General features: G+C 42.2%; 2 protein-coding genes across 2 annotated transcripts; one reads left to right on the forward strand and one right to left on the reverse strand.

Annotated features, from left to right (window-relative positions):
* Window positions 1-33,512: 33,512 nt before the first annotated feature.
* LOC311309560 (histone-lysine N-methyltransferase PRDM9-like) lies at window positions 33,513-45,980 on the reverse strand (the record flags this gene model as incomplete). The annotated part of the gene is made up of 7 exons (XM_084438890.1): window positions 45,789-45,980; window positions 44,146-44,357; window positions 39,925-40,059; window positions 37,885-38,156; window positions 37,706-37,761; window positions 37,357-37,544; window positions 33,513-34,252 (listed from the first exon to the last, which is right to left on the reverse strand). The coding sequence occupies exons 3-7, from the start codon at window positions 40,052-40,054 to the stop codon at window positions 33,513-33,515; spliced, it is 1,386 nt and encodes a 461-aa protein (XP_084295016.1). The 5' UTR covers window positions 40,055-40,059; window positions 44,146-44,357; window positions 45,789-45,980.
* An 11,708-nt stretch (window positions 45,981-57,688) lies between these two features.
* On the forward strand, window positions 57,689-65,864 carry LOC311309357 (uncharacterized protein). The gene is made up of 3 exons (XM_084438588.1): window positions 57,689-58,176; window positions 60,243-60,632; window positions 63,894-65,864. The coding sequence occupies exons 1-3, from the start codon at window positions 57,720-57,722 to the stop codon at window positions 65,252-65,254; spliced, it is 2,208 nt and encodes a 735-aa protein (XP_084294714.1). The 5' UTR covers window positions 57,689-57,719; the 3' UTR covers window positions 65,255-65,864.
* The last annotated feature ends 6,225 nt before the right edge of the window (window positions 65,865-72,089 follow it).

Raw genomic sequence — 72,089 nt, forward strand, 5'->3', positions numbered from 1 at the left:
GGTAGCCTAGCAACATAAACAATAATAATAGCTACCGTTCCGCTTCCTGAATCCCCTCTGCGGATTGATCTACACATCTACAACGGTCGCTTCAATACAAGTCAATGGATTTCATAAAATGACCAATAAAACCCTACAGGATTCATACTTTGTGGCGAATTTGATGTCAGAACACCAACTGACACCAATTACCCCCTCAGTGACCTTCTTGTCTTTGAAATTGAGAGTTTAGCATGTTTTTAAAAGATTTTTCAAGGTGCCCACCCACATCCATTGTATGACCAAAACGGTGGTAGAGCAATTATCAGACTTTCTCAAAAGTGCTAGTTTTGTCAACGTTTTGATCTGAACCATTGTATATGATCATAAGTAACCTTAAAAGAGGGCTCAACATGCATTTTCCCTTTACTACTCCTTTAAGATCTCGCTTAAAATCCCCACAGTTTTAGTTATTCTTAGATTTTCTGGCAGGGTATTCCAGAGGCTGAGGGCATAAAAACTGAAGGCTGCCTCCCCGTGTCTCTTAGTCCTGGCTCCAGGAACCATTAAAAGTTCAGTGCCAGAGGACCTCAGGGACCAACTTGGTGTATATTGTAAAAGTATGCCTGACCTGTATTCAGGTGCATGACTATGGAGTGCTTTATAAACTAATACAATAATCTTAAAATCTAATCTTAAACTGACAGGTAACCAGTGTAGTGATTGTAAGACTGGTGTGATGTGTGCCCTCCTTCTGTTCTTAGTGAGGACACGTGCTGCAGCATTTTTTATCATTTGAAGTTGGGTAATAGCTTTCTTTGGTAAATCAGATAGGAGAGCATTACAGCATTCCAACCTGCTACTGATAAAAGCATGCATTAGTCTTGCAGTGTCTGCCTGAAAAGGTTTCACCTTAGTTTCTCAAGTGATAAAAATATGTCCTTGTCACATTCTTAATATGGGCCTCAAAATTAAGATCACTAACATACTGACTTCTTGCTGTCTCATCCACCCCACAATACCAGTGATGTGTTTGAGGAGCAGAGCTTCCAGATCAATACCACTTACCTCAGTGTAGTGTGTGTGTGTGTGTGTGTGTGTGTGTGTGTTTATCTTGGTGAAGTGTGACTGCATTTAATGTGTCAGCATGAGGAAAAGCAACAATTTGCTTCCCAGCACATACTTTATTGACTTGGAGAACACAACTACTATGACAGGAAGAAGAGAAAGCAGTTTAACTGCTGCTAAGCCTCCATGTTCAGTAATCCCTGTTAGTGCTCTTGGTGGGAGTCTTGACTCCTGTGATTCTCTTCTCTTTCTCCTTCTCTTCTGATTCCCTCTCTCCTGTGATCCACTGGTGTCACACACACAGTCCACACACACACACACACTCCTACTGTACACCTACAATCCTATCAGAGAGGGTTGGCTGGACACAGTGTTTGTTTGTGTGTATGTGTGTGGGTGTGTGTGTGTATTGTCGACCTGTGGTCTCTGGACACGTGGCACCGGTGGCCAGTGCACCTAAGTAATAACTAACAGGCCCAAGGGGTTTCACCCACAAGATATCAGCTGTGTTTAGACCTCTGCTACCCCATTGTGACAAAAGAGCAAGGGGATAGGTTCGCCTTAACTAAAGCAGTTAATCAGTAGCCTGCACTATACCTGCCTTTAAATCTTTAAATAGCTGGGTAGAGCTTACGTGTGCATTTCTATACCACTTGACTTCTTCTATTCAATTGACTCCTTAATCAGCGATTACAGTTCGTGTTATAGCACTATTCAAGATATTTTTTGTAGAGGAATCCAACCCCTATAGAGTAAGAGACTTACATAAAGTAAATACTGTTGCTTCAGCTGTTTCTTAATTTAATACCAGAAATTACGCTTTACCTATTCTAGCCGCTGTGTTTGGGCAGTTGTCCCCACCGTAGGCTCTGTCTGCACTGCAGGAAACAAAAAAGAATGAAAGCAATCTAAATGTGTTAATATTTAATAGTTTGAACCTTTATATAATAAGATCAAATGCATAAAGTGTTAGCTAAAATCTGCAGAGGATTCACCTATATCCTCAAACAGCTCCCCATACTATTTTTTACACAACATATATACAATGGTGCTCTCTAAAACAAAGGAGTCACAAACTAGTCTGTGTTCCCCTTCTAGCCCATCAGATACACGGCCAATCCAATCCATCAGCACACAGCTTGACAGTGTGTAAAATGTGTCATAAACTCTTGAGATGCCTGATTCACAGCTCAGACTCAGAGGTTAAGATGAGAGATGCGTGTTTATCAGTTGGAGGGGGCAGTGTGCCGTAAAATTTAGTCCAGATTCATTAGGCTTTGAGCTGAGCTTAAGTGTGTGTGGTGTTTACAATGAAGTTCTACAGAGCTACAGTGTTAGAGGGAAACTCTTAACTGATTATGCCTGCAGCTTAGTAGATCAACCAAGATAGTGACTCAGGGGCTACTCTACCATATAGAGTAAGTCAACCTGCATCAATACCAAGACCTCAATAGTAGGATAGGACAGTAAACGAGGAGAATCAGGTACTTTAAATGCAGGGTAAAATATTTATTAGTGTAAAAAAAAACAAAAAAAAAACTGGGTGGAAAAAGGGTGAATAAAATAAAGTATAAGATAAAAGACAAAATATAATTAATGATATCATCTCAAAACTGTTGCCTACTGCACAGATCGTGCTCTACAAAAAAGTTTCAAAAATAAAGTATTGTGTTTCACCACTTTCTACTATGTGATCAAGGTTCCTCCTGAAAATACATTTGAAGATATATGCCATAGCTCTCCATAATGATATCTTTATTAAAGGAGTAGTAAAGGGAAATTCATGTTTAGCCCTGTTTTAAGGTTACTTATGATCATATACAATGGTTCAGATCAAAAAGTTGACAAAACTAGCACTTTTGAGAAAGTCTGATCATTTATCTACCACCGTTTAGGTCATACAATGGATGTGGGTGGGCACCGTGAAAAAATCTTTCAAAAACATGTTAAACTCTCGATTTCAAAGACAAGAAGCTCACCGAGGTGTTAGTTGGAGTTCTGACATATAATTCGCCATAAAGTAAGATTCTATAACAGTTGCAAATTTGCTTTTTCAATTAAATCAAGTTAAAATTCAGTTCTCCCACCCCATTTATCTTTGTAAATAGGGAAATGTTGCATTTTGCCTTTATTATTTTCTCAGAATGCACCAGAATGCTTGATTTACATATGAAAATCACAAAAAAAAGCCGCCACTGCTCTGCACCATGTTTAAAACCCTAGAGGTAAATTGGTATTTATGGTAACTGGGGGAATCTCTCTTTCTTTCTCATTCTAACTTGTGTGTGTGTGTGTGTGTGTGTGTGTGTGTGTGTGTGTTAGTGTGTGTGTGTCTGTCTGTCTGTACAGGCAGTTGGACTGCAGTTGGACTGATGAAAACCCTTCAGGGTCAAAACGCGCATCACATATCCACTAACCTGGCTTCGGGTTGGTAGCTGAGATATCAGAGAGCAGACCCAAAGAGCACCTGTTAGGATGACCCTACCCCAGCTGTGTCAAACCCAGCTGCTTATAAACTGCAGCGGTGATGAACCACCACTATTTTTGACATTTGTCTCATCTAAGTATCAGTACCCTAATGTCACTACATGCTGACAACATGCATCAGGGGCGGAGGTCTGCGCTTACCGAGTGCCCTTCTAGTTTATTTGTGTTTCAGGAGAATAGTATATTTTAACAAGATGAACAAAGAATCAAGAAATACTGGCATAAAGCACTTTATTTGATACTTTATTACAAGAGATGTATACATTATTACAAGATAAACCATAGTTGAGGCATGCCAATGTATTACTGTAACCTCTCCCATCTACTGTACATGTCAGAATGCAAACCTTTGTGCAATGAGCACAAATCTCCCCATAACATTATGAAAGAGTTCAAATGATAGTCTCATAGTTGATCAAACCGCAAATGTAAAAATGACAGAGTTAGACGATAAAGAACAAATTGTCCATGTAGTCTGAGATTTCTTGCACACTGATACTGTAGGTCAAGATGCCAATTTGAAAAGTCTCAAATTTGTTAGTGGTTGCAACCAAAAACAGTACAGAATTGCCTCAAAATCTATTTATTTCAAACATTTTCAACATATGAAACATAAAAAATGACTTTGTTCATCTTTAATATATGAAAAGGTAAAGTAACTCCACTTTCTTGGAAAAGTATCTAAGATTAGAGAGAAGAATATTGGTGAATTGGTTTGAGAAGTGACTTGTAAGGCAAGACAACAAATATATAGATCTTAGAAATAGATTTTCTAATATGTTACAACTACAATTTAAAAAGCATGATTCCCTTGAGAAAATATGTCTGACATGTAAAAAAAAATCAATCCAGTTAGTTGGTGTTCACTTTTTGCAGGGCTGCACTTTTTAAGGCCTCCTCGTCTGGGAGAAGCATGTTCAACAGGAATGAAAGCAGCGTCTGTCAGAAATTAGTGGAAAGTGAAAACAAAAAATACATGTCAAGATTTCAACACCTCAGTAGACCTCCAAGCTATTACAATGAGAGCACTGCAATATGGATGAGATGACCAGGATTTTGACATTTCAACATAGCTGAGGAGATAAAGTGACTGTGAAGTGAATTCTGAGATTTGTTTCTAAATGCATTATACATGTTAGAAAGTAATTGCTGAAAACACATGGAAAGTCCCGGAACTATGTCATATTGAATTGTGGAGTTAGGTCAGTAAATTAGACTGACAGTTTTATGACTGACATTTTTTGGGACAGATTTTTGGACAGCCCTAAATCAGGGCTCGATGACGTAATGGAGTACTACTTGTGGTTCCTCCTCTACATGCAGGGTTTTTCCTGGCTCACAATGGGTCTTTGGGGGATGATGCACACACATTTTAGGGGGGAAACCTCAGTTTTATGCTGGGTAGCCTACTAGCATATATAGGCCTATATTCTTGGCTGTCATTCTGACTGAGCTTACTTTTCACAATCGTGGGAAATCTCTAGACATGACACAAAATGGATATAAAGACAAAATGTTTAAGATACTGATAACCTGTCTATAAATTATCTCGATTACTAGTGGTCCAAACCATGGACAATGCAAGAAAGAGGGATGGGCTGCACTTGAAACAAGTTATCAAACACATTTGGAGAGGATTTGAATTGCTATTTTTATTCTCAATTTTTAGCATTTTGGCACCGGTGATTTTCCTTTGGCTCTAGCTAAAATCTCTTGGGGGGTGCCAAAAAATCCTCTATGCAGGAAAAAAAAAACCTTGTACATGTAAACAGCCCACAGCTTACTGTAGCCTACTGTAACGGTTTGCTAGCTAGCTATGCCTTAGTCCCATAAATGCAACTGGCTGAAATGACCGTTGGGGTCAGTAGAGATGCACCTGCCGTGTTGTATAAGATGGCATGTTATAGAACGCCCAAGTTGTCTTATGTTCTGATGAATGAGTGAGTTTGCCATAGGAAGGGAAATGTGTTATCGTTGACCTGCGCGAAACAAGTGTCTAACTAAAACTAAAAAGTGGAGAGAGGGAGGTGGAATCCTGTGTATGAATGAGCAGGCACTAGGGTGGCCATGTTGGTATTAGGCTACCATCATGTTGTGGATCGTCTGTGTAGGCGTGAACTCTACTAAATAAGTGGTTACTGGCCAGACGCAGAGTGACCATCACACAATAATAGCTGAGGTGTGAATAATAATAATCTGATGAGCTGGCCTGTTGTAGAACACTAGGTGGCTCATAAGACATTTTTTGTGGTATGAGAAACTGAGAACATATTTATCACTCACTTTACAGTCACTTGAATAAAAAGTGATGGATGGATACTCACATAAATTAGCTTCTTGTTTTCTTCTCGATCCTGAAATATCTTAAAGACAGTCTCCAAATCCGTCTCCTTCAAGATAAAGCGGTTTGAATCTAGGATGAGGGCATAATGTTAGTTCACCAATACTGATTCCTCTCATGGATTGACATGTAGGCTAATAATGAATTATCTATATGAGGAGGTAGAGTGGGATGTAGAGTGGCCGGCTCAGGATCTCAAGGTCCTCGGTTCGATCCCAGGTCCCGGCGTGTGCCAAAGCAACGGACATATAATGGACTAAATTACCAATTACTGATTGTGCGCCAACGGGTATCAGAACTAGTAGATTCAACATGAGGAAGGGTCAACATGAGGAAGGGTCAACATGAGCAAGGGTCTATCACGTACATCCTTTGATGAGGCGAATAGCCTGGTCTCTGGTCTTGATCTTTTCCTCAGATCTGTGACGGGCCTTGGATGCTGCTGGAGAGCCCTCGGGCCACCGATTCTCACGCAGTTTGTCTATATAAGAGGCCATCTGGGCTTCAGTAGGGTTCATCTCATTCAGTAAGCTGTTCACTTTCCTGCACAAAATTGATAGATTATCTCTGTGGTCCAACGTCAAAGAAAAAGCCATGGGTTAAAGACTAAGTTAAGAGTAACTTACATTTTCAATATCGGCATGATGGGTGTCAGGATCACATTAAATATTTTCAGGTAGATGGAATTACCTATGAAGAGAAAATGACTTGACTGATTATGCACTGTATGGCATGCTCATTTATACCTCAACCATAACACCTATAATCTCATAACCAAATCAGGGCCTCAGAACCAACCAGATATCTCTTTCAGTAAATCAATTATGGCGTTGGTAGTTCCCAAGTGCTCCTGGCTAGAGTGGTTATTTTTCAGACACTGTGGCTCCACTCCTTTGGCTGGAGTCCCTTGGTCATTTCCTTTGGACCCCTTCATCTGCTGAAACCAAGGACCATCAACGACATCTTCTTCACATTCAGGGATGCTGATGGTTGGGAGAGGGACGGCCGTCTTGTCACCACTATTGTCAGACACAGTCTCAGAAGCATCAGGATGAGGAGTCTCTGAACATGGTGAGCTGAGGTCATATGGTCTGGCTTCCTCTCTGTCATTTTTGTGCTGAGGAAAGAGCAGAGGACAGAGTGCCTGCTATAGTCAGCTTACTCTGATACAGCACATTCAATGTACTGTAGCATCATCCACAGTGACAGCTGGCGGGGGGTGATTATACTGTATGATTACAACAAACAGTGATTGAATACCTTCTTTTGGCTGAACTCACTCACATATTCATTAGACACCATTCAATGTACATGCAAGAGGGCACACATTTGATTGTGGCGATCCGAGAATGAGATGCCTGAATGGTGACACCTACCTCATCTTCCTCTTGTCCTGAGGTTAGGAAGGTGGTCAGGCCAGTGAGAACATGCCACGCGTCACCAGAAATCACCTCTTCATCCATCAGTTTGTCCAGAGGGCAGAGGAACTTGAACACTGGCTCACTGCCACCCATCTGCTCATCAGAGACCAGCTCCTACACCAGAGACCAATGTCTTTGTGACTGTGCGTGTGTGTGTGTGTGTGTGTGTGTGTGTGTGTGTGTGTGTGTGTGTGTGTGTAATTGGACCTGAGTGTGATGACTGCCAGTGTACCTGTAAGAAGAGTTCAAGAGATGTTCTGGTTTGTTCTTTCCTCTCGTCTGTCCACTCAGAGCCGTGCTTCAGCACCGATAGAGAGGGCAAATTCTCGTCATCCTGTGATAAATGACACCTGATTGTGATACAATATAGGCATAATTTCACACACAAAACAAAAATAATAGAGGAATGTTGTTTTCCTTAATGTACAACGTCTGTAAAATGGTGTCAATCAACTCCTCCACGTGAAATGTGATTACACATTGTTGTGTCTGCTGCATTCCGTAAAAAAAAATCCTGTTGGGATATATATATATATATATATATATAGGCAATGGAGAGGTAGATCTCTTAGTTCTTTTGTTCCTCTTTGCTTACTGCTCAAGCTTTTTAATAGCCTTTCTCTTGCTGAATGTTTAATGATCTCTCTAGGAATAACTGCCACCAGTCTACAACACTATGTTAAAATGTCACCTACTGTAGAGGGACATATTTGTGAAATGAAACTATCTCTATATCAGGCAGACCTGCCATCCGTTGCAGCACACGAAGAAGTTGACATCTGTCAGGGTCTTCCTCACATCCCAGTGAAGGTTCTCTGGGTTGTCTCTCTGTTCCAGGTGAACTGTAAAACAGAGCTCCTCCCAATCCCTCTCCACCTGCAGCAGCAACAACAATCTAATTTCAGAGAATATTCGGGCTCAAATATTAACAAAGCAAGGACAGGCTTTCACAGAGCCGTTTCAAAACTGGTAATAAAGGTGCGTTTGAGAAATTCCAAAGCGACAACATGACGTAGCTCACATGAAGAATGCTGACAGCCCAATGGCCAACACCCCACATCTCGTACATCATCTTGTACATCAGTTTGAACTCCACCTCCTCTTGAACGCTGCTTTCCTGATAACCATCCACCTAATGATCACAGCAAACACAATCAGTCATGTTGCTCACTGTTGGCATTATTTGATGGAAACGGCCGTGTGTGTCCTCAATAGTGTAGTTGAGGGTAGGCCTACGGTCCCTACTTACAGTATTTTCCATGGACTATGAGATCACTCACTGCTTAATTGCAGATGTAAAACTGAAATAGCAGCAGATTAGCAAGTAGAGTAGAGCCACCACCCACTGCTTCAGTCACCACTCAGTCATTCCTTCCTTACAGAGTCATAGTCCTGCTGCATCTTCATCTTCTTGGAACTTTTCTTCTTCTTGAAAATTTTGGATATGCGTTTCATAAATGTGTTGCCTGAAAAAACAACAGTTTTATTTTAATTGTGCATTCAATGTCGCTGTGTATATCAACATAGACAATGAAAGAGGAGATAGCATTAAAAAACAATCATATTTGGTTGGTTTTGTTGGAACAGGTAAATGTGAATGTGACTCGCGCAAAATATCTGGTCATATTTTTTTTTGTGTTTTGTTTTTGTTTTAATAAATCAGCATTGTTGCTGATGTAGTCTGACTCACCAGATTGGAGATAAGGTTTTGGAGATAAGCCTTGTCCTTATATTTTGATGTATAATACATTAGCCTATGTGTATGATGTGTATGAACTGTTAATGGACAGGTTCGGAATTTAGCATTATAAGTAGGGATGCACAATAAATATCCGACAGATAATTATCGGGCCGATATCAGGAATTATGATGTCATACAGATAAATCTGATAACGTTTAGAATAGCTCCGATAATAAATAATAAAATTAAAAAATTAAAAAGCTCAGATAATAAAGTGGGATTGCGTAGCTCGCCAGTACTGTATTGTATGATTAGGAAGAGGTCTGTTTGATTTCTTTCTTGGCTCCGCCCGGTTTGTCTGTACTATGATGTGGATGGATTGGGAAGAGGGAAGTTTTTTTTCTTTTGAGACAAATCAAGCATTCCCTTTCTCCTGCCTGTGCCGTAAACGGCCTGTCGTAAATTTCCCCTGCAGAGAAGCTCGGTGTAAATAAACACTTTACTAAGGCTAATGTTTACATTTACTATTCATTTTAAAGAGAGTTTTGTTTCCATTACTTTATGGAGCACAACAACCTAGCATCTGCACTGAATTGTTTATCTGCTAAGAAGAGTGATTCACTAGTTAATTCACTGTTCAGGGAAATAGAGAGGACTCGGACCAGTTTATTTGAGAAAAAAAAAAAATGTGCAGAGACAGAACTGTTCTTGGTTGTTGTTTTGTTAATAGTAGTGATGATATTTTGTTAGGACAAAGCTACTGTTTGTTAAATGCACCTTTGTTTACCAGTCTTTCTTACCTCCCAGTGTGCAAAAACTACAGGTGAATCAAAATTTTAAAATGAATAAATATAAATATATTATCGGTTATCGGTATCGGTCTTGAGAAGCAGGAAGTTATCAGTATCAGTATCGGCTTGAAAAAAATAATATTGTGCATCTCTAATTGTAAGCCATGTTATAGCTAAGGTTATTTACGATCATATACAACGGTTTCGACAAATGGTGCACTCTCAAGATATAGCCCGTCGCCGCTCTCAATGGATCCATACTGTAGGTTCATAGACAAAATCCCTCACAGAGAGGACTATAGCGCCACCTATGATTAATCATGGTAATTCTTTCTATCATAGTTACTCATGGCCTCTATTTTTAACAAGCATTTTTGGTCAAGGACTTTGAGTTATTTGACCATTTCCAGGAAAAGAATAAGAAGGAGGAAGAAAATACCAACAATAACAATAGGGTTCCTATTACCGTAGGACCCCTAATAAAGCACTTATTGAACTTATTATTTAATTCGGAAATCCATTGAAGCGTAATAGGCTGTAAGACAGAGAGAATGTCATTTTGAGTTTATTTTTGACATAACAGAAATAAACACACACCTTTCTTGTCGGGCTTGCTGCCACTGGCCTGAGATTCCTCATGTGCTCCATCCCCTGACATCCCTCTGTCCCAATCACCAAACAGAGCAAGGTCATAATCCCAAAGGTGCACCAGGAAAAAACAGAGATTTTATATTTATCATTAAAGCAGACTGCTGGGACACTCAGACTCACGCTCTGCTGTCCTCGTCCTCCAGGGAGGCCAGAGAAGCTCGGTCAACGTCACAGAGGGAGGCCGGAGAAGCTCGGTCAACGTCACAGAGGGAGGCCGGAGAAGCTCGGTCAACGTCACAGAGGGAGGCCGGAGAAGCTCGGTCAACGTCACAGAGGGAGGCCAGAGAAGCTTGGTCGGGGTCACAGAGGGAGGCCAGAGAAGCTTGGTCGGGGTCACAGAGGGAGGCCAGAGAAGCTTGGTCGGGGTCACAGAGGAAGGCCAGAGAAGCTTGGTCGGGGTCACAGAGGAAGGCCAGAGAAGCTTGGTCGGGGTCACAGAGGGAGGCCAGAGAAGCTCCGTCAGGGTCACAGAGGGAGGCCAGAGAAGCTCCGTCGGGTTCACAGAGAGAGGCCGGAGAAGCTTGGATGGGGTCACAGAGGTCATCCACGGAGCACAGGTACAAATTCAAAATTAGCAGCTCAAAAGTTAAGAGTGGAGCGGCGTTCGTTTGAATGGGGAGTGTGGTTGTCAAGTCAAGACAGTTTAGTTACACTTACATTCTTTGCTTCTCTTAGAGGTCCCTTTGTCCATCTGACTCACCACCAGCTTGTTGAGGTAATGTGGGTCAGAGAACCATGTCACCAGCAGCTCCAACACTGCACAACAACACAGCCATGCCAATCAAGTCAATAGGATATGACAAAGGACAAATCCAGAGCTACCACAGCAAACAAGAGACTACAATATGAATTGGGGGGGGGGGGGCGGGTCAGTTGCAAATGCAGTTTTGCCTATGAGTTTCATCACTAAAAGCACTTGACATGACATTTGTTTCCACAAGTCTGCAGTGGTGCACAAAACCAACTCTGTTCATAGTCAGCATTTTTCTCATTCCCTCTGTTGACCCAGATTCAGCACATTTTTCATGGTCACCCACTATTCTTAATGTTGATTCCGAATCCCACCCAATACCACGCACGAGTGAATGGCGCGCAGCTCTGTTGCAGCACGTGCCTTGTTATGCACCAAGATTTTGACATAATGATTTTATAGAAAACTGAAATACTTGTTTGTGGTCTGTTTTAAATCACTGAATGAATGAATTTACTCAATGAAAAGGCCAGTTCGGAAAATATATATATATTTTTACATTGACAAGGAAATAGCCTATACAGTTTTGTATATGTTGGCAGATAGAATTAACCCTGTCCAGACGGAATTACTTTTACCAGGAGAGGACAGCTAATGTAATTTTCACTAACATGTCTTGATTCTTGATATAACACAATTGATTTAACTAAATAATAATAATGCTCTAAATTACATCACATCAATCAAAACATACAGTGCACTCCAAAAGTATTTAAGACTGACACATTTCGAAACCTACACCACCTACAGTAACATGGATGAACATCTGCTAACTTGGTTAGCTAATCTTATTGATCCTTAGTCATCACTGCAAAATTATTGTTTCCCATTTCTCCCACTTCATTTCATCTAAAACATATGTTTTATGCGGAGTAGCCTACCGGCATCTATCTTTCTCCTACTATAATCCATCCATACTATAATGACAGAAATCAGCAACCAGTGTCCACATGCGCTTCACCGCCTAGCCGCCAGAGGGCACTGCGGGCACGAGATTGAAATGGAAATGTCAGTGGACAAAAGTATTGGGACACCATGGATGTATTAGGTGGGACACCTACCTATACCTCCATGACACCTACACATTACACGTCCCCCCCCGCGCCAGCCCCGCCACCGTCCAAACGCCGAAGGGAGCACGCATTCTCAAAAAGATCACCCCCGAGATGCTGGTCACGTACTACTGCAGTAGCCTACTACAGAGAACGCTTGTATTCAAGAAGTGATAGGCACATTTTATGACTGTCTAGTTATGTTTTGACAATAAGGTAATGTTGTGTAACCTGTTTGTTGTGTTTATTATATCTTTGACACATGCAACTACTGTTATATCTAGGCTATCTATAAATAACATTATATTGTGAGTTTTCATTTTGAATATTGTAGACTTGGAAGAAATGTGTGCTCATTCACATAAAAATGTGTGCTCATTCACATAATTGTGATTTTCAATGACTAGAGCACAGCACCCGTGGAGCCGTCGTGGTCTATCGATCAATCTATCCAAAACTGACATTTTGGATGCTGAATCCATGTCCAAATGAATAGAGGAGAATGGGAGGCGGCTTTTACTGTAGCCTACATGTTAATAACGGTGCGCAGCACAGATGCGCTGCTATCTGTTCGAGTGCTGATAACACTTCTTGAGAAAATGTAGGCTACATGTGGCATGAGAATGTGTGAAACGTGTCAATTGCGTGACTGAGTCAATGCATGAGAGTTGGCAACAGCCCTGACTTTTACAGAGAATGCGTATCACATCAACACAGAAAATTCCAACCGAACGGGTTTATCTTCCACGCCTGCTTCTCAAGAATGTAGCCTACAATTGACGCAGTTGTCACCCCTAAGTGGGTGTTTGGCATGTCACACAGCATTCTCATGCCAAACCCCTGTCAGTCATGCTGACATGCAGGCATATTATCCATCTCTGCTGCGGTTCCGGTGTTGTGTTGAGCTGCATTGCTCTGTCGGTGTATGTTTCCTCATAGCCCCGCCACCGTCCAAACTGCGAAGGGAGCGCGCATTCTCAAAAAGCTCGCCCGTCTACATACCACTGAGGTAGGCTACTACGGAGAACACTAAGGCTCAAAACAAACTTCTTTGGCATGTTTTATCTGCAGAACATTTCAAGAAGTGAAAGGCAAAGTTTGTTGTGTTCATTAGCCTATATCTTTAACACATCCAAATATTGTTATTTCTATCTATAAATAGCCTAAGACTGTATTTGTGAGTTTTCATTTTGAATATTGTAGACTTAATAGAAATGTATTTGTGCAGCACTGACACTTAATAATTATACCGAGCTCTCGTTCTCCCCCTGACTCAGCGTTTCTGAGTGTTGAATCTTATCAGAAAACTTGTAAGATCCAAGATGAATAAGCTGAGCCTTGCGTTTGTGCAGCATATGCCAATGCTCAGATAAAACTGTTTAAAAGCTTTCACACATTGCGGTAGATGTCCCCAAATTTAGGGCAAGGGTAGGCCTATAAGTTGTGATGACAGTTGGCACGGCCTGGAGTGCACAGCTCAGCTCGACTCCAAACTGAAATCACATGTGTGGTAACCGCTACATTGGCATAACTTCCTTTTTCAATACGGCAGCCACCTCCAGCCAGAGATAGGCTGTTGCACACATAACAGAACCTCATCAAACAAATACACACCATTGTTTCTCTATTTCAATGTCTTAATTTATAAGAAATATAAAGTTAGTATTTTTGATTTAACAGAAAAATACTATAATATATATATATATTTTTTTTTTTTTATTCAATGTATTAATGCCAGTGGGGTGCACTAGCACTTTTGGGGGCGGGCCTGGCACCCTAAGCCCCGCCCATAGTGACACCCCCCTCACTCCTCCCCTCTAGTCCCTCTGGTGTCCCCCCAACTCCATCCCAAGTCCCAGTTCCCCAGGTCCAGTCTTAAGTTGAGGATACACAAGATATTATGCCTGATTTTATACACGATTCACAATCCTGCCGAGTCTGTCCTAGTCAGCAGCAGTCTGCACTAGTTGGGGGTAGTCGGAGTGGCAATTTGGCACAGAAATCTGTAAGTGTATGAGGGGTACAGATTTAAATCGGCAAGTGTATGATGAGAACAGACTTCTCCCGATCCGAGTTGGAGCGAGTTGGAGCATATCAAACATGTTTGATATTTTTGAGGAGATTCTGGACGCAATCGTGTAGTGTAAACTCTTCACCACCCGGTCCAGTCGTTAAATGTGTGATACCCAGTTATTCAGTTGTCATACAAAAATCAGCAGAAGCCAGTCGTCTAGTGTATACTCCCAGTCATTTCATAATCTGTTAAGATTGTGAAAGTCTTCTAGTGTATCCAAGGCTTAAATCCTTGTCCTAGTGTATCCAAGGCTTAAATTCATCCCTCAGCCCTTGTGTGTCTGCCTGTTGCGCCTGTGTTTGGTTGGGCTTACCCTTCACTGTCTTGTCTGCACCTGTGTCTCGTTATGTTTAGTCTCACCCGCACCTTATATCCCTTGTTAGTGTCCCTATTTAGTTTGCCTCAGTTCCTGTTTTTGTCCATTCATTGTTTATGTCTTGTGTGAGTAGTCAGTGTCCCCTGGTATCTTTGGATTTAAGCTACTGTCTTATGCACTGTGGATGGGGCTGCATGTAAACCAAAATTGCGAGATAATTGGGCGAACATGGTTAAGGTTTTATCCACTACAGTAAAACGACTTAGCAACAAAAACGGTTGCACTGGTTCTGGTCAAATGACCACTACTAAACTGTCAAAGATGTAATGTTGTAATGATTACTACATTAGCAGTGCACCAGAACACAGAAGAAGCTTTCAGAAGGTAAATGTCTTTAAAGGCCAGGCATGCTGCTTACCCCGTAAGGCAACTATTTCATTTAGGGCACAGTTGCTGAGATGTAGTCCACACAGAGACTCCGGAAAAAGGTTTTGCACCAGAGCACCAGAAAACACTCTGAGAACTGCTACTTCCTCTTCTCTGGAACTGAATAATGGTTCTCTGAATAGAACAGAAAGAGAGAACAAACTTGACAGTCTGTTTGATAAACACTGTGGTATTATGTTCTCTCCCTGAAAGAGCCTCACCTGTCAGACTGCTTGGCATTATGCACGTGCTGGGTCAGGATGCGAATGCAGCCCACACTGGCTACACGGACATCAAAATCTTTGCCTCTGTTGATGATCTGGTCAAACACAAACTCAAACTCCCTCCACAACACCAAGTGCAGAGGCTGACAGTCACAGGGCTCAGGGACTGCATACCAGGGGATGACCAGCTGGGCATAGGCACACTCAAACACTGGGGAACAAAAGAACACAGCGGCAATGCAGTTAACAGAAAACAGACAATGGAGTAACAAAAGTATAGGGCAGTAGAGGCATGTAAACTGTACTAGTTCTTATGAATTGAGAATTTTCAATGATAATTTCAACTGATATGCAATTTGCATCCCAGCAGGTTTGTCATCATGATGCAATACATAGCACTATTGGTGTAGGAACTAGAATGCCTGGTATGGAATGCATGCTTATCCAACACTTCTGTTTTGACACAAGGCAGAACAGGTTAAGTTGTATTACCATATAAACTTAATTGGATGGAGTAGACATATCATGTGAGTTTAAGTTGAATAAACTAACTACTCTAAGTTAAACATACACAAACATTATTTATCACTTCTTAAAGTAATTTGCTTATATAAGTAATGTATTTTCTTCTAATTGAATTATGCTATTTTGATTTTGCAGATTGCATAAAATACATTAAATAAAATACATGCTTTAATAAAAACAACAAATCAAACAATACATTTAAATGTTACTCAACATATTTTATTTTTGACATTGCGGGGTTGAACATTGTTGACACTGCAACTTCTTATCCTAAGGGATCATCTAAAACTACCACACATCACACAAATGACACTGAGCTGCATTAAAACTGGCAACTTTGCCAAACAACAGATGTGAATGAGACATACAGAGCCGCATTACAACTGGCAGGCCTCTAAAACGTGTTTGTGTATGCATGTCTGTGTTTATGTGAGCTAAGTGTGTGAACGTACACTTCTGGCTAATAAAATGCCACACTATACCATACTTAATTGGCGTACCCAACCTTCTCCTTTGAGACCACCTCAGATATACAGGTACACGCAGTGTGGGAATTTAACAACGGCCATGGCCTCTATGCCCCTCACTCTGGCCATGATGCCCCGAAAATAATTGTACCCCCTGCGGCCACTATGGCTTTTGTGCCCCTGCTACCATCTAAATCTCGAGGTTGCTTTAAAAGCATCAGTGGTCTCCTGTCTTTTATATTCCTTATTTTCTTTATTCCAAAATGAATTCAATTAAGGTTTCAAATGTTATATGGGTAGTATACAATTGTAGCTTGGCTTTCATGCCATGTGAAGCTGGCATGCTGCAAGGACTGGTGCTGCATTGTGGTTGGATGAGACAAGCATGCAAAGTCTATATTGACTATATTGACAGCTAATAAATTATGACACGGCTCAAAATGCCTTAGCTCTCTAGCCATTGCCCAACTATTCTTTTTCAACAAAATAATTTCCAGAGCAAAGAAAGTATTTGTGCCGGTGATGGCTAACGCGATGGCTAGCTAGCCAACTCCACAGACCACAGGCACAGCTTCAGTTAGCTAGCTAATGTTACATGTTAGTTAATGTTACATTACTGACAGCCAGCATAGCTAAATAGATAGCCGACTTATTGAGTGCTTCACTGAATCAAAACCTTCTGTTTTTAATACCTGTATGTTGACAGTCCTAACAGCTTGCTAGTTAGCTAGCTAGCTAGCTAGCTAGAATCCAATCACACTGGCTATTGATAAATAGCTAGCTACCCTAATCACATTGTACTATATTGTCTTTATACAATAATTCCGTGACTAAAGAGACTACAGCAACTGAAACGGATTGTGCTGCTATGTGCATGGATGATTTTGTCAGTCGGTTCTAGTTGCTTGGCAATATAGTGCTACAACTGCATTTCCAGTGAAGGGGCATGCTTGCTCTGTATGATTCAACTATGATTGCATGACTTATGACATTATGGAGGCATCATTTGATACAAAAAGTGAATAAAGTAGGCAATTTATGTTTTTCATGTCATTCATGTTTCTTATTTATTGGACATCGAGTACACAGTTATTGTGTCTTATCCGGGTAGTAAATATTCTGTAGACCATTCAGTTAAAGGGATCACTGAACTACCACTTTAAAGTCAAGTTATTTAATTGTAGGCTCCAAAACCTCTTATTTCACTCAATGGCCTTTGTGCCATGGCATGTGGCCTTTGTGCCCTAAAAATGAGTGACACTGAGGGCCAAATGGCATTGCCCCTTAAATGACCAAATTTCTACTCTGGGTACATGTACTGATCTACATTCAAACTGGGACTGCAGCCGCAAAGTACAAGAGAATGTTAGTAGAACGACTTGAGGGAGCAAGAGAAAGAAGGAACTGTATGTTGGAAATGGAGAAGTTGGTGCAAGGTGTGCCTAGTGACACAACAGAAGGCCACTGACTGATGTGGTCCCTTGCTCAGAAAGGATGTTTGAGGCACTGGTGAAAAGCCAGTGAGCAACTATACAGAAGGACATTGTACGTAAGTGAGCGGAGAGAGAAGATTTCAGTATGTGATAAAGAAAAGTGTCCTTTTTTGCATTTCGCTTTATATGACCTTTTATGTGTTGCACTTTGTCTTGATGCTTTTAATGTCTCATGTAAAGCACTTTGAATTGCCTTGTTGCTGAAATGTGCTATATAAAAATAAACTTGCCTTGCCTTGCACGGCGTGCCATGGGAAAAACATAAAAGCAGCCATGGCTTCTTACAGTAGACTTGACTGCTCCCCTTTGAGGTAATTTTCTTTACAGCATCTCTTTACGTACTGTACTAACTCTACATCTACATTCATGTACTCTACATCTGTTCTTTGTGACCACCTCAGATATACATGTACTGATGATCTATATTCAAACTGTGACAGTGGCCAATCATCTTTATGTACTGTACATTAATGTACTCTACATCTTTGTGACCATATCACATAAACATGTACTGATCTATAATCAAACTGTGACTGCAGCTGCATGGCGTGCTGTTGGAAAACCAAAAAAACAAATGCAGACATGGCTTCTTACGGTAGACTTGACAGTATTTCTTTACATTGCAATTGTTTTTTCAATGTTTGTAACTTGGGTTTTAGTTCACTGTGGCCCAATGTGAGGATTATCTGTTGACTGAACTGGAATGTGAGCTTCATCGACTTGGGATAGTCGAGATGCAGCATGTATGAAAGTTCAAACAGAAGGCACATGGCTTTCGGCAGATCTTCGACGTTGTCCATCATGACTGTTCCCTCAATGATGATCTTTACTGAAGCTGCACTGAGATGCAGAGATGAGAGCACAGCCCTTCACACTCAACAAGGAGGATTCCAACTTCCATGTGGCAGAAGGAGTCATCATCAGAGTCCTTAAAACAACATAAGAGTAAAATTATGAGATTTCTCATTAAATAACTATCAAAAAATATAGACTAGTCACAGGAGAGTCAAGACATATCACACAGAAACGCAAAACAAAACGCATCACAAAGAACCAGATTGACAGATTATATAAGTGATAAGTGGAACAACATCCTTGTTCTATATGACTATACTCAGAGTTTGCAAACAGGGTTTATCAAAGACAGGCACTATCAATGTTGAAAATTCAAGATAACGCCAGCATGGTCCTTTTACATTCTCTTTGAGAAAATAAGAGGTTACTTACAAAGTCAGCTTTGTAGAAGTCTGTGGTGTGTCCTCACCAAGGTTCAGAGGAAGCCCTCTGAGCACCAGTGTCGGGATATCATTTGGCCCTGTAGTCTTTTGGGGAGTAAATGGGTATGAAATGTAGACCAACCCTGGTCTGGCTCTGTCAACAGCTTCCCAACGTTCCCTCTCTATAATTGGAATATCTCGATCAGACGAGGACTGTGCCCATCGGTGCCTTCGTAGAACTCCTCTTTGAGGTTCTTGCCAGCAATCCTGTTGAACTCCATGTACACCTGAAGAATACACAGATAGCAGAATCCACAATCCAGTATACATTTCAATGCTACCTTAACAAACACCAAGACCATCGTGAATCTATAAGTTAGCTAGTCATGTGCTAACATCGACAGAAGAGGCAGGGGGGATCATCTAGTAAATGTTAGACATTATAACGTCAAAGCTAGCTAACTTTAGAATTGCAAAATGTTAGCAAGTCTCTTCTAATGACCAACTAGTGACTTATGCTAAAATGCAACATGCAGCAATCACTCACGTGCCATCTTAAACACCATTTTGAATGTGTAGACTACATTTACCATATGAACGAGGTTAGCTAGTGGGTAGCGTTTGCCACAGGCACATGGTGGCCTGCAATATGTTATAGTAAACTGAATCGAAGGAGAAAACTAGCGTTAGCAACACTAAGCTTACTTTTGCACGTTAAGCAACCTCTTCTAATGACTAACTAATGACCTCATCCTTTGTTTGACAAGTTATTAACTAAGTTAAAGCTCAATGAGAACTTTTTTTATAGTTCAATATTCACCTTTACTTGCCATTAGTTTATGACTTGGCCTTAGCAAGACCCAAAAAATCGTTTTCGTGACATGAGCCTGCATGAGACCCTGTGAATTTATTATTTTAGAATTTCGGTGTACTGGCTAGTACACTGGCGGGAAATCTTGTGGTGGAAGCGGCAGTGCATTTTGCGTGTCACAATATCAGGAAGACAACAAACACTTTGCCCCGTGAATTTATCTACATGCACATAAAAGAAAGAAGACCGGTATTTACCTGCATTGAAGCCATCCTTCCAGAAAGTCCATTGAAGTAGCTACAATCTTCCAATCCAGTCTGCTCCACGCACGTTTATCATATTTTTTCCCATCATTACAGCGAGTGAGTGGGGAATTGTGGGAAGTGTGGTTCTTAAAACGCAGTGCTGATTCTATCACGACCAAAGGGGCCACCAAAGTGCCGAGATATCTTATTTAGCTTTAACTGCTTTGAAGCTGGTCATGCAACAAGACACGCTAAAGTTATAAACACTTCAGCATACTGTAACACTAAAGCCAATGTTACTTGTCATCGGACCAGTCTTTTTGGTAATCAATTTCCCCATAAAGATATGTATTAATTTACACACTCACCATTCAATTTGCTGTAAAAGTAAGCCAACGTCGTCGTTCAAAAACTCACAACTTTCTGGCGCAGTAGCAGCAGCAGGCGGACATAAAGGGCTCGTGCTCATGCCCGTCCCACCCCTTACAAGTTATCTCTGCTTAACACGATCACTGAACTGCATAGCCTAGTTCATCTGACTATTACAAACAACTAACTTGATTTATTAATGATAATTTTTTTTACAAAACATTTAACCAGTATCCCTGTCTTGTCTTCACCAAGTAATGCAGTTCATTAACTTTTACTGAGTAGTAAAGCACAATGGCACACCTTGACGTAGAGACCTCTTCACTCGGGGATATGACTTCTCAGTTCTTTTATCAGTCACATTATTTTCACACCAATGTTTTGCGTCTTTGGTTTCCTGAGAAAAATACAAGAAATGATGAGTGAATAGGATGATGTATACGCCACCTGCTGGGTGAACATAAGGGTCTATTAGTTTCCCTGTTTATTTTGAAAACAGCCAAACAGCCTCGAAACACATATTCAAGAGGGGTAGGACCTATATATTTGTGAGCACTTTTTTGAGGGTAGGTGAGTGGGTGGGTGAGCGGGCCAAACTTTGACTAGACAACAAAACTAGCTAGCAAAAACTAGCTAACAACATTTTTGTTAGCAACTTGCTAACAACTACTAGCTAGCGAATAGGAGCCTATCTACTATTCTTACTGGGTAGCTACTGTTATTATTAGCTAGCGTTTGCTAGCTAGTTACAGCTAGAATATCAGGTAGTTGGCTAGCTAGCTAGCTATTCATAGTGTAGCCTACACAAGCACCACCTACGTCAATACAGGGATCAGGCTAATCCCCCCCCCCCCCCCCCCCCAAAAAAAAAGGGCTAATTTACGAAATTGGACCCAGGAGTGGAGCTACTCAGACGGCGCTGAGTGGGCATGTTCGATTCAGGTGTTCCACCAATTTATGCTCCCTATGATCAGTGTTACAGCGCCTAGCTGTTTTGCACATGCATGTATATTAGAACCAGGCCAGGTCCAGCCTGGCTTATGTGCGTGGCTGGCTTGTTTCTGTTCAGGACTGGTAGGACGGAAGCTAGTCATGCCACTGAAATAGCTGTGAATTGAAATTACATGAAATAATGTATGATAAATTAAGATAGGTCTTGTCGCCTGGACACATCAGTTCCAATGCTTCCAATGCTAATCCAGCACAATAAGAGTGGTATAGCCAGTTAGCTCCATAACATTAATGGTAGCAGTCAGTGGCTAAAGCAGTTACACTGATGAGTCCTGTAATGTTTGCTATTTTTCTGCAATTGGTTCAACTTCTGTTTCTGGACAAAGGTAAGGGATATTTGATATATATTTGATATATGATATATTAGATTGGAGTGAAAGGATGAACGTGTGGATGTTTGGGGTATAGTCCCATAAAGTCATCCCCCATAAAGTGGCTAAAGCAGTTACACTGATGATAACAAAAAGTCATCCCCCCCAGGTCTTGAACCCTGGTCTCCCGGGTGGTAGTCCAATGCTCTCACCACTACTCTACTTGTGCAGTAGAGATTGGTGTGCTGCTTTTGGTGTCCTTCCAGTCCCTAGTGTGGGTTGAGGTTAGAATAAGGGTTGGGGTTGGGACAGGATTTTACCTATAAGGCAAGGGGTAAAGGTTGGAATGAAAAGATGAACATGTGGAGGTTTGGGGTATACTCCCATAAAGTCATCCCCACCGGGTCTTGAACCTGCCGGGTGGGAGTCCAATGCTCTGACCACTACTCTACTTGTGCAGTGGAGATCAGTGCGTTCTGTCCGAGTGAATTTATTTTTCCGAGGTAGCTTGAATGTAGCCTAGGACAGAACAGTAGGCTAGCCTACAAAATACATTAACGTAAACGCAAAATCTACATACAGAAATACAGTCTACCAAAATGTCAATATTTTTTCTTTACTTCAACAGTTTCAATCAGATTATACTTAAATTGCCTAAAAGGCACCCCCATTACACTGACGAACGTGTAGGCTACATCCCGGGCGATAAACTCTAGAATAGTTTTTATGGTTTTGATATTTGATAAGTTATCAATCTGACCGACCTCCTACAATAGCAGCATACATTTGAAATATTGTATCTGTCAGCGTCGCAGCAGCTGCCCGTCTGCAACTTTGATAAGCAAAAAGTAGCTTAGCCTACGCTTCAATGCATAGCCTAACCGTTTCATCACCTGGAATACTTGCTCCTCTGCCCTCTCGTCTGTTTGAGTGCTGCTGTCCCGTCCAGGATTCGTGAATATGTGTGGGATTGCAAAATAACATAGAACCCCGAAAATATATAGGGTCACTACACTTCCGCAGTCTGAAAAATACCACACTAGCCCAAGATTAATGGCAACTATCAAACGCCACAGATCCATCTTCTTTACTTCACACGCAAATCTTCCTCTATAACGCATTCAACGACTTGCCAGCTGTAATTCGTTTTCAAAGTCTACAAAATATCTCTAGGACAAAAAATAAAAAGCATCGCGAGAAGGTCTGTGATTGGCTCAGAATCTGTATCCCGATTGCACCTGATTATAATGGCATGTCATCTAACCTGTATAGGTTGTATAGGCTTGTCCGAGAGTCTCAGGCTGTTATTTTTGATTAACCTAGTTTTGTCGGGTAGCGTTTTTGTGCGTGTCTGTAAGCCAACGCACCAAATACAGCAAATGTCTGGTTGTCACTCCCTCCCATGGAGGTATAATATAGCCTAAAGCCGAGATTTTTTTTCCTAGGATGGTGAAGGAATGATTTGCATTTACCATGCCCCGAACTAATTTAATTGGTCGCTCCAACCGTGCACGTATTCTAGTGTATTTGGGTTTAATAAAAGTCGACACTTTTTGAGATAAGTTCCAACATGACTTCATGCAAACACTGCCAGCCATTAGGAAAGGGAGAGGGTGAAGCAGGGACAAAACATCCACTTTTGGAAGACGAAATTATTCGGCATGTAGATCAGTCACACTAATGCTGCATCAGAATTCAAATTAACCCACAAATGCAGTCACCTCCTCCCCTTTTTGGAAAACTCCCCGGATCTGCACGATTCATGTGAATGACCCAATTGACAAAAAAAACGGCGATTGTAGCCGAAAGGCGACTAGTTTGCAGGTATGATAATAAGGATCTGTTAGCCTCATTTCAATAACTATTCATTCATAATTAAATAATCATCAACGTGTACATATAAATGATGAATAGACAATAAGATATTATATTTATGAAACATTTCTAAAAGGTTAAGGAGAGACACGGTAGGTGAAAACATCGTTTTTCAACGCCCTGGTCAAATGTGAGATTTTGTGCTAGTTTGCTTCCATAACATGTCTTCTTTCATACTAGTGGAAAAAAAACATCAAAAATATGCATTTAGATGTTTATTTTACTTCATTTAGTCTGTTTTCGTCTGTAGATTCTTCCTAAAATCACCAAAAGTTAGCCTTTTTTCGGAACTTCTCGCAGCGTTTCTTTCGTCTGGATCCCGTCATCCGGGGTATCTTTAGAAAGCTCTGGCTCTCTAACACACTATTATCGCAACCAAACCTGTTAGTTTCATTTGTATTAGCAACCAATCGTGGAAATACAAAGGCGGGTTTGATGCTAACCGTGAAATCTCATTGGCTGTTGTTGATTTCTGAGAACGTGATTGGTTCAGCGCGTCATGTGACACGTTTCCACTTCCTTATATCTAATCCAAACAATTCCGTCTGTAAAGCGTTCTAAACGTAATAAGCAACAACGACAACAGTGTTTGCCCGCAAGGTTGAACAGAAAACAAGAGAAACTAAATGGAAATGTTTACATTTATGAGATATAAAGTGCCTATTCGCGCAAGTTGTCATTAGCAGGTGCTAGCATGTCCAGTGAGCAGCAGGGAGATGAGGCTAGCGTTAGCATGTCCAGTGAGCAGCAGAGAGATGCGGCGCGTTTGAATGAGCTGATAACTGGGTTGATTTGTCCTAATTGTGCAGGGACTGGTCTTAAAATTAACATAGACCCTCAGAATAGTGGGTTCTGTAGTACTTTGCTCTTAGAGTGCAGTCTTTGTGAGAAATGGCTATCGCAAAAGTGTCTACACATCGACTCGGCTTCATGATACAACTAGGAATGATGTTGCATTTGATGTCAATGTGAGGATGGTCCTCTTAGCGCACGAGTTAGGGTTGGGGTATGCAGCTCTCCAAAAGATTAGTAAAGTGTTAGGGATCCCAGGGCTTCATCTGAAAACATATCAGAAACATGACAAGAGGGTGACAGGTAGGCTATTGAAACGTGTTCCCTCTCTCTCTCTCTCTCTCTAGCCAATATCAGAAGCCTATACATATGCACAGTAGTCTCCCTCTCTCAACCTGTGGCATTTCTACATGCATCCATAAACTGACCAAATAAACTGTCTTAATTTCAGTTGCTGAAATAGAGAGAGGTCTGGAGTCCTTGCACAGAAGCAGAGAGCAGATTAGGCAGGCATATGCAGATGTGGACCCAGAGGTAGGTAAGCTGACTGCCAATAAATACAAAATGTTACAAAATTATTACAGTTATTGAGAATTATTACAATAATTCTCAACCAGCGTTCAGTGGACAACATGAAGGCGGCAATATGGGGTAGTCTGCTTCACTGATGACAACGCCATGCGCACCAGGAACATATTGTGGTTTTAGGACAGTTTTGTTGACTGCAGCTGAGTGGGTTCTACAGACCAGCTGCTTAGAACAGTTTTGTGAACTCCAGCTGAGTGGGTTCTACAAACTAGCTGCCTAGAACAGTTTTGTGGATAGCTAGTGTGGTGCCATCTGAGGAGTGACTCTGTAGACCTATGACGGCGTAGCTTGATGTTTCCTATGGTGTTGCTTTTGACGATGGTTATATCACTTGTTTGTTTGGCAATCTATATTTAGCTTCTATTGGTGTTAACCCTGCATTGTTTACCACATCTTGTCCTGTGTATTTATGAATCAGCTTACTCTTCATGTTCATTCATTCATTCATTCATTCATTCATGTTTTCTCCATGTAAAACGCTTAAAAAAACACAAAAAGCTAGATAATCTGTTTTCTCATAAATGTCCTCGTCAAATGTGTCTATCTTTGTCCATGATCTGTTTAACAAAATAATACAAGCTTTCTAAAAGGGAATGTTCTCTTCCCTACTAACATTGTCAAGTCTCTAGTCTCGTCTTACTAACATCCCACTCGTGGGCTGTACCTTGACGTGGTGAGTGGGCTTCCAACTAAACAGGTCTTACTTCTCTATACAAAATGTCTACTCCTGGACTATTTTGAATCCACAACATGCTGTGTTATTCAGTTTTCAGTTTCTATGTGTTTTCAGATGTTGTGTAATGTTGTTACTAATGATGTGATTGGATATTGTGTTTGTAAATATTGGTTCACAATGCAAATGTATGGTTTTTTACAATACAAATTTTCAAAGCCCGTTTTCTCAAAATGAGTTATTTCTCATCTTAGGGACATCAAAACCACCACTTGAGTAGCACCTACATACACCTAACTTTCCAGTTTTGTTCCAATCCATATTCTGAGTTTGTCCAAGGGGGATTTTTTAAATTTCATTCATAGCCTGATTTATATAACAGTTTATCCCTAAAACATGGCGAAAATTGGTCTTTTTATGACTGTTGACAGTATTTTCTGATTTCTGAAGTGAAGAAAAGAGATATCAAAAATCCCCCTTGGACAAAGTTTGAATAGGGATATGTGAACAAAATGAAACAAGAATTTTGAATCTGGCTTGAACCAGTTAAAAAAATAGATTTCCCGAAATTATGCAAATTAGCGCATATTTAGCGCATATAATGCCTAATTTGCATATTTATCCATAAGATTTCAGAAAACTTGTAATACAAAAAAGATGCTCCTTAATGTACCTAACAAACTGGGGGAGTTTGATGGTGATACCTATTAAGGATTCTTTTTTTCCTATTCACCTGGGGTGTCTCCCCTTAATAGTGTTTTTTCTGTGCTTTTGTGCTGTGCTTCCAGGATCCCATTTCAGTTCATCCTGCTTGCCTCACCTGCACACTCACTACACAATTTTAGACTTAAGTTTTTTTGTTTTTTTAACTGAATGCATACTCAGTTGAATTGTGCTTAATAGTTCCTGTTAAACAAGTTTTCATTCTCAGGCCTTCTCTCTGTAAAGAGTTATTACTGTTCACCAGGGATAAGCCTACTGCTGTCTCAGGCCAGATCTACACCTCCTCTCTCTCTCTTTCTCTCCTCTCTCTCTCGCTCACACACCAAGGTTATTATAGTTAACGAAAACTAACTAAAAAACGAAAACTAGGTGTGAAAAAACATTTTAGTTAACTGAAATAAAAATAAAAACTAGACTTTACAAAAAAACGATAACTAACTAAAACTGTATTGTGTGTTTACAAAACTAACTAAAATAAACTAAAATTATTGAGAAAATGTCCTTAGTTTTAGTCTTTTTCATTTCATACATAAGCCTAGTATTTTGGGTGGATATGAAATCTATCCTCCATTTTTTTTTAGCTGTGTCCCTGCACAGAAGTAACCTGACGTGCGCCAGATGGTTTGTTTCACATGGAGTGAAACAACGTGAGCTTGTGAGATCAGGATGGTCTCACGAGGCTAGCTCAGAAGAAAAAAAAACTAAAACTAATACTGAAACTAATAAAAACTAAACTAAAACTAAGCATTTTCAAAAAATAAAAACTAAACTAAACTAGCAAACCTGCTTTAAAACTAATCAAAACTAAACTGAAATTGAAAACAAAAAGTTAAAACGATATAAAAATAAAAACTAATGAAAAAAGCTAAACTATTATAACCTTGTCACACACACGCACTTCTGTCTCTTCCTCTTAAGTTCCATATAGATTTGCTGGATATAGATTTAAATCTATAAAGCTTTAAATTAATTCTTTAATTATTTTGTTAATAAATATTTTGAGTTATATAGATGTTTGTATTGTTTGGCATTAGCAAATAGGCATTAAATAAAAATTAACAGTGAGTCATAAGAGTAATAGCACATGTTATAGGGGCTATTTTGCATGGATATGAACATAGGTGTGCCTTAAGATTTTGGCTTGCTCTTTGGTGTGCCTTGGGCACAAAAAGTTTGAGAACCCCTGATCTACACTATTCATTGTTGCACCTGAAAACACTTTAATCTCTACAAAATTTGAGCTAGCAGCATTGGCTAACGTAGATCGACATCGACAATGACCCAGTAGTTCAACTTTGATCAACATTGTTTTGTTATTCCCAGTCACGTAGATTTCGTAGGGGAAGAGACTTTTCTGCCCCTCCACCCAATAAAATCTGCGTGATATTTTTTCACATTACTCCCAACCACGCTCACATTGTCGCTAGAGCAACAGTAGGGGCGAACGCTTCGGTGCCCCTCTGCCGAGTCAGAGCAGTCTGTGACACACACATACAAAGGGAATTACTGCAAAACAGCACTATAAATATTGTCAGTCAGGTTTATTATATTTATACATGCCATTTTCACCACTGAAGCTAAGATGCATCTTGCACAACAGCGCCACCTGGTGGGGCACTGCCCCACCTGCCCCTTATGTAAAATCGCCACTGGAGCTAAAGATCCACACAGTTTAGGTGTGGGGGCTTACTCGGGGTGAAGAAAGCAAATACGGAGAATTACACGGTAATGTTCCAATTTGTTCCCACTGCCCGGATGACTGTAGGACCGTAGGCAGGTTAGAACGAACCTTCCAAAAGGTCAAGTCTGGAGTCGACAGTGACTCTTCTATAAAAATATAAGAATAACCTCTATATATGATCTGAGAGAGAGGAGACATGCTCTCACAATCAGAGAGTGGAATGCATAATGCTGTCACAGTTTTCTTTTGTTTTTCTGTGCTAACAGGTGGAGTTGAAGAGAAGGACTTCCGGATTGGCTTGGGACACAGTGGCCACGTGTGCTGGAGTTCAACAGGGAATACACTACTCCGGGTGGAGACGTCGACGACCAAGACGGGACATTTGAACTTTCACACCACACAATAATCTTTTCATCCTCCATTCACAGCTTGCTGGTCAGGGACAGGAAGTCGATTCCAGTGATTGTGAAGGGTGTGGGTCATTGTCATACTGTGAATAAAACTCCAGGTTGCACTTGAGATATACTCATTAAAACGGAGACAGGGGTATTGTGAAGTGTAGTTTGTTTAAAAAGTTTTTTTTTTTTATCTCTGGTTTGGGGACGCTCGAATTTGGAGTAATTTTCCTTTCACAGCAGAAAATCACAGCAATACATGAAGTGATCTGATAAGATAAATATGTTTGCTTTGCTTTAGAATTGGAATCATGCTAGAGGAAGATATGGTTATGTTATGGTTTAGACAGTAACCTGTTTTAGCTTAGGCATGTTTCCAGGTTTGCTTCTTTCTCTTTCTGCATAATGGCTGTTCAGGTTTAGGTTGTGGGAAGTCAACATTTCTCTTGATCATGATTTTGCGTGTTCACGTATAATCTAGGGGGGATTGATGAAAATGGCTGTTTTCAGAGAAATGTTGTGGTTTAACCTGATCCTGTTAGCTGTTTCTAATTAAGATGTTGACCCCTGAGTGTAGCTGTCTGCTCGAGTTTTCTTTAAGAAACTGTCTCCCTTCCATAGACTTATGAGAAAAGGGTGACATTCCATGGTTGGTACATTCTGTGGACAACAGCAATTGTTGTGGTTAGAGATAGAGACCTGGGCGCCGAACCATCGGCCGGTTATCTCGCTACAAGGCCGTAAGCTGCAGGAGAGACCAGACCAGCGAAGACCAGTCTGATCGGGGAAGGGGGGGGTGGAATGCCTCCGAACCATAAGAACCCTGCTCAAACTCAGATGATTTGATTTGGGCCAGACAGCCATACAGACAGGCAAGCTGACATTAGACTAGATGCCATCGTCTTTTGTATGCTAAACCTTCCGTTATAAAACAGCTTTTGATTGTCGCTCAAATCCCATGTTGGAGAAATTCATTTGGAATTCACCTGGAAAAGGGACACTGGACTGTGTGGTATTGTGTGAGATTGGGGGCCATCTTTTATTGACATCAAAACACAACGCAGAGCTGAATAAGGACAATAATAAAAGACAACGAAAGTCAACAAAACCTAGATTCAACACCATGGCTCCAGGATTAGTCTGGGAGTCTCGGGCATCTATTTTGATTAACCCGGTTTTGTTCATTAAAGCAGTTTCTTTCTCTGCTGATTCTTGTAGCTTGGGGGTGCCTCTTAAAAATACAAGAGGGTGCCCACAGGGGTTAAATAGGGATTCCGGGTCCCGGCCCTCAAACCATTTCCCAAATTCCGCTAATGCCGGGCTCAGACTACAGGATTTTTGGGCCGATTTATCCCCGATTCACCCCTCCCTGCAATCGGAGGAGAAATCTGGTCTGGAACGTTGGTCGGGGCCGATGATCGGCCCAGATTATCTTGTAATGTGAGGGGTTTACAGATCCAATCTTATACCTCCCGATCGGCTCCCAGACCCATCGGGGCGGCCCCGATAATATCAAACATGTTTGATATTTAAGATTATTACATGCCAACTTTACAAGTGAGATGGCGAGACCAGTGGTTCGTTGCTCCCTTGGGCACGATAAGATCCTGTAGTGTGTGATGAGCCGTTATTTTCAAATCTTGCTGTGTGTGCTTGTTTGAGATGCGCAAAAAGAATATCTGTTAAGATTCTGTGCGTGATGTAACCAATTTTGAAATTGGTTAGGATTTTAAATATCCTGTAGTGTGAGCCCGACATAATAGGCTATAGGCCAATATCACTTCCGTGAGGCAGACGGCTGTTCTGTTCTTCCCTGCAGATTGATCACAGGTAGTCTAATGAATTTGGCATTATATTCCCCCTCTCAGATAACTGCACAGTGGAATCCTCTTATTGTGTGAAAAATATATCATATTGTTATATAAAGTAATGGAAACAGACAGCCTCACTATATTCTACATTGTATTGATTGATTCAAAGTGGGCTCCACGCCAAAGTGGTGTACATGCAATAAACAAAATTTCCCAGGAAAATCACCTCCCGGGAAATAAATAAATGTATCAATTTCGGGAAAAATAGGCCTGGAGTTGGCAAATTGTACCACACTTACACAAATGAACACACACACACAAATGAACACATCCTAGCCCACCTATCTCAGTTTATAAAATGTACATCAAATACTATATAAAATAATAATAATAATAAATAATAATAATAAAATCTCAAAAAATCTGAACAAATATACAGGTACATCATCTACACAATCTTACTTAATCTTACTGACAAAAACGTACACCCCAAGAAACAGAACAATGCACAGAAACACACATGGACATACAAACACAGAATACAGATGTTATTCTGTCTGGAAGAGTTACTATAACATCAGTGAAGAGCAAAGGATGGTTGTTGGCTTGGCTGAGCCACAAGCAAGCAAGGCACTTATTGTTGATTGTTACATGAAACATGTTATTGTTACATGAAAAGTTCATGTAGTGTGTGTGTGTGTGGGGGGGGGGGGGGGCAGGGGGGTTTAGATTATTATTCTTGCACTTTCCCTTCAGCACCAGATTATGCTCTTATTCACTTGTTTTAGAAAGGAGATGCACTTGTGAGTTCTGGCAAGTAGTAGTACTGGCAAGTAGTAGTACATTAGCTTTTCCTACATTAAAGGGGTCCACATTAGCAAAATTAACTTTTTTTAAAACTTTTTTGCATGTACATTTGAATCTCTGATGGGCCTACTAACACACAAAGTATGAAGTGAAACAACCCAGTCATTTTGTTGTGGTAAGCCGAAATGAAACATTAGAAAAAGGGTCCTGGGTCAGTATATGCAGGATTTTCAGATAAACTCTTTCTGAATGATCAAGCAATACCAACTGTCTGTGGAAATTATGCAGAATCTATAAGTAATTATGCTGTGTATTTATTTGCATATAGTACTAATGCTAGCTAGCTAACACGAACAAACTCCCCTTTTGCCTCAACCCGGATGCTTGTCTCATCATATGTTAGAGTAACGTTAGTGGAATGAAATTGGTAGACTTCTAGTTCATCGAGCGGTCATTAAAAATGATCAATTGTTAAGAAGTGGACATCATTGTATTCCCCTCGGCCTACAGAATCTAGCTTTTATTGTTAGTATAGCCTGTCATATTGTTAGTATAGCCTGTCATATAGCCTGGTGGTGTCTAGCTAGTGAATGTAGCTAGAGGTAACAGCATGCAACCGTGGAGATGATAAGGGCACTAACGCTATCATTTAGTCAGGGAGAGAGGACAATTAAATTTGTCAGTGGCATCGAGTGTGGATGGTCCAGGCTAGCCAGCTATATTTGAGGCAGCATAGCACCATCAACATCCCTCGTTCTCTAGCCTGCCGACTTGCTCTTAGCTGAGCTCATTTGCAAGCGCTCGATCCGATCTTGTGGTCAACGGAGGGGTATAGAGGCATGCTAGAACGCTTATTCTGAGTGGTATTGTTTTGGGGACCCCAAAGACTTATTAAATTGTTAAATTAAATTAAATTGTTAAATTAAATTAGCATTATAGGACACCTTTAAATGCAATTATTGTAAATCGCTTTGGATAAAAGTGTTAAATGACTGTAATGTAATGTCTGTGTGTGTGTGTACTTGTTTGTGTGTGTGTACTTCTTTCTCAAACTCTCTGCTTCATCTATCCATTCTTCTCTAGGTGGTGGCGAACCTGAGAGGAGAGAGAGAAAGAGGAAATGAGAAAGAGAGAGAGTCTGATTGCTGTGACCATCTGCCTTCCACTTCCTGTATCTGTCCAGCAGTTCTGTCAGGTCAGATGTGTTCCTGCTCTGCTTCACTATGAACTTGTATTTCTGCAGCTCTCTGCGGGGGGGCAGGTTTGTGTGGAAAGTCTTAATGTACTGTGCTGTATGTGTTGATGTGCAATATGCTTAATTGCTCTTTGTGGACATTAAAGATCTTCAGAATATAAACAAATATCTTCCAAATATAAAAGATCAATTCATCCAACAGGGGGCAACACCACACACACACACACACACACACACACACACACACACACACACACACACACACAACACCTCTCTCTCTCTCAAACACACACACCCAAACACATACCACTACTTACAAAGACAGGGTCCTTGTTGACACAGGCTTCGGTGAACTCTGTGAAGCTCTTGGATGAACTGTATGAACACGCTGGTGTCTCTTTAAGTCTCCTGAATGAGTGAAGCTCTTTCCACACTGGTCACAGTGGTACGGCTTCTCTCCTGTATGGATGCGCAAGTGTATCTTTAAAGGACTATGCTCGTTTTTGACAACCTGGACCTTATTTACGACATATTATAAGAAGTTTGACTCACCCAGATCACTTTTGTGTTGTTCGGAGGCAGGTAGAAGAAATTTAAAATCCAGCGCGAGCCAGTATATCCATGTAATGGCGGCGCACGGGGCAAAGGGAATGCAGCTTCTCAAAATCCATTTTCGGCCGCTAAACGGTTGTTTTCATCAATCACATTGCATGAATCGACAGTTGATATTCCTCTACGCGAGCCATTCTTTCGGTTGGTTTTCAAATGGTCTGTAGCCACTGTAATATGATCTTTAGAAGCCTCTCCCCCACTTGCTCCAGCGCGCATGCGCACAGGCCAGCGCGCAGCCTGCTATTCTCCGGCTCACGTTCTCTGCGCTACGATCGTAGTTGGTGCCGAGAATATTGTCGTCGTCATTCGTCAGCAACAATCCGATCGTAGCGCAGAGAATGTGAGGGAGCATAGCCAGTGTAAAGATCATATTACAGTGGCTACAGATTATGTATTTGAAAACCGAAAGAATGGCTCGCGTAGAGGAATATCAACTGTCGATTCATGCAATGTGATTGATGAAAACAACCGTTTAGCGGCCGAAAATGGATTTTTAGAAGCTGCATTCCCTTTGCCCCGTGCGCCGCCATTACATGGATATACTGGCTCGCGCTGGATTTTAAATTTCTTCTACAGGCCTCCGAACAACACAAAAGTGATCTGGGTGAGTCAAACTTCTTATAATATGTCGTAAATAAGGTCCAGGTTGTCAAAAACGAGCATAGTCCTTTAAGTCTCCTGACTGAGTGAAGTTCTTCTTGCACAGGTCACAGTGGTATGGCTTCTCTCCTGTATGAATACGCTGGTGTGTCCTGAGATTAGCCTCTACGCTGAAGCTCTTTCCACACAGGTCACAGTGGTACGGCTTCTCTCCTGTATGAACACGCTGGTGTATCTTTAATTCTCCTGACTGACTAAAGTTCTTCCCACACTGGTCACAGTGGTACGGCTTTTCTCCTCTATGAATATGCTGGTGTGTCCTGAGATTAGCCTCTACACTGAAGTTCTTTCCACACTGGTCACAGTGGTACTGCTTCTCTCCTGTATGGACACGCTGGTGTATCTTTAATTCTCCTGACTGACTAAAGTTCTTCCCACACTGGTCACAGTGGTACGGCTTTTCTCCTCTATGAATACGCTGGTGGGTCCTGAGATTACCTTCTATACTGAAGTTCTTTCCACACTGGTCACAGTGGTATGGTCTTGGCTTGTCCGTGTTTCTCTGTCTACAGGCGGGAGCTGGGGTTAGGGGGGAGTTGGAGGTGGTGATGGGGAGTGATTGAGAGTAGGAGAGAGTCTCTGATCTGATCTCTCCGCTCCTCAGCAGAGCGATGTAGAGGTTGTCATGGCTCCTCTTGATGTGCTTGTGGAGGTAGATCTGGGAGGTGTAGGAAAATGGGCACTCGGAGCAGGAGAACACTGGAGTCTGGGACAACTCTGACATCACTCCTGGGAGAGTGAAAGAGAGAGAGAGACAGGGAACATTAAAAAGGATTCTCATTCCTCTAGTAGAATTTCAAATGTAGTCATTGGCCCTCATTTATCAAGGGAAAGCAGATCTGAGTGCAGAAATTATGGTACGACAGTGTGCATGTCGTACCACGAATGATGGGGTGGTGCAGATGAAAACAATTGTCAATTAAGTATCACGCCCTCTACATATTCTAGCCTTGCCCCTGTAGTTTATGGCATGGAGACACGAAATACAGCCAAAACAATACATTTCTCAGACTCTCATTCAATAACAACTCTTCACTCTTCATGATAAGATTCCGGAAAACCATCTCGCATTTTACAATGTTATTGTAAGGGGTAGTTCACACATGTAAATTCACACAATCAGACAGCGTGTGAACTGGGCAGTTTCATTGTTAAATTGTGTAGCCTATCCAAAAACCATTGCACATTGCTGTCAATTTGAAGATTTATAATAAGAAGAAGAAGAAGAATAACAACTAGAATGTACATTTCCTGGAGAAAATGTGAGGTGGGCTAGCTGCTGCAGCTGTATGTAACAGCTACTGCTAGTACTACTACAGACCAGGCAATCAAGACCATGTGTCTCTAGCCAACTCAGGGGCTGAATTGTGGGGTCCATGGCGTGGTGGCGAGACTCCGCCCCCTCAGATCAGAGCTGGTCGGGGGCAGTGAATTGACCTCTGGGCAATCTCTATGCACCTACCGGCGAAGACCGTGTGTCTCTAGCCCACTCAGGGGCTGAGTTGTGGGGCCTGTGGTGTGGATAGTGGCGTGGTGGCGAGACTGAGTTGTGTGGTCCAAGGGTGTCTGTACCTTCAAGAGAGGCTGTCCATGCACCCAAATTCAAATCCCAACTGACACTTTGCACATTCCATCAATTGTTTGCAAGGGGAAAGCATGCCCAGCTTCAGACAGCTCCAGCTCAAAAGGTATAAATGTCAACGCTTAGAGGTTTACATCATATGAATCCTGGGAACCAGCTGAACACTTTGAGGTATAATATGTCAATTTAGCTTAAAAACTGTAGGAGTGGTGACAGGTTAGAAAACAGGTATGCATTCAGAAATTAGCAACTCAAAAGCTAGAGTGGAGTGCCATTAGTTTGAATGGTGAGCATGGTCTTCAAACAAATGGTCATAACGCAAAAACTATAAATTTCACAGCTTAGATATTGTATGAATCAGGATTTGATTGCTTCAAGCTCTCTCCTGTGAACTGTCAACATAGCAACCACCAGGAGCAGAGTTGCCAAACAAATCATCATACAGCAAAAACTATAAGTCACACAGCTTAGATACTTACATTGTACGAATCAGCATATATAATATGTGTATGAGCTGTTAAAACTGTAGGCATAGCGACAAGTTAGAAAAAGAGTAAAAATGCAAAATTAGCAGCTCAAAAGTTAGAGTGCGTTGCCATACGTTTCAAAGGGGAGCGCAGTTGCCAAACAAATCGTTATACCTCAGAAACTGTAAGTCACACAGCTTAGATCCTTACATTGTACGAATCAGCACAGTTGTGTGAACATTTTGATGTATGTGTGAGCTTTCAAAACTGTAGGAGTGGCAGCAGTTTACAAAATGTGTTAATATTTTCAAAGCAACAGCTGCCACCACTCTAAAAACATAATGATACTGAACATTCCACCAGCAGTTTCAGTGGCACAAAAATTACTATTAAAAGTAAAATTACTAAAAAAGTATAAAAAAATGATAAAAAATCTGAATACATCCGTTAAAGAGCTAAACATCGTGAACATTTTAAAGTTTGAATGAAGTTTCTAGCAAAGTATGAAGAAGTTATAAAGGAGACAAAAACTGTGGAGAACTAGAAGAACTAGAAAGTACATTTCCTGGAGAAAATGTGAGGTGGGCTAGCTGCTGCAGATGTATGTAACAGTTACTGTTAGTACTACTACGGACCGGGCAATCTCCATGCACCCACCGGCGAAGACCGGCTTCTACAAGCTAGCCCACCTAATAATAAAGAAAGAAATAGTTGGAATATCACAAGTTGGGCTAGCTTCTACAAGCTAGCCCACCTAATAATAATAATAATAATAATAATAATAATAACTTTATGACTGTGAAAGCTCTTATTTAAATAAGTGTCTGAAGCCTACCCATTGTTTTTCGTTTAATTCTGATCGCTAGTAATTATGTCACCAATACATTAATTGATTGTTGTAAAATTTATTTTGCTTTCAGTTTGTAAGGCTGCATAATCTAAGTATGCTCAAAGTGAAAGTGAAATTATTCTTACACTAAAAACCTGTTTACCCTGTTAATTGCAAATAATTGGAAAATACCAATTTATCTTAGGGATATATGACACATAGAAGAGGCCTTTACAAAATATATTTTGCCATAGGGTAGGCTACACATTTTGAAGCGATGAATCATCCAATGTGGGTGCGCTTAGATGCCAGTCAGAATCAGTCATGACAATTCTCAGACTTGGCGTGAGATTTGGTCGCAGTCTCCGCTCACGTCCAAATTGATAAATGCCAAACTTGGCGTGGAAATGACTGTACGCAGTTTTGTCTTATGATTGCTTAGTAAATGAGGGCCATTATATGCAGCTAGTGGGAGGAAACACAACCACACCACAACTTCAGATTGAGGAGAGGAGAAAGATATGTAAAAGAGGTTCCTCTAGCTGAGGGAGAGTGAGAGATCGAGAGGAGAGAAAAAAAGCATGAAAAGGTTGAAGTCCGCGGCGTTAGCTAACTTAGCTAGAATAAGCTAACCAGCACTCCTTAACATTAGTTAACTTAGATAGCTAGAATAAGCTAGCCAGCACTCATTAATGTTAGTCAAGGTACCATGTTCCATGGCAACTAGCTGTATTCCATTCCGTTCATAGCTAGCGTGCCTGCCTAACAATGCATGCCTAACCACAGCGATTTCAGCAGGTGCCGTTGCAGTTCGTGACGTAGCGTCCCATGTTTCGTAGCGTCCATGGTGCCCACGGCCTGCCTGCTGAAAGACAGATGAGAGAGGGCACGACAAGTAGAGGACAGCTAGATAGAGGGGGAGAAGACAGAGGGAAGGAGAGTCAAAGACAGCTACCTCTAGCGGTGCTCTTTTTGTCCCAGAAGTAGTCGAAGGAGATGTTCTTGTATCTGTACTCCTGTCCATACCAGACCAGCAGCTCCTCCCCGATGGCCAGCAGCCGACAGCAGCGATACAGGATCCCTCCGCGGTACTGAAACGCAACCAGGTTCTGCTCTTCCTCAGTACGAGCACAGTTCACATACCTGGGAGAGAGATGGTTTCATAAAAACAAACTGGTGAGATGAAGTTGAGAGAGTGAAGGGAGGAAGTGGGATGAAGTAAGAGAGGGAGGAAGAAAAAGTGGGCAACATGTGGGGAGTTACTGTAGAGAGGGAGAGGAAGTAGCCGGTAGTCGGTTCCTCACCTCATCCAGTTGGAGTGCGTCTCTCTTTTGGCATCAATGTACTTGCTCTTTCTGATCTGAGAACACAGAGTCTTATGTCAAAGGAAAACAAACTCCGAAGACCTGTCTTTTTTACTGAACATTAGTTTATGACGATCATCAACCCCCCCACACACACACACCCCAGCCCTCATACCCACCACCCAGGTGTATCCGCTGTCAATGGCCTCCTCCTTGTCCATCACCTCCCCTTCGTAGGGGCCATAGTGAGTTCCCTTGGCAACTGCCTGCCCACAGTTGAAGACCCCCAGCGCCGCCCCGGGTATCTGTGATCTCCTGACCTCCAGGCCGTGTGGGAGGGTCAGTATGGCCCGGTCAGACGCACCCAAGACCACCGGGGTGTCCGGTATGAAGAGGGGGGGGGCGTGGAGCTCACACTCCTCTATGAAGAAAGACTCACACTCCTCACAGTCTAGAGAGGATGAGAGAGAGGGGGAGGGGGTGTAACTAAAGCTGCATTGATATACAACAGCCGAGATAAGACACTAGTTCCAGAATGTCTGTTGTCTTGAGTCTTTACAATTAATCTAGAAAACACCAGTTCTAGATTGTTAAAAGTTCCAAATTGGCAAACTAAACAGAGAGGACAGACAGAACAGATAGATAAACAGAGGAGAGAGAGACTGAGGAGAGAGATAAACAGAGACAGGAGAAAGAGCACTAGACAAGGTCCAGCCTGGTTTAGGGTCTGGGGCCAGCTTCTTTCTTTAGCTGTGAACTGAAAGGACATGAAATCTAACATCTGCTAAATTAAGATGGGTCTTGTCACCTGGACACATCAGTTCCAATGCCTCCAATGCTAATCCAGCACAATAAGACCATGATAGCCAGTTAGCTCATGATCTCACAACTAGCAGCAGCTTCCATAACATTTACGGTAGCTGTCAGTGGCTAAAGCAGTTACACTGATGATTCCTGTAATGTTAGCTATTTTGCTGCTGTTGGTTCAACTGCTGTTTTTCGGGCATAAATAGAGACAAACTCAAACTCACATTAGCAGCAAAACAGTTAACATTACAGGAATCATTGTAACGTTAGTTGCAGATGTCCAGCCGTCGGGAAGACAAGCTCTCCCAGGTGCCCAATGTTGTCTAAATATTATGCACCTCGCCCAAAAGCAAATTCCTAGTAGGTTGTAAAACTGCATGCCAATAAACAGATTCTGATTCACTCCCAGACAGAAATTGTTTGCTAGCCGCAATGCTACTTTTCGCTATGTTAAACGTCATTGACTTATGCTAAAAATGTTAGTGATCTAGAAGTCTGCTATTTTGGGGGTTTTGGGTCTTTCAAGAGGGGCGGGGGGGTCCCGTTGGGTGGGCAGGCAACGAAACACTGACTTAGCCTATTACTGTACTTATAACACTACTACACAGCTCCATGCATAACTCATAGCTAGTTAACTCTCTCTTAGTAGAATCAACTCAAGATACGTTAGGTCTACAAGTCAGTGCCAGTAACGTTAGTGAATAACTTGCTGCAACACTATAGATATACTATACTATTGTTATTAACCTTGACCGTCTCCTTAAGTTTGATGAATGAACGTAGCTAGATACTTAGCATTAGCTAACTTTAGCTAACACTTGGATAATAGTGAACAAACTCACCTTGACATTTAGCTGCACAACTGCAGATGACTCACTCAGTGACTGGTTTGAATTTGCCAGTCCATGCTAGCACAACGCTTTGCTGCGTCTACTAGCCCAATAGCTTGTTGTCTTGTTCTAAAGCCGGAAACTGGGGCGCTTCTGCACAAAGGTTCGTTTGGTGCTGTGGTTTGCTGCTTCTACCAGAAGATGGTGATATAACATAAGAAAAGTAATTAATCTGTGATGCTGTGCGGTGTTGTACTGCTTGTAGCAGAAGATGGCCATATAACATAAGAAAAGTAATGTTCACCACAGAACGAATCTGTAGAGGGACTACTGCCTCTGGTCGTGTTCACTACTGCCTCTTGTGGTGCCAACAGAGAACACGACAAGAAGGAGGGAGGGAGTTACTGACTGAGAAAGAGACAAAGACTATCATTGGGGGCATGGCCGCTGGCCCCAGCCCCAAAAAGAGATAGAGATAAACAGAGAGAGGAGAAAGAGATAGAAGAGAGAGGGAGAGAAAGAGAGAGAAGATAGATAAGAGGAGAGAGGGGGATAAACAGAGAGAGAGAAGCTCCATCTTACAGAGGTAGTGGTCGTCTTTTGGCTCCTCCTGCTCAGTGCAGTTGTCTCTGGGTCTCTCAGGTTCCTCCCTCTGCAGTACAGGTTCCTCTTTGACCTCTGGTTCACCTTTGACCTTTGGTTCCTCAGCCATTCTCTCTTCGACACGTCACACACACACACACACGTCACACACACACACACACACACACACACACACCTTACAGGGTCATCATTTCACTCAGTGTACACACTGGGGCTGTCAAATAAATATTCGAACTTTGATTAGTCGTCAACTTTGGGGAAAAAATGCATAATCGATCTAAAAAATATAGATTCGATTAGTAGGCTACCGGAAAACAGCACGCATCACACAGCCTCCCGAGTCCCGCCCACTGTAAAGTCCCAAAACCACTGTATCTACAATATCTATCTATCTAGGTGGCGAGGAAATAGCGTACCTTACTCCCTTAAAATCTGAGTGCGTCTTCTCGGCAACCAGCAGACAACATTGTAAACAAGCACCGAATACGACCAATGCAGTGGGCCAGCACTATAGGCTATTCCTCTTGTTTTGTTTTCAGTTGGCTAGGATATAGGCCTGATAAAAGGACCCTGTTTGCAGTATGTTACCCATGTTGACTGGGTACTAACGTTAGTTGAATACTTGAATCCTGTGAATACAGACGAACAGAAAGTTCCGTTGGTGCTAGTCTGGGGCCTGTCTCGTTCGCAGTTGTTTCGCCGGTCTAGAGCGGAAGCGCGATGACGCATCGCATAATCTTCCGGTCTGGACCGGAAGAAGAACAGTTGTTGTAATGTTTTTACTGTAGGCTGCACATGGTGAAGTTTCAAGTAGATAACATTCGCGATGGCATCACCAGGCATAACACCGATGAAAATTGTAAAAGAAGATGCGAGGAGAACTACCGGTTAAGGAAAAATAAAGCAAGCGGAAGTAGGAGGCGGGCTCTACAGGCTCGAGCCGGAAGAAGGGGCGGGCTTAAGGCAGTGAAGTAAATAGACACCAGGCTCTTCTCCCCGAGGAGACTGGTGACGCGAGGCTACGTTGGTGCTTGTTCAAGACAAAAGAGAGTGCCCTCTTGTGGTTAGAAGTGGTTTCATCGTATGCGTCATTTTCGATGCAAAATTATATTAACACTAATAATTGATGTATTCGATTTTCAGAAAATATTTAAGAGAGAAAGTAGGAATGTCATTTTTGAGCTAATTTGACAGCTCTAGTACACACCCACCTATCTCTCATTTTACACAAATATTATACACCGACAGACACACATACATACACACACAGACACATGCAGACAGACAGACACACACACTAAGGTTGTCGCAGTTATCGGTGCTGCCGGTATTACTGTGTTTGGGCATGCACCGGTCATACACCGTTGCATTAGCTGCCCACCGTCTCCACTGTAGTGTTGCTTTTTTAAAGTTGCACAGAAATTAAAAAAGCATTCTGTCCCATTTTGGTTCACATAATTGGTCATAGTGTTCACCTATTCAACGATGTATGCCAAAAAAAATTACAAAATTCTACTTTTGTTGTAATTTTATATCAAAGTATATCATTCTTACTTCCTGGAAAACGGTAGGTCACGTGCAATTACGACAACAGGTACCTTAGATTTTAGGCCAATAATCTCACGACATCCACCCGTCAATCAACGCTATCCTTCTATCGAATCTGTCTAAAGTTCTTAAAACCCGTCCACTTGTCAATGTTCCAATCAAATTCCTCCAAACATTATGTCCCACCCTCATAGCTTGTTTGCGTCGGAAATACGTCAAACTACCGAAGTTAGATGATCTCAAACGTTTCTGTGCGACTTTAAAACCCATTCAGTTAATTTTCGTGTATCAGTACATCATCAAATTAAATAAACTCTAATTTGATTATAATTATGAAATACTAAGCGATGATACCCTGTCACTCCCCCCGCACGTGCAGGCAGATTGAGTCGCAGGCTCCAAACACAGAGCAGCAGTGTCAGATTTCACTCATTACATAACGTGAATCTAAAGCGACCAGTCCTCAGCATTCTTTCACCTTCCGTCGCAAACTTTGCAAACTATTTTAAACTTCACAGAAGCGGCTGTAAGTAGGCTTACTTAATGCTCTCCTCGCCATGTCTGTTTTTTAATGCATTTCCCCCCCAACTTTCTTAAAAAGACGTTCATATGTAACCGTTCAAAGAAAATATAATGCGCTCGGACGGAGCAGAGAACAGGCTTGTAAAATATACAGCGGTATAACACCGGTGTTGTCTCACTGTGGCATCCCTAACACACACACACTCACCACTCAAACAAAGGATACATGAATATGCAGTATTTACTATCAGAAGTTCCCTGAATTCAAATTGTCAGACAATCTTGAGGCCTGTAACAAGGTTAAATATCTTGGTCATGTTATTACAGATCAGTTGACAGATGATGTAGACATATACAGGCAATGCCACAGGATGTATGCCCAAGCCAACACTCTTGCATGAAGGTTTGGCATGTGCTCAGTTGGAGTGAAGATGTCTCTGTTCAGAGCATTTTGTACTCTACTCTATACTGCCCACCTGTGGTCATGCTATAAAATGACTAGTATCCAGAGGCTTCAAATAGCTTTTAATGATACAATGAGACTACTCCTTAAAAACCCAGGTGGTGTAAGTGCGAAAAAAAGGTTTGCATTGTTGGAGTCTGCACTTCTCATGACGTTTTAAGAAATTTGATGTATAAATGTATGCAACGTCTGGATGAGTCAGATAACAGCATTATAGTGGCTCTGTCTAACCTTGTGATGAGCTGTTCCTAATACACATCCAGGCTTAGGGAGCACTGACTGAAGAACCTGTATGTATTAGTGTAATTGGTATCATTTTCTGTCTGTACAATCGGTACAATTTTCTGTCTATGCAATTTGGTGTCTTCTTCACGTACTTTTTATGGACCTGAGTCTGCCAATAAAGCTTTCATTCATTCATTACTCCTCCGACAGTCGTCTATCTCAGCGGTTCCGAATCTTTTTTGGCCGCTGTTGAAACAAGATCCGGGACCTCTGAGATTTGGATGGGACCTATTTGATTGGATCCATCATCTCGTTTGTAATCATCAAAATATCAAAATAAACTGTGTGTAATATTTAATGGTATCTGTAAGGGGTGCACCGATCTTGAATTTTCATGGCCGATCCGATTTCCGATTTTGTATTGTTCAAATGGCCGATTCAGATACCCAAATGTATTTTTTATTTTTTGGGGGTTTCTTTTTCTACAAAGCAGGCAACAAACAAACACTATACAACAGTACATTTTTAAATGCCAAATTTGCCTCAAAACAGCTTGCTTGCTTAGATTACTTGCTTCAGTTCAAACAAATCTGAAGCCTTAATAAAATAAAATAACATAAATTAATCATATTTTCTTTTAAAAATAAAGTATTTTCTTTTAACTTAAAATGTTAATTATGTCATGACAATAATGTAAATAATGGCATGAGGAACTTATTGGCAATGGCCATTAGGCCTACAGTAATCTTGAACTATATATCCGGATAAGCGGATGACGATGGATGGATGGATGTTCTGTCATTCTTTTATTTCCCATTGAAGTTATTTGTAAATCGCTTGCTTGCCTATTTTGAATGCATGACAAGAGACGTGACAGATGTCAAACACTGAGGTCACGCAGTGACGCTGGCTCCCCGTGGGAGTTTTGAGTAGGCTACGTCATGGTAAAATGTCAAAACGACAGTCAAATGGATTTTAGTTCTTCTAACCAGTTGAAATCCTAAGCGCAGGTCAAAGTCATTTGGGCGGAACATGTTGGCGACAGCACAGGTAGCAAAAGCTTTGCCAGCATGGATGTAATAAAAGAAAAAGAGTGCTAGGAACGAGAAGAGGAATATGACGAGGAGAACTTGGAATTGGGGAGAGAGGATAGTGGAGATGAGGACGCAAGTAGGCTACGGAGTTAGTGAGGAGACTTTTAGATGGGGGAATTTAGATGTATGCTGGCCAGTGGTTTAATTGTGGCCTGTGGTTTAACAGCTAAGCAAGTGGGCGTTTGTGCTGTGAAATGATGAGTGGCTATTATGAAAACTCTTAAGTCCCATCTTTGTAGACATGATTCCCACTTTGCGGAGTTTGTGGGTGCGCAATTTATCCTTTCTGTGCGGCCTGGTAGCGAATGGGTCGCAGGGCGGTGGGTGGGGACCGCTGGTCTAACTCACCTGAGGTTTGTGGTTTGTCCTGGGGCCTCAGGGCTCTCTGCACCCCCCTCCCTGAGTGGTGCTGGGCAGTGGGCTCCGCTCCACTCTGACCCTCCTGAGCTGGGGTGAGTGTGTGTGTGTGCCGGGGGGGGGGGTGTGGGGGGGCTGTCTCCTGTCAGATCTTCATCCAGGTGAGACTGGGGGGAGGGGGCTCTGCTCCCACTGGGCTGGGGCTGGGCAAGAGAGAGAGAGAGGGAAAGGGAGAGAGAGAGCGAAAGGGAGGAAGGGACAGAGATGGTCAGTAACAACTTGCATGGCTAAACAGTTTATCTACTGTCTATCACAGCTGAATGAGGGGGAGAGAGCTTGATAAATGGACTGCACTTATAAAGTGCCTTTCTATCTTAATGGGCAGCACTTTACAATGGCCTCTCATTCACCCATTCACACACACACTCACACACCAATGGCGGCAAGCTGCCATGCAAGGTGCTAGCCTGCTCACTGGGAGCAATTTAGGGTTCACTCAGTGTCTTGCTCAATGACACTTTCACATGTGGACAGGAGAAGCCGGTGAAGCAGAGTGCTCCAAATCGAATAGACTGTAAAATATTAAATGTATAAACTACTATTAAATCCCATACATGTGTAAACTAAAGCTAAAGGTGCTAGCCACCATCACCAGGCAGCCCTACTATGGCTTTATCGATTAAAAGTGGACAACAAACTAACTGGGGCAGGGGAACAATGATAAAGTTTTATTACATTCACTAGCCTAATAATAATCACAATACAAATAGTTTCTAATTCTAAATCCTATATAAATTGTCCTACCTAAATCCTAAATAAATTGTCCTAATTCTAATGGTACCAGTTGTTGACGTTGGAGCTTATTTGAAAGGGGGGAGTCCGAAACGTGGGAGGTGACGATGATGATTATGAATTCGTGGCGCTGCTCAACTGCCTCGGTGTGGCGAGCTGCGTGACTGACCGGAGGCCTTTTCTGAAAGTCCCGCGTCGGTTGCTCTCTACGGTATGTGGTTACTGACCGCGGGTCCACGACGAAGTTCGTGTTGCTAACTCAGTAAGCAGGATGTCCTTTCAGTTCTAGCTGCCACGCTGGGCGACTGGATATGCTGCAGCTGGCTAGCTACTATGCTAGTCAGCTAGCTAAAGTCTCCTCGCCGACTCACAAACTCAGTTAAACTGATCAAACTCACACACACAAACTCACTTCATACGTGACAAATTGCTGTACAGACAGCTTATAAATTCAAACTCTAAAATAACCGTATAATAAGCTGCTCGGCACTTTGGTAGGCTAGACGATGGTACGCTCTACTGGCTCGACTCTGTTCACGTCCGAAGTCCACAGGCAAAGAGAAATAACATGTACGCTACAATTATACAATCTCCTATTAATTAATTCAATTTCCTATACTCAATTTAAAGACTCTAAGTTGGCTAATCCATATAATTTCTGAGCCTTCATAACAGCCAGGATTCGAACTACCAACAAAGCTACGGGGGGGGTAACGTTAGCTACAGCCAGCGCTGTCCTCAAAGATCTCAAGAAGGGAGCTGAAATCGTAGACTCAGGGATGGATACTTCAGTTTACAAAACAAATTTACCGAGTGATAATATTGTTTCATTACTCACTCACCGAAGTCAGGACAGTTTTCGAACAATGAAATCCTTTTCTCCAAGGTGGCTTAACTTGCAGCCCCCATCTTTTATAGGGCCTACAAAACACTCTTTTTGCACGTAGCCTGGCTTCGCGACCCTAAAGTCTTCAAATAAATGCAAGGCCAGATGACTAAATCCATACATTTATTTCAATGCAGAATGGTATCAATTAATCTAATTTAACAGAGTGAATATGTCTGAAATGTGCCTCGTTCCAACTTCTGCTCCCAACAAGTGTTGATGCTAGAATGGACGGGCCGGAGGGAGAGGGGGAGGGAACTCCGCTGCACGTCATCAAATGCTCACAGCGGCCATACATCCATGATCAATCCCCAACAAGCGGTTCAGCGAAGACGTGATGGGTTCCGTCATATCCTGTCTCTCACAGGAATTCCCGCAGCATCTCAGAGCTGAGCTGATCTAGGAGCGGATTCTACTGCGCGTCTTGCCGGCGGCTCCAGCGGTAGCGCGCGTTGTGTAAAAAAAAATTTAAAATACAGATCTCAGATCAGACGTTTGTATCATGGAGGTATAATATAAGGGTTTGTATGCGCCTTATGCCCACGCATTTCACGTTGGTAGTAGTTCCCATCAACGCAGGGACCAAGAGTAACATTACCCAATATAGGCCTACAGTGGATATAATCATGGGCGTTCCGGGGGCGGGGGGGTGGAACTGACTACCCAGGGGGCCCTTGAAAATCCTGGAATATGTTAAGATCGATAGAATGCTTGAATTTGCATGCCTGATCTCTGTTGCTGTCTGTACCTCATAGTTCAATGGATCTACAGCTATCACCACTATTCCATTATAGTGGAATGGAGGTGTCAATTTTTCTGTGTTTTTGCTTAAGCTTAATAAATATCTGACAGATAATTGTTACAGTTTAGCTCTTGTGCTTTGCCCCAAAGGTTGCCACTGTTCTGTTGGCACCCCTTTCTTCTCATGTATAGGCCTACAATTAGTATTAGGATATTTATTTAATCTATCTTTCTTGCATTTGGTTGATTGAAGAATATGCAGTGTCATTGTATAGGGCATTGCTTTTATAATTATATGATTAATGCTATTTAAGACTAGAAAGGGTGCTCACAGAGCTCTGCCCATTAATGCATTTTGTTGGTGTAATCGAGTTGAAATGGTTAGACTCACTTCTCAGTATAAATATAGCACACTTGCACCATTGAAGAGTAAGCTTTTTGGTGGTGTAACTGATAGTGTTTTTTATTACAGCTGGTCATGTTTGAACACAACTGAACATACTTGTGTATTTTTTTCAATAAGCCATTACAGACAATAACAGAAGACATAAGTTACAAAACTATATACAGAAATCAAGTCCAGTGTTCATTCCTCTGGGGGGTAAAAAGGACGGCACTAGCCCAGTGTCCACGTCTCTGGGAGGGGTACAAGGGCACTAGTCCTGTGTCCATGCCTCTGGGAGGGGTAGAGGAGCACTTGCCCAGTGTCCATGCCTCTGGGAGGGGTAGAGGGGCACTAGTTCAGTGTCCATGTCTCTTGGATGGGTTGGCTTATACTACATCCCTCCATTGAGTTTCGTGAAAATTGTTCTGGTAGATTTTGTGTAATCCTGCTATGTGATGGATACAAGTTCAAGCAGTAGGTTTAGGCCACAGTAGAAAGTGGGCTACTGGCGACAACAATATGTTGCCACAGAATACTTACTGGTGAAATAATAACACATTTCTGATGAACACACTTCTACATTGTGTAACCATAACATTACTATGAAATGTAACGCTGCAGTTCCAGACATGCTATAGTCTAGATAGTCAAGTCTTGCCTAGACTACATGGCGTTTGTAGGTAGGTTGAATATCAACTGAAAATACAACACTATCACAATAGCACTAAAACAGTATGAAACACTGTCTTTATAATTTACATGTCTACGAATAAACTAAACAGTTTATAAAAGTATTTTTCCAGTAGGCCTACCTGTGAATCAAGAAGAGACTGTGTAACTTCCATGAAAATAGATAGATCTCCTCGGATTTCTCAAACTAAAGAAGAGACAAATTGTGGGATGTTCCAATCGCTCTAGTTTTTGTATCCTGCTATGTGACGGCTAATACTGTTTTTTTAGTTTGCTTCAACACTCAAATTAAAAAGAACACATAGTTAGTGAAACCTGACACTCAAGGGGAAAAACCTCAGCCCAGATGTGCAAGTAGCTTATGATTTATATGTAGGCTAATACCACAGGATTCAGGCTAAGAAAATGTAACTTTTCCTAATGCAGTGTTTATCTGATTTGTTTTTCATGAATCAGATATGATTTTGTTTTACATGCATAGAAACATAATACAATATTGGGTGTAAACAGAAAAAAAAGTTGATTGATCAAAAGCTGACCCCAGGACCCGAACCCGGGTCTGCTAGACTGATGCCATTCGGCCATTGGCGGTATAGTAAACCTGGCAGGAGAAGTAGACACAAAGGGAAGGAAGCCGGACAAATTATAGGCTATGTTGTTTTCTTTTAATTCGTGTTTCCGCCCAGTGATTCTGATCCGCACCAAAATTGAATGTGTTCTAAGTTGGCCCATGCTACACCCCTCCACCAAGTTTCATTAAAATCGCTCTTGTAGTTTTTGTATATTCCTGTTATGTGACGAACGAACGAATGAACGAAGAACGAACGAATTATCACACACGACAGAAAATATCCATAGCGGTCACTGAGCGGAGCCAAATATCATTGTCGCTTGCTATACATTGTAACATGTTACGTATTGTTTTCCTGGTCTGTCTACTATCACATATGTCAACAACACAATCGAGGCTGAGCTTCATGACTGTCTGGGGCCTCATTTATCAAAGAGCGTGTCAATTCAGGTGTAAAAGAGGGCGTACGACGAAAACGAGGAAAATGCGAAATGTCGCGTACGACGAGAATATTTACACGCTTTTCGGATCTATCAAACATGGCGTACACGCTGCTGCGCCGATTCCTCAACGAAAAATCCGACGGTGTCGTAGAAGAGAGCGGACGTGCACGCGTCTCGTGTTCTGCCCTCTCCACGCCCAAATTCAACCATATATGGTCAAAACTATGACAGCGCACAACGTGAATACCCGGAAGGAACCGACATAATATAGCGTGGAGAAAAAAAGGCAAGACAATTACGTTTATGGAAAAACGCGGAAAGAAGAGAAACTTTTCGGAGACGGAGGTGCATGTGCTTGTTGGTGAGGTCCACGCGAGGAAAGAAAATCATCTTCGGAAGGTAAGCTATTTGTACGAGCCTACATTTGTCTGATTGCTCCTACAGTTTAGGTAGCCTACTGTACGTTTCGTGCATCCTGTATTTGGCGTAGGCTACACGGACATGCTGTATTATGTGGCTGTGAGGAAAGCAAACATTCCACACATTCTGTGGTAGGCTATGATTGATTTAGGACCAAAAACAGGGAACGATAACACAGATGATCACTTCATAATGTTAGACCACATTAAACATTTTCCCCTCTGGGAAATTAAGACTCTCATCTAAAGCACCCGGTAAATCACACTTAAGCATTTATTTGGCTGCCAACAGAAAAACATATCAATTGAATATGGCTACACAATAAAATGTTTAATGCATAATCAAGTTAACAGACAAACTCAAAGAAAATGACTGAAATTGTTTCTCCAGACTCTGACGTGGGGTGGGACTCAGAGGAGGGGGAGTCTGCAGTGGTCCTTGACCTGACGGTTGTGCCCCCGCCGGTTGCAGCCTCCACCTCCAGCGCCACGACCTCCAGTGCCTCCACCTCCAGCGCGCCGGCCTCCACCTCCAGTGCCATCTCTAGCGCCTCCGTCTCCGTCTCCACCGCCCACGCCTCCACCTCCGGCTGCCAGCGTCCCTGCCTCAAGGGTCCCTGAGGGCTGGGCTTCCTCTCAGACGCTGTGCTGGAGGCTCATGACTCATGACATGCACCCACATAAGGGCACCATCAGTGAATGAATACGTCTATGTGAATCGCTAATTTGAGAGCAAGGTCGATGCTTTAACATATTTTTGTGTGTTGGCTTGTCACTGGATGTTGTAGAAGTTATGTAACGAGCGTGGGTCATATTTGTTAATTATAGACCCTTTTACAGCCTAGTCAGCACAAGTATGCGCGCATTCTTGAAACAGTAGCAGAGGAAGACAGACGAAATCACTATTATTAAGCGTACGGACTGGACTGAGGAAATCATCAGAAATGCCTGCGTTTGCGGTGCCCATTTTATATCAGGTAAATTATTTTGACTACCTGGTTTCACTGGAATGTCTAGTTGAAATGTAGCCCTTCTCAGTCCCGTTGTCGCATTCCGCTCGCTCATGCCAGACAACAGTCCTTTGTTGGTCCATTCACTTTTCCGTCAAAATAAATAGGTGTCGGCCTAGTTAGGAGAGGCGCTCATATTTAGCCTACAAGTGTCAGATAAACATGAAAATTCAGTTACCTAAGCAAAAGGGTCTATTTTAACAAATGCTGGGTTGAAGCTTCAAAGCACCGCCACCACCACAGAAGAAGACTACCTCTGAAAAAGTATTTCACTCAGACAGAACGCGTCTAAATAAGTTATTTATTGGTATCGCCATTATTAAGCGTACGGACTGGACTGAGGAAATCCTCAGAAATGCCTGCGTTTGCGGTGCCCATTTTATATCAAGCAAGTTATTTTATCGTCCCTATAGCACCCTAAAATACAGCTTGTCGGTGGACACGCAACCATATGCATTTCAGATTGATCATGTTGGCAATGTGTGTGAATTTGCTGCTATGTGAGAGATAAGGACCTGTTGTCGCATGTTGTTGACAAGCTTCCCCTTATGGTGTCAGAACGATGGCTTATGAATGCGATGTTATTATGTTAAATACAGTAGCCCAGAGATGGTTAGCACTGGCAGGGCTATTTCAGTTTGATAAAAGGCGTTGTGGTGTTTGAGCACGAGTTGTCGTAGCCTAATGGACTTCGTTTTGGTGCGGAATTATAGTTGTTTACGTTTCGGGATGACTTTATGGGACTATACCCCAAACCTCCACATGTTCATCCTTTCACTCCAACCTTTACCCCTTGCCTTATAGATCAGATCTTGTCCCAACCCCAACCCATATTCTAACCCCAACCATGGATGTATTAATATAACTGGATACAGCCACTCCATTCACTGGCCGCTATCAACAATGAAGCCCTATTGAACCGCGCCATCTTGGCAAATTTGTAGTCATTTGACTATTTCCGGTGACTTTTGACTTGCGCAGTTGTGCTTTTCTGGCCTTCCGGTGACTTTTGACTTGCGCAGTTGAGCTTCTCTGGCCGACGCGCGTCCACGAAAAAGTTCACATTTATCTGAAATGTAGACGCACGTTCCCGGCTCTCTCGGCTCTCCCCGCTTTGATTTAGCAATGAAAACCGGCTTGCATATTAACCTGTTTTTGTCAAATATATCAATTGGAGAAATTATTTTTTCATCCAGGCATCTTAGTTTTAACAGGTTAAATATAACTGAACATGTTTCGTTTGCTAGTAGATGGTATTCATTCCGTTCGCGATAACGTTATTGCAGCCAGGCTAAATTCCTCCAGGGAGCCAGTGACCGGCGAGTTGAAGAGCTTCACTCCCCGCCAGCAGGAGCATTGGCCGCGGCTACCGCATCTCGGATAACCCACTGAGTTCGTGGCTGCTATTTCACATTCGCCCTTGATCAATCCCAATACCGATCCATGGTAACAATGAATCAATCGTTCAGATCAGATCGGCAGTGCTGCATGCATGTTACAACATCATTGTTACCTTTATTAACATAACCATTGCCTACATTTATCTCTCTAACGTTAGGCTATCCATCTTACACCAGTCGGCCATTCGATAGCTGGAAGCGGTCAACGCCAACGTTGACTGAAAACACCCAAACTCAGTGTATCGTTTCATCTTCATGCTACACATCAACTCCTTTACATTGTATGTGAATAAATTCCTGTTATTCTAAAAATATCCCATTTCTGTCCATTCCTGGAAAAGGCTAATAATTGCTGTCAAATGATCACTCCAGTTTATCAACGTATCCCACTACCATTTCAACTATGCACAGGAGATTGTCTTATATATATATGTGTGTGTATGGAGCAATTGTTTTTAATGTCCGACTTTTGTATGTGCTGTTCAGTAAATGTGCATCTGTCCTAATTTATTGTAGCCTATCTACTACACAACCTAGTTCAAATTTATGAATCTTCCGCGGCGTGATCATTTCCAAACCAAATTGCGGGGGGGGGGGGGGGGGGGGCATTAAAAGCATTACAAATTAGACATTAAAAGCATTAAAACGAAATGTGAAACAGCATGACAACATACATATTCCTTGATTATTTGTATGCTGTGTTGTCCCGTCTGAGTTTGTCCTGTTCGTGATTGGTCTCGTGTTCCCACTCGATAGGCTTGCACCTTGACGTTGGTGAGTGGGCTTTAAACCAAGACGGGCTGTATGTGTATGTGTGTATGTATGTGGTTTGTGTGTCATATTCTATTATTGAAATGTAATAACAGAAACAGTGTGCCTCCTCTTATCCTCACAGCTCAAGCCATTTTTAGGAGACCAGTTCACACCTCAACCAGACCTGCTGCTGTTTAGGACCTGCTTTAAGCCCTTTTTTGTGGTGTCCGTTTTCTGTGTTCTGTGTCAAGTAAGCCAACCCACCTTCAATGCAGTGTAGCCTCCACATTTGAATGGTTACAGCAGTCTTGTCGTCTACAAGCAACAGTCTCTGGCTTTGCATGGCAATTTATGTAGTATCATCCGAGTTCTACAAATGCTGTACTTTTTTGTACTGTAAGTAACCCCTCAATTATTCAATTTTACTGGGGAGCAGTGACCATAGCCTACTTGCCAACCCTCCTGACTTCCGCGGGAGATTCATAAATTTGAACTAGGTTGTGTAGTAGATAGATAGGCTACAATAAATTAGGACAGATGCACATTTACTGAACAGCACAGACAAAAGTCGGACATTAAAAACAATTGCTCCATACACACATATATATATATATATATATATATATATAATGTTTCACATTTCGTTTTAATGCTTTTAATGTCTAATTTGTAATGCTTTTAATGCCCCCCCCCCCCCCCCCGCAATTTGGTTTGGAAATGCTCCCTATTTCTGAGGTCCCAAGGTTGGTGAGTATGGCAAGCTATAAGCTATTAATACAAGCATACCGCTCAAAAAGGGCTTAATACATACAACAAACTGATCAGGCTAATCATTTTTTAATGAAAATGACCACAAGACAACCTCCTGTGCATAGTTGAAATGGTAGTGGGATACGGTGATAAACTGGAGTGATCATTTGACAGCAATTATTAGCCTTTTCCAGGAATGGACAGAAATGGGATATTTTTAGAATAACAGGAATTTATTCACATACAATGTAAAGGAGTTGATGTGTAGCATGAAGATGAAACGATACACTGAGTTTGGGTGTTTTCAGTCAACGTTGGCGTTCACCGCTTCCATTTATCGAATGGCCGACTGGTGTAAGATGGATAGCCTAACGTTAGAGAGATAAATGTAGGCTATGGTTATGTTAATAAAGGTAACAATGATGTTGTAACATGCATGCAGCACTGCCGATCTGATCTGAACGATTGATTCATTGTTACCATGGATCGGTATTGGGATTGATCAAGGGCGAGTGTGAAATAGCAGCCACGAACTCAGCGGGTTATCCCAGATGCGGTAGCCGCGGCCAAAGCTCCTGCTGGCGGGGAGTGAAGCTCTTCAACTCGCCGGTCACTGGCTCCCTGGAGGAATTTAGCCTGGCTGCAATAACGTTATCGCGAACGGAATGAATACCATCTACTAGCAAACAAAACATGTTCAATTATATTTAACCTGTTAAAACTAAGATGCCAGGATCAAAAAATAATTTCTCCAATTGATATATTTGACAAAAACAGGTTAATATGCAAGCCGGTTTTCATTGCTAAATCAAAGCGGGGAGAGCCGAGAGAGCCGGGAACGCGCGTCTACATTTCAGATAAATGTGAACTTTTTCGTGGACGCGCGTCGGCCAGAGAAACTCAACTGCGCAAGTCAAAAGTCACCGGAAATAGCCAAGTGACTACAAATCTAGCCAAGATGGCGCGGTTCAATAGGCCTTCACTTTAGATTTCGAATCCTGGGGGCTTGACCCCAACCCACACTAGGGACTGGAAGAAGGACACCAAAACCCGACCGCCGATCTCCACTGCACAAGTAGAGTAGTGGTGAGAGCATTGGACTCCCACCCAGGAGACCGGGGTTCCTGGTGGGGATGACTTTATGTTATCATCAGTGTAACTGCTTTAGCCACTGACCGCTACCATTAATGTTATGGAAGCTGCTGCTAGTTGTTGTGAGCCCATGAGCTAACTGGCTATCCCGCTCTTATTGTGCTGGATTAGCATTGGAAGCATTGGAACTGATGTGTCCAGGTGACAAGACCTATCTTTATTTATCAAACATTACCGTCCTACCAGTCCCGCACAGAAACAAGGCACCCAACACACATAAGCCAGGCTTGACCTGGCCTGGTTTTTTCCAGGTGTGTTTGATTTTGGGGGCCTATAAACTCATCCAGTTAACGATTGTTGTTGGAAAGGAAACATAATTTGAATATAGTCCTCTCACGCACAAATCCTCCCGCACTTTGTTCATCGGATGCTCTTAATATGTAGGACAACACCTCCTCCTCTTCTGTTCCTGCCTTTCCTTGGAATATTGTACCCCTTCAACTCGAATCGCCCATTTGTTATAGCTTGGTCAAGAAGAGTCTTATAATTGCAAGCACATGCAGATTATGTGCATTTGGACAATGTTTAGTATATCATCCACTTTGTTGAAGTTTGTGCCCTAAGAGTTGCCTTTGGTCTTCACTAGCTCCTTCTTTTTATAATGCTCCGAGCGTTTATAGGGCACGTTTTATGTATTTTGTAGCCTATGGACCCCGAGAATGAAATGCCTTAGGCCTACTGATTCCTGGGATAGTTTTAATTGCTGGCGCATAAAATCCTGAATGGTTTACTCTGTGTCATCATTCAGTCGCTGCCCATCTTTCGTCGCAGGCTCAAAACTCATCTCTTCAAGAAGTACTACAACAATCCTCCCACCTATGCACTTATTGTATTATATTATAGCCTATTGCACTGTACTTTAGATTGTGATTCTTGCACTTTGCCTTCAGCACTAGATTATGCTCTTACTCACTTGTTTTAGAAAGAAGAGGCACTTGTGAGTTCTGGCAAGTAGTAGTACATTGGCTCTTCCTACGTTAAATGCAATTATTGTTAGTCGCTTTGGATAAAAGCGTCTGCTAAATGACTGTAATGTAATGTAATTCCCAGCTGGCATTTCAACATTGATTCACGGGTGATTCAACGTCATGTGACTATGTGAATCAACGTTGGATTAGGTTTTGATTTTGAAAGGTGAATTAACGTTGATATCGCGACGTTGTTCCAACATCTTACTGTTAAACATGGGTGAATTAAGGTCTTACTATCACTGCTGAATATGTGTTGAATTTGAAAGTTGAATCAACTTTGAGATCCCAACTTTGTTTCAACGGCTTACTTTTCAACATGGGTAAATTAAGGTATTTGAGTCAACTTTGCATCACTGTTGAAACTGCAACTTTGTTTCAACTTCTTACTTTTCAATCATGTAACCACAGAGAACAAAGGCGTGAACTTTTTAAAATTTTATTTTACATTACAATCAAGATGCACATGTAGGCCTACAACAGCAGTGAATGGGGTTGCAACACTGAACTGCACTACTGCAAATAGCAACAACATCAATCCAACAATAATGTGAAAAATAAGTGTTTGTGGCACTGGCATGCACACACACAAACACATTTTGTGACACTTCTATACAGCATGCTACAGAAAAAGGCATTCACAGTCAATCTGCCGGCTGGTAACAGCTTTTAGCTTTCTAAACAACCTCTGCAGCACAATATGACCCAGGATGTAGCCTATGTTAAAACGCGAAAGCAAAACCAACTTAGTTAGCAAGCTAAACAATATATTAACCTTAAAATCTACAAGTAGCGGCAAAAGTTGGACAACAAGGGAATGACTGGCACATTGCTCAGCTTGTATATAAGTAAATACTTGCTAGCTAGTGCGAACATTACACACGGTGCACCGCAACATTTCCAAAGAAACTACGGTGTCCATAATAGGACATCCTCTGATGTCCACGAAAGGAAATTCGAATCTCATTCTTTGTGCAAGCGCAAAATAAGGATTTGTGACCAATACAATTATTTTATTGCAAATATATATAAAGCAAAAACTTCGTTGGGCCACTTTTTACACATATTGTGCATTTAAGGGCTATAAGGCAGGTTGAAGACATCATGTTGACATTGTACATCAACGTAGATCTTCAACAGAATTTCAACATTGATTTATAAGTATTTTATCAACCTTTTTCAACCATTGAGCATTCAATATTGTTTCAAGGTTGAAACGACGACTGACAGTAATCCAACTATATTTCAAAGTTGAAGGTCGGTCGTGTGCGAGCTGGGTTGTCTCAGGAATCCCAGAAAAGATCACATTATCCCGCATTGATCTACTTTGGACAACGTGGACAGTGTTTCCTTAATATGTTTGTTATCTTTTACGACATTTTCCAGGCATCATAAGAGTAGGTCTCTCACACATGCATATCTGTTGCAGCCTCAGTCGGTACTGGCATGCTAGGAACAGGCTATTCACAAAAGCTTTTTGTTCAACTGTGGCCTAAATCTCTTTGATGTCCTTCAACATGGGAGATTATTTAAAAAATAAAAAACTATGAGAGAAGTTATTTCTCTTAATACTACATATATGGCTTTGTAATCAGTAAAGAAATTGGCCAGAATAAATGTGCCCAACCAACGTTCAACTAGTTTTAAAGCAGTTTTTCAGAATTCTCAAACTGCAAAGAAAGTGCTATACAATACAACTGTTTTTGATTAGGTGAGACTGAGTGTCTCTAAACGTGCCAAATAAAATGTGTTAGTATTATCATTATTTGACATTCCAAGTTATTTGCTGGTGTATACTGTATAAGTGGTAAGTGGTGTATGCTGTGTACAGTAAGTGGTGTAGCATATAAGTGGTGATAACAATTCCTTGCATATGTACAACTGTGAGTTTTGGCCATGGTAAAGAAACAGCTACAGTAGCACTTTCTTTCCTCCTTTCACAAATCAAAAGTTGCTTTTAACTGTGTTATTCTTGATTAGTAGGCTATGTCGTAGAGTTTGGAACATCTTGAAGTTGTTAACACACTCCATTTGAAAATTACATCTGAAAATTGCTCTCATTATAGAAACAAATGTGAGCCTAAAAATAAAAACTGTCGAACCATCTGCTTTTAATTTCTGAGAGAGTTAAAACACTATAGATTGTTGACGTTTGTACTTCAATGTTTATCCGCCAGCCTACAGGTGGCGGTATATCCGCTGGCAAATAAAAGTGTTAGCTAGCGCTACTTCCTCCCTAGGAACTGCGGAGTAGGCTACGCTGTTCTGTTGTTTAGTCACTGCGTGAGTAAGGAAGTGATGGGAACTCACTCACTACAACAAACTCTTTATTTTATGGTCCTTTTTATTTCTAGCTAAATGTTGTGAGTTAAACTGCAACATGGCTTTTGTCCAGCGGTTTGGTAAATTAGCTGTTCAGGAATAACTCTACGGGAACGACGACAGCATGGAATTGTCTCCAGTAAATTATTTTGACTCTTTCGACGATGAAGATTTGTTTAATAGGTTTAATTTATCTCGACCCTGCATTAATTTTATAACTGACTATATTAGTCTCCGCATGAAAAAGAGCCAAACCCAGATTAAGGGACACTCCGCTGGTGGAATGGTGATGGCTGCACTGGACTACTACGCTAATGGTGTTGTTTCGACGACAGTTCAAGACAAAGCCGGGCTAAATTCTTCAGAAACTCGTGAAATCATTAGCATAATCTCAAAGGTAATATCAGGTACGATGAACGATTTTGTCACTTTCCCGAAGACTCGTGACGCCAGGGCAAATGTTGCAGATGAGATGAAGAACTTTTGCGGGATCCCGAACGTCTTGGGTGTTGTGGCTTGCCTGCATGTAAAAGTCAGACCAGCTCCTGAGGACGCTGAGGTTTTTCGGAATACTCTGGAATACTTTTCGGCCATGACCCAAGTGATCTGCGACTGTGAAGGGAACTTTCTGAGTGTGGAGGACTGTCGCGTTGGCAGCACACCTGAGCAAAGCATCTGGGAGTCCTCAGCCATTGGAGATCAATTCATGCAGGGGGCACACGGGTCAAACAGGATTATAGGTAGGCTTTAATAATAAAGTGTACTACTTATTAACACAATTTATTTTCTTTGTTACTAAATTCGTATCTGTAAATTATACGAGAAGGATATAGCAATCTATGCACGCGCCGCTAATCCATCCTCATTCCAACACAGGTAAAGATAGCATGATATCTGATTGACGCTGAAGTTCCGGCATAACGCCAGTAGATGGTGATGTTCAGTAGCATTTTCAGTAGTATAGTAGTATTAGTAGTAAATAGTAGTATTTTCAAGCCAAACCATGAATTAAAAAACAAAACAAATAGTTGGAATAAATGAGAATGAATCATAGAAATGAAACTGTAATTAATTTATAATTTATTTAATTTATTTATAATGTATTTAATTTATTTATATCAGTCAAATCTGGATTAGATCACCAAGGACACTCCGGAGACTCACTAAAACAGTTTCAGATTTCAGACCTTTATTCTAGGCTAATAAAAAAAACAAGTAGCCTACTGTACACATGTAAACATGTTGTCCCCCACCCATTATGCATGTTCCCTTGTGGTGTCAAGCCCCCTGCTTCTCATTAAGTGTTTTTAAACAGAGACCCCACTATATTGCCCTGTAGAAGACCCCTCAATTTTCTGGCTTTGTTTGTTTACTATGAACCAAAGAAAGACGGCATAATGTGTGATTTTATATAGCATGCCAGCAATCTGGAATCGAGAGGCGTGACCCTTAGACACACCCATTCGCTAATTGTTAAACAAGTCCATGCACCTGTATGGTCATAGGTCCTATAATGAATGTTTAAATACAGACATATCTAGCGCTACTACACCTCAAGCTCTACTCTGTGCGGATTTAGAAAGTACATGGTTTTCTGAGTAAACTTGTCTGAGATTATACTGAGACGCCAAGCATAGTTTTTGATGTAAATATATAAATGTACTTGTCAATAGAAAAATGCATTGGAAAGGCGCCCCTTTTGTGGTGGGTTCTGGTACTACGGGGGGACTGACTGACTGACGGACGACGTGACACTGGCCAAATTTAAGCCCCCCTCCCCCCTTATGTCCCCCCCCTAGCCGGGTGTGGGACAATTAAAACAATGTGGTTATAAAATGTGATACGCCAACGTTTAGTCTAGAGCCCGACCGATATTTTGTGACCGATATCGATAACCGATTATAGAGCGGGGAAAATCACCGATAACCGATATGCAGCCGATATAGTGAATTTTTGAGCTGGAATGAAAACTGGCCTTTTTCTGTGTGGATTGTGCAAAGATTTTTCACCGATATGATTATGCAAAGGTACATTCCCAGTGACAGTAGTACAGAGACAGCTACTTTCTTAAACCAATGACTTTAAGTTTATTCAAAACTTGTATTGTAGTGCTCCCCAGATCTATCCAAACATGTGGAACACATTTTAATGTGAAAAAATCTCTACGCACTCCTGACTGTTGACAGCAACTGATTTAATTCTGTCTCGGAGAAGAGGGAAATGTATAATGGTCATTCTTTCTGGCATTATTAGCCTACTAATGGTCTCTAGTGGGGATATTCGGGTACAGACACCATCCGTCCTTTGATCGTTTCTGTCATTATAGCAAAGATTCTCATCACTTTTAGTATAACGCGTGTGTTAGTTTCACTAATGCCGCTGTTTAACGAACTTGTGACGCATACACACACACACACACGTTGGTAAACAATGCACCTTGATAGGTAAATGTCAAATCACAGCAGGCAGTGGGAGTGGGCGATGGTGACTAATCGTTTGGAAAAGCACTGGATAAGTTTTGAGAAAAAATACATAACATTTAGTTTTCTATTACAATTTAGACATTCATAAAGATGTATCAGACTCCAATAGTTACCTGGGCCATTGCCTCCCTGGCCCCCTGCTTCCACAGTCCTTGGTCAAGTGCCATTTGTGTCTAGAAAGAGGACAAATTGGACCTGTAATTGATAGACCAGATTTGGTCCAAAAAGAATAAGGAACCTATATTTTTAATAATATGAAATGAAAAATAGACCTGTCTGGTTTGCAATGTTTGCCATTAACTGCAACTCTTTTTGATCTAAAGGAGGAAGTGGCTACAGCTTGAACAGTCACCTCCTGACAGCTGTGTCCCTCGTCAGCAGTGAGCCAGAGAGACGCTTCAACGTCGCCCACGCCAAGGGGCTCAGAGCCATGCAGGAAACGCTCACCTCCCTCAAGAGGCGCTTCAGGTGCTTGACTGACCTGGGCTACTCTCAGCAAGACGGCCTGGAGAAAAAGGCTGACGTCATCAATGCCTGTTGCATTCTGCACAACATTGCCAAAAAATTCCTGTCTCTGCTTGACGTGGGGGTGCAGCTGGAGCCCTGGCACCCGGGGGTACTGTGTCAGACTCTGCCAGAGGAGGTTCCCTACCAGGCAGCCAAGGCCAGAGAGGAACTCATCACTGCTCACTTCTCTGATCTAAACCCACAAAGTGAGGACCGAAGAGGACAATGTGTTGCACAGCTCTATGTTATATCATGTGACGTGTGTAGTTTATCACTGCAGTTTCACATGTTAGATGTAGTCATGTTCAGTCCTCATTGATATGCTGACGAGGGCTAGTCACGGGCAGGTAGTTGGCATTGATGTAGTCAAAGGTTGCGTCTTGGTTTAATGTGATGAGCTTCACCCAAGACCAGTCATCGGGGGAAAGAAAGAGCCTCAGCACATTTATTATTATTATTATTATTATGAATTGGATTTATACAGCGCCCTTCATGATACCCAGAGCACTTTACAGAGTCCAGTATTCATTCAGACACAGTCATACCAGTGGTGGTAAGCTACATCTGTAGCCACAGCTGCAGACTGACAGAAGCGTGGCTGCCAATCAGCGCCTACGGCCCCTCCGACCACCACCAACATTCATTAATTCATTCATTCACATCTATGCGTTGCATGTCTTTATGATTAGATGGTTAGATATGGACACATGTCCTACTGCCTCACACGACCCAGGGGCATAGGCCTCAGGCCTCCATGGAAAATACTATACTGCACTTGGTGACATTCAGTCCACAAAACATCCCTCCAGCCTTAAGCGATCCTGCAGCGTTACAGCTGTGTTACTGCTGTTGTTTCCTGCTCTGCCACCAGCTGTCTGGGTGTACTATCTGTACATCAGATAGATATACTGTGTAGATTGTCCTTCATCGCCTCTACACCATTGTGGATTTTGATGAAAGGGATTGAGATGTAATGAAATGCAGTTGTTTCCTGTCAGAAGGGCGACTTAAAGAGATTGCGTTGTCCTGATCATATTCAGCCTCTGGACAGAGAGGCAGCAGTGTGAAATGGGGTTTGGAAGTCAGTTTTATGACAAGGAACATAAATCAGTGCCTGTATTACTATGGTACACATAGCACAACTGGTATATTAGGGCTGTCAACTGAGATTGGAAATTATTTTCCAAATATATTTGATTATTGGTATCATTATAATTTTGCGTAGAAAATGACGCATATTTTAATGGAACTGGTCAGTACCAGTTCTAACCACAAGAAGGTGCCCACTGCCTCTTGTCAAGCACAAACTGTAACGTGAACTAATATTTAGCATCTGTCTCTGACAACATTCAAGTGTTCACTGGATTCAAGTAGGCTATTCAAATAATATCCAGTCAACATGGGTTACATTTAATGCAAACATTGTCCTTTTATTGGGCCTATAGCCTAGCCAACCGAAAACAAAACGAGGAATAGCCTATAGTATATACTTGTACTTGTTTACAATGTTTTCTGCTGAGAAGATGCACTTTATCCATCTTCATCTTATCCGGGGTCGGGTCGCGGAGGCAGCAGTTCCAGCAGGGGGCCCCAGACATCCCTTTCCCTGGCAGTATCAACCAGCTCTGCCTGGGGGAATCTTTTGCCGCTCCCTGGCCAGTGCGGGGATGTAATCCCGCCACCTAGTCCTGGGTCTACCCTGCGGCCTCCTCCCAGCCGGACACGCCTGGAACACCTCCCTAGGGAGGGCCCTCCGGGCCAGTCGATACCCTGCAACTGCTTCTGGAGTCCCCGGGGCTAACATATCCCGGAAGGCCTCCTCCTTCAGTCGGACGGCTTCCCTGACCACCGCTGTCCACCACGGTGTCCTAGGGTTACCGTCCCTTGAGGTACCTATGGCCCTCGAACGCAGCTCCCAGCCGCAGCTTCAGCAATGGAGGCTTTGAACACCGACCACTCATGCTCGATGTCCCCAACCTCCACAGGGATGCCAGAGAAGCTCCGCCGGACAATGGCAATTGAAATCTCCAGACAGGCTCTTCCTCCAGACGTTCCCAGTTCACCCTCACTACACGCTTGGGTTTTCCAGGTCTGTCCAGAGGTTTCCCCCGCCATCGAAACCAGCTCACCACCAGATGGTGATCAGTGGACGGCTCTGCCCCTCTCTTTACACGAGTGTCCAAAACATATGGCCTCAGATCGGATGATACGATAACAAAATCTATCATCGGTCTTCGGCCTGATGCCAGGTGTACTTGTGGGCATCCTTGTGTTCGGACATGGTGTTTGTTATGGACAAACCATGACTAGCACAGAAGTCCAACAACTAAAAACCACTCGGGTTCAGATCGTGGTGGCCATGCCTCCCAATCATGCCCCTCCAAGTTTCTCCATCATTGCCCACGTGTGCATTGAAGTCCCCCAATAGGACAGTAGAGTCCCCTGCAGGAGCCCCAAATAGGACTCCACTTAGGGTCTGCAGGAAGGCCGAGTACTCCGAACTGCTGTTCGGTGCATAAGCACAAACCACAGTCAGAGTCCCCCCCACAGTCCTAAGGCGCAGCGAGGCGACCCTCTTGTCCACTGGGGTGAACTCCAGCACAGAGGCGCTCAGCTGGGGGCTAGCTAGTATAGCCACACCTGCCTTACGCCTCATACCGTGAGCAACTCCGGAGAAGAACAGGGTCCAACCCCTATCCAGGCGTTTGGTTCCAGCGCCGGTGCTGTGCGTGGAGGTTAGCCCCACCAGGTGTAATTGGTATCGCTCCACCTCTCTCACAAGCTCCGGCTCCTTCCCCCCCAGCGAGGTCACGTTCCATGTCCCCAGAGCCAGCCTCTGCCGCTCGGGTCCGGTCTGTCGGTGCCCACCGCATTCACTGCCACCTAGTTGGCAGCACACCCGACCCCGACAGTTCCTCCCGCGGGTGGTGGGTCCACGGGACGGAGGAGATGGTGTTTCCACATTGCTCTTTCGGGCTGGGCCCGGCCGGGCTCCGTGGTAAGCCCGGCCACCAGGCGCTCGCAGGCGGGCCCTCCTCTGGGCCTGGCTCCAGACGAGGGCCCCGGACTTCCTCCAAGCCGGGTCTCTATTCCTTTTAGGTCTTGGTCCATCAGGGCTTTTACCTGTAACCCCAGGTAGGGGGGCTAGGGGGTACTACCACTTGCCCAAGGTGGACCTCCATACTAGTGGAGGGAAGGAGGCATCTTACTTCTCCATTCTAGTTTGCACTGAAACTAGCCACTGCCGCATTATTGTGCTTGTTATAGAGTTATAGCTCTTCCAAGTTAAGGGGAGGCATTGATAGCAAGCTAGCACTGTTAATTTAGCTAAGAGCAAATTCAAATATGGCTTTTGTGTTTTAAAATACAAACCATTCTCTGAATTGGATTTCCCTCATTCTGTCGGACATGTAAGGTAGAATAATGAAGTAGGTCATATCCTAATATTTGTCTTCCTTTTTCCCCAGATGTCCAGCAGCTCTCTCTCCCAGAGACCCCACAGATTAAAGAGGAACAGGAGCTGTGGGCCAGTCAGGGGGGAGAACAGCTTCAAAGGCTGCAGTCTGATACTACAGATTTCATATTCACTTCTCCCAGAGTGAAAACCCACTGTGATCCGGACTTGTCTCAATTCCCACCTCTTGACCAAACTTCAGCTGTGGAGAACAGAGAAAGAGACTGTTTACCCACCAACACAACTGAGGAACAAGTCAAAGCAGAGTCTGATGAAGAGGACTATGGATCATCAAAACCAGCCAGTAACTCTCACTCCCCTTCTGTACCTCCAGACTGTCCAACAGCTCAGAGTTTAAAAGAGGAGGAGGAGATAAGATCTGATCTAAAGCCAAGCAGAACACAGCCTAAGTGTTCTAGACCTATTCCCAGCCCTTGCTCCAGCCCTGACACCTGCCTCAGGACCAAGACCAGCCCTAGTCCCTGGACCAGGCCTATTCCCAGTTCCCATTCTGGAAGTGCTAGTGAAGATGTTTCTTCTGGGGAGGCTGAGAGCGAGACAGCAGAAAAACTTTATCAATGTGAGGAATGTGACAAAGCCTTTAGTTGTAAGAGTCATTTAGTTATCCATAGAAGAATCCACACAGGAGAGAAACCATATCAATGTAAGGAATGTGACAAAGCTTTTCGTCAAAAGGGTACTTTGGTTAGACATAGAATAACCCACACACAAGAACAGCCATATAAGTGTCAAGAATGTGGAAAAAACTTTAATTGCAAGGGTAATTTAGTTGTCCATAGAAGAATCCACACAGGAGAGAAACCATATCAGTGTGAGGAATGTGACAAAGTATTTCGTGCAAATAGTTCTTTGGTTGAACATAGACGATTCCACACAGGAGAGAAACCATATCAGTGTGAGGAATGTGACAAAGTTTTTAGTGTAAATCGAACTCTAGTTGAACATAGAAGAATCCACACAGGAGAAAAACCACATCAGTGTGATGAATGTAACAAGGCGTTTAGGGTAAAGGGTAATTTAGTTAAACATGTAAAAAGAATCCACACAGAGAAACTATATCAGTGTCAGGAATGCGACAAAGCTTTTAGTCATAATAATGATTTTTTAATGCACCATAGAAGAAGCCACACAGGAGTGAAATCATATCAGTGCCAGGAATGTGACAAATGTTTTAGTCATAAGAAAAATTTAATGTACCATAGAAGAAGCCACACAGGAGTGAAACCATATCAGTGCCAGGAATGTGACGAAGCTTTTAGTTATAAGACTTCCTTAATGACCCATAGAAGAATTCACAAAAGAGATAAATTTTATCAGTGCCAGAAATTAGACTTTTTAGATTTCAGTGAGTAGAGTAGTTTGCTGTAGAAGTATCCATAACAGAGAGAAGCCGTATCAGTGCCATGAACATGGCAAAGGTAAATGGTAAATGGTAAATGGACTGCACTTATATAGCGCTTTTTATCCAAAGCGCTTTACAATGAAGGTTTAAGTCAACATGACACCCATTAGTCATTTTAGGAGCTGTAAATGAATGAAACAGTATTATAGCAAAATATAGCATAGCTTAGGTTTTAGATCATAAGAATTCTATAAATACCTATTTGAGCAGATGAGTGAGAAGCCACATCTGAGCTGATAAGAAGGGCCTGGTTATCCCATGAGAGGATGTATTTGAGTTGAGATGGTAAAGTCACTGTTCAGTGGAAATAGCCTGCTGTCCCACAGACATCAGAGTGGACAGATGTCTAGAAACATAATGTATTAAAGCTGTAGATGTAGTTTAAGGGATGTCTTCTCTCTCTTCTATGTTAATGTTAATCATTATGGAAAGCTATGGTATACAGTATATCTTCAAAAATGTATTTTCAGGTGGAACCTTGATCAAATAGTAGAAAGCGGTGAAACACAATACTACATTATTTTGAGACTTTGTCTAGCATGATCTCGTGTGTTTTACCTTTTTACACCATTGTTATATATATATATATATATATGAGGTCATTTCTGCTTTATTATAGGACAGTATGTACACAGGAAAGGTGAGAGAGAGAGAGAGAGAGACAGCAAAGGGCCTGGGCCAGATTCGAACCTGGGCTGCTGTGGTAAGGACCAGCCTTTACATGGTACGTGCCTTAACCCGATGAGCCACCAGGGTGCCCCCATCCATTGTTGAAGGTATGGTTTGTAACAAATACATTGATCAATTGTTTCATTTTAACTGGTGAATAAATCTATTAGCCTGCATTTAAAGTACCTGATTCTCCTCATTTCTATCTTGTCCTACTCAATATGTTGAGGTATTGGTATTGATACAAGTTGACTTACTCACACATATGCCTATTCTCTATGGTATGGTTTAGCCCCTGAATCACTATCTTGGTTGGTCTACTTTTGCAGGCATGATCAGTGGAGAGTATCTCTCTAACACGTACATACGTACATCATCATTGGGTCGTCCACAGACGGGCCTCCCATCTTCGTCTCGTTATCCCGGTCCTCCATACACCTGGCAATCTCATTGGTGGGCTCCACTTCCACATCCATCTTAATTATGTCCATGGATGTTTTGGTAGGATGTCCTCGCGACTTGCGTCTGTTGGCTCCCAAAACACCAGCTTTGTGGCAGGAAGCTCTGCTATCTTCCCACTCTTGTCTTAGTAAGGGTTGGGAGAGATCCACAGCATTATTCCAAAATATATTCCCTCATTTGGTGTTTTGATGATGGTGGTGGAGAGTGCATCCAGAATCTCCCACAGGTGTACAAGGGATCTTGGTTCATTGTTCTTGGCAGGTTCATTGTTCTTTTCCAGTTTTATCCACTTGCATACCATAGATCAAAAGGATCACAGCCAATTATAAAGCTCCATGGCGAAATGAAGAAACAAATCAACTAAAGAGAACCTGCAGAAGATCTGAGCATATATGGCGAAAGACCAAGCTACAGGTCCACCATGATATTCTCAAAGAACATCTCTCTGCCTTTAATAAAGCAATAAGAAATGCAAGGAAAGACCACTTCTCAAAATTGATATCTATCAACCAAAATAATTCAAGAGTGCTCTTCTCAACAATTGATAGCCTAATAAACCCTGCCGTAAAAACACCAGATAACCTGCTCTCTACCTCCAAATGTGAGGAATTTGCAGCTTACTTCAGAGATAAGATATGAATATTAGGAGGAATATCACCCAGGAAAGGCCATGCATCCTGTTCACAGATCCTCTTCCTCCATGTAATGGACATATGAGCTTGTTTACACTGGTGGACACAGAAATGTTGAGAAAAGTAGGATCCAAACTGAAATCCTCCACATGTCTGCTGGACCCCATCCCCACCGATTTTTTCAACTCTGTATCCTATGACATTTTAGCCATTGTTTATGACTCCCTATCTACAGGTGTCTTCCCACCAATACTTAAAACTGCTTTGGTGAGACCCGCACTGAAGAAAAACAACTTAGACACTTCAGTTCTTAGCAATTTTAGACCAATCTCCAACCTTCCCATTTTGAGTAAAATTCTGGAAAAGATTGTTTTCAAACAGATTAATGATTTCCTAGCTACAAGTTCTACCCTTGACCTTTTCCAGTCCGGCTTTCGCGCCCATCATAGCATAGAGACAGCATTAGTCAAAGTTGTAAATTACCTCAGAATTAATGCTGACTCCAAAGAGCTCTCTGTTCTCGTCCTCCTGGACCTGAGTGCAGCCTTTGATACTATAGATCATGCAATCCTCATCAAAAGACTGGACAAGTGGGTTGGCCTCTCCGGTCCAGTCCTTAATTGGCTTAGGACCTACCTAACCGGTTGTGATTTCTTCATTGCCCTCGGTGACCATAGCTCAGGAAAGATCGCTATGACCTGTGGGGTGCCCCAAGGATCGATCCTAGGACCTCTACTCTTCAGCCTGTACATGCTGCCCCTTGGCAGTGTCATTAGGAGGCACAACATTAGCTACCATAGATACTCAGATGAGCCCTGCGCTCAACTATTTTCAACTGAAAAAAAAGGGGGGGGAAGCCTAGGGACATGTGTCTTAAAACATTATTTATTGTTACATCCAATATTATAAGAATATGTATTATTTTTGTTTTTTTATTCATGGAGAAAGTATTTTGAGTATTTTAAATACAAAATTACTCCACTCTAAAATATTTGGTTACAAATTACATTCGATTTTTTATCAGCCTTATCAAATACAAATTACAAAATACTCCAAAGTAATTGAAATACGTATTTCAAATACAAGTAATAGAAATACTGCCCATCCCTGAATGTATGTGGACACATCAGTCCACATCCGGCTTAGGCCTGGACCTGGGCCCAGTCCCTCTTCCCCTCACCCTAACCCGGGTCCGTATCCTTTTCCCACCCCCACCCTACCCCCGACCCCTGCCTCTACCTGGACCCAGGGACACTCACGCTCACACACACACAGACATACACCAGTCCTGGGCTCGGATCCCCTCCCCCTCCCCCTAACCCGGGTCCATATCCTCTTCCTACCCCCACCCTACCACAACCCCTGCCTCTATCTGGGCCCAGACACATACAGACACACACCAGTGTTTGCCATACCTCTCCTATGATGCTCTTAGCCTTTCTTGCTCTTAAAATGTAATTTAATGTAATGTATTGATCTATAAATGTTCTTAGCCGTTAGACAAATATATTCCAGGAGCTTGCTCCAGGTTGCCTGTTTTAATATCTGTGTTGCTTTTATGGCTCTGTGTGCTACTAACCCTGTTCTGCCTCCCCTCTCCCTAGTGCCTCCCTCTCTCCCTCCTATCTTCTAACCAGATCCAGTGGATGCCCCACTGTCACCAGCAGACCACCCTGAGTCCTATAGATACCCCTGTGTCTACTGTGGATGTCGTAGCATTTAGTTAACACACACACACACGTACACACAGACATACACCAGTCCACTTCCGGCTTTAGGCCTGGACCTGGGCCCAGTCCCCCTTCCCCTCACCCGGGTCCGTATCCTTTTCCTACCCCCACCCTACCAACAACCCCTGCCTCTACCTGGACCCAGGCACACTCACACACACACAGACATACACCAGTGTTGCTATGATGTTTTTAGCCTCTCTTAAAATGTAATTTAATGTAATTTATTGCTTTATAAATGTTCTTAGCCAGTAGACAAACATACTCCAGGAGCTTGCTCGATCGCCTTGTTGAGAGGGGTCAGGGAAAATCTTTTACAGCTCACTTATCTGGCCACCGGGTGATACTGTTTTTTTGCTTCCCTCTGGAATATGTAGGGGTGGGATGTATGCCCACCTCCCTTGTTCTCTGTAAAGCGCATTGTGTTGCCTCTGGATATGAAATGCGCTATACAAATAAAGCTTGTATTGATTGATTGATTTATAGAATGAATTTTGATATTGGTTGGGTTGGTTTTGAGTTGTGTTGGTTTTGCAGACATGAATTGAGCATAGTCCTCAACTAAGTTGTACTTCAATAACAATCTCCATTCAAAATTCCATTTAGTCTAAGACTAGTCCTGCATAGCCAGACCTACCTCCATACTTCGTTAACGCTGTGCCAGTGCTGGAAAAAGGTCTGACTGGACTCAATACCATTCTGGGATGGGGGGGGGGGATACTGTATTTCTTTAAACCAATTACAATCTTCTTCTGGCTGCTAACTTGTTGGATTGAATCTGATCTCACATTGTCACTGATTGGCTGACCACATGAATCAGTACCTCTGATTGGGCAGTAATAAACAAATCACAAGGCTTATATACTAGGGATGCACCGAGACGTCATTATCTGTATCTGTTCAATCAACATAATTATCTGTATTCGTATTTGGCCATGTACCAATACCCACAAAGTCTCAGCAGTCTCTCAAGATAAGTGTCTGGCAAGAAATAGAATAGTAGCCTACAAATGTGTTCAAGTGTCTGGCAAGAAATGGAAACAAATTTGAACTTTAATAAATGCAAGTACAGGTCCAGGGCAGGCTTACAGTAGTTATGCATCTTGCAGCTAAAATAGAATAAAGTACAAATGTAGGCTATTCAAGATAAAACAAAAGTAAGGAAAACAGATTTGCACTAAATGTTAAAATATATTAAAATGTATAGAAACCAGTTTGAACAATGAAAATGTTAGTTATGGAATAGTCTTGCAACATTTAGAGACTGACTTGTGAGTCAGTCTGGAGTCTGGAATCCAGACTCGCGCAGTGGCGATTGCTCCTATAAGCCACGGTAAGCCTGGCTTATCCATACAAATCCAAATAAAACTTGATTTTTGAGCCTTCTTTCAGTGAAAGAAGGCACGATAATCGACTTTCAGACTGTTTTGACTTAAATACGTCTTGTATTCTGCCATATCGCTTCATTTTCATCCGTATTTAGCGTTTTGTTAGTGCTCCGTTGCCCCCTACAGTCCTCATGAAAATACAGTCCACGTTAGGTTCCGTTGACAGCGGTCTTATAGGTCGTCATTCACTTAACATTGTAGGCCAGGACTTGATTGCTGGGATGGACTAATGAATCAGAGACGAGGCATTAGATTGCAAGTTTATTTGGGTGTACATACTCAAAATCATCGCAGGCTACATGAACTAATTTTAACGGGCATGCACGAGTCACCACAATTTGGATTAACAATTTAAATTTGCAAAACAGCATGGGAAGCCAAGGGTGTCTACTTATCCCAAATGAAGTGGATTAAACGAATTTGGGTTACGATAGAAGCTAGGTCTTTTGTGATTAATTGCCAGTTATGGCTGTGCCTTTTTGTTTTGCCTAGATTTAATCAGCATTCGAGAGCGTGAACTTTGCTTCCTGGAGCGGTGGGCTAATAGGCCTACTAGCCTAAACACTGATTAGTGAAGTAGGGGAGTAGACTATTGAGTGCTAGTCTGGGGCCTTTCTCGTTCGGTGTTGTTTCGCCGGTCTAGAGCGGAAGCGCGATGACGCATCGCATAATCATCCGGTCTGGACCGGAAGACGAACAGTTGTTGTAATGTTTTTACTGTAGGCTGCACATGGTGATGTTAAGAGTAGATAACATTCGCGATGGCATCACCAGGCATAACACCGACAAAAATTGTAAAAGAAGATGCAAGGAGAACTACCGGTTAAGGAAGAATAAAGCAAGCGGAAGTAGGAGGCGGGCTCTACGGGCTCGAGCCGGATGATGGGGCGGGCTTAAGGCAGTGAAGTAAATAGATACCAGGCTCTCCTCCCCGAGGAGAGACTGGTGACGCGAGGCTAATTGAGTGCTGTGCCCTAAGGGGGTGTATTTTATCGTCCTGTCGTGGTGCTTGGCCATTGTTGTCATATAATGGCTCTGTAGTTTATTGTGTCCCTAAAAGCTTGATTGTCTCTGCCTAAATGTTGCTCTCTTATTCGCTCGCTCTCAAATTATTGGCCTTTGTTGATGTGTTAAAAACAGTAGTAGTTTCCCTGTATGATTTTTACATATAAAAATATCACTGCTCAGTGCCCTTCTAGTGCTGTGAAACATCCCATCAGGGCATGCTTTGAAAGCGCACCCCCCAAAAAATCATGCGCGCTGCGTTGGTCCTGGCTTTCAGACCCACCAGACGCCACTGTCGTTCAGCAGACTTTTCACTGCGAAGTGAAATGAGAAGAACGTAACGAGCATTCTGGATTCCAGGCTATGTCACTGTGGTTTATAAACCAATAAAAATAAAAAGTCAATCAGCATTCTGGCATCATGTTGCGCGTGCGACAGCCAATCAACTCTGGAAGAAGAAATATCAAAGCGCAATGAATAAATAGCCTACATGATAGTACAAGCAATCAAGCAAAGTTACAAGATTAAATGTACAATAGACCTAAATGTGAGTACAAAGATGCACTGGAAGTGAAATGTAGCACATAGATTCTATATCATAATTTAAACTAGATGTATATTTGATATTGTAACTGTTATTGCTTGTGTTGTGTAGGTTGGCTATATTAATTGCGCTTTCTTCCAGTTGATTAGGTTTAGCACGTGCAACATGATTCCTGCGTGCTGATTGGCTGTTTTTATTATAGATTGTTATGGTCACAATTTAAGATGTAATTTGTCACATATGTCCTGATGAAGACCGTTTCAGATCGATACATGTTGACGCCATGTTTATTTAATTAAGGATTTTTAATTTACCTTGAGACCTGTTGACTCCTGGAGTGCCAATTATCATTCTTT

This window comes from Borostomias antarcticus (genome assembly GCF_949987555.1).
Source record: "Borostomias antarcticus genome assembly, chromosome: 5".
NCBI classification, from domain to species: Eukaryota; Metazoa; Chordata; class Actinopteri; order Stomiiformes; family Stomiidae; genus Borostomias; species Borostomias antarcticus.

What these genes read in the sequence shown, in the direction of transcription:
- LOC311309357 (XM_084438588.1), top strand. Translation starts at nt 57,720, where the DNA reads ATGGTGATGGCTGCACTGGACTACTACGCTAATGGTGTTGTTTCGACG. An exon ending in CGGGTCAAACAGGATTATAG is followed by an intron (nt 58,177 to 60,242) that starts GTAGGCTTTAAT and finishes TTTGATCTAAAG; the next exon opens with GAGGAAGTGGCTACAGCTTG. An exon ending in CTCTGATCTAAACCCACAAA is followed by an intron (nt 60,633 to 63,893) that starts GTGAGGACCGAA and finishes CTTTTTCCCCAG; the next exon opens with ATGTCCAGCAGCTCTCTCTC.